This window comes from Zootoca vivipara, chromosome 16 (genome assembly GCF_965207765.1).
Source record: "Zootoca vivipara chromosome 16, rZooViv2.hap1.1, whole genome shotgun sequence".
In the NCBI taxonomy this organism is placed as follows: Eukaryota; Metazoa; Chordata; class Lepidosauria; order Squamata; family Lacertidae; genus Zootoca; species Zootoca vivipara.
Genome location: NC_142599.1, coordinates 21,810,550 through 21,882,014, shown reverse-complemented (window position 1 = coordinate 21,882,014; position 71,465 = coordinate 21,810,550). Strand labels below are relative to the sequence as shown.

Below are 71,465 nucleotides of genomic sequence, written 5' to 3'. Positions count from 1 at the left end.
AATAAAAGTACAATAAAACATAAAAAGCAATTAATTAAAATACAGATTAAAATACAATATTAAAATTTAAAATGCAGCCTCATTTTAAGCAGTCCATAAATCCAAACCATGAGGGAGGAAAAACACAGGGGTCAGACTAAGTCCAGCCCAAAGGCCAGGCGGAACAGCTCTGTCTTGCAGGCCCTGCGGAAAGCCATTCACTTTGGTGAACTTACACAAGCACAGGGCTGGCGAAAATGTGCTTGAGCCACAGTTCCCATCAGCCCCCTTTAGACAACATGGCCAATGGCTCAGGGATGTTGAGAGTTGTGTTCCACCAAAATCTGGAGAGCCACAGGTCCCCCACCTCTATTTTAAGTGTGGGGGGAGACTCAGGTGGGAGGGTGCATTCCCATAGATTCACATTCCCCCAGCTGGAGTGTCCTACAGATGTATCCTAGGTGAACTACAACTCCCATCTGCAGTGTTAAGATATGCATGCATTAGCTAATCCCTCAGCTGAGAAGCAAGTCTATTTACAATGACAATTCCGCATGCCTAAGCATTTGTCATATCCAATTGTGATACATTTCAGGCATAAGACCTGGTTAATGGTACCTATCCTGAGACCAAGAGCCATTGGTACTGATTAAAGTGGTGGTCTATGGGCTGGTTTGAATCCTCTTGTCCCAGCCAAGAAGCTCACAGGGTGACCTCTATACAGTCAGTCTCTCACCCAAGCCTCCCTCACAGGGTTGTTGCAAGGATCAGAAACCAGGAGACAGAACCATATCTCCTTGAGTTCTTTAGGGAAGTAGGTGGGGTGTATCTAACTAAATTCTGCTTAGAGTAGACCTTTCGGAATTAATAGGCCCAAATTAGTAATTGTGATTAATTGCAGTGGGTCTACACTGACTAACATTGAGTACAACCCAGTATCAATCATCATCATCAATAAATATTGGATTGTACAAAGAGAAGAGTTCAAGTATATTGATGTAACCCAATCTGTATTGGTATTCTACCCCGCTTCTCTGATTTGCCCTCCAAACCACATCTGAATCCAACAGTGAATTGCCTGATGTTTACAAAGCAGATCCTTTTGTATATCCTGCTTACCAGAGTCCTGCTCCTCCCTCCCCCAAATGAGGTTTCAGTCTGGGAAAGAAATTGCGATTGGTGTCAATGGGGCCCATGTTAAGTCATAACTAACTACTTGTCTTACTGATTTCCGTGGATTTCAATGGGAGCAAGTTCAGTTAACTTAGTCCATATCCTACCCACCATAGTTAGGAAACTAGAACATAGCAAATCAGGGAGCTGCGTTATGCCATTGGTCCATTTAGCTCACTCTACAATGCTTGGCGGGACGCGGCTGGCGCTGTGGTCTAAACCACTGAGCCTAGGGCTTGCCGATCAGAAGGTCGGTGGTTCGAATCCCTGCGACGGAGTGAGCTCCCATTGCTTGGTCCCTGCTCCTGCCAACCTACCAGTTCGAAAGCAGGTCAAAGTGCAAGTAGATAAATAGGTACCGCTCCGGTGGGAAGGTAAACGCGTTTCCGTGCACTGCTTTGGTTTCGCCAGAAGTGGCTTAGTCATGCTGGCCACATGACCCAGAAGCTGTACACTGGCTCCCTCAGCCTATAGAGCGAGATGAGCGCGCAACCCCAGAGCTGTCCGCAACTGGACCTAATGGTCAGGGGTCCCTTTACCTTTACCTATCTCTGTATTGCTTTAATTCTACAGTATTTGAGTTTAATAACTTTTTCAGGCATTGTATTTTTCACATTCTAGCTATTTGTACGTTATCTGCGTTGTTTTAATTTGTATAAGCCACCTTGAGTCCCAGTCTGGCGAAAAGGCAGGATAATAATAATAATAATAATAATAATAATAATAATAATAATAATGTGATATAATACTGCTTTAAATGCATAGTACAGACGCGGTGAGGACAAAGGGTGGATCAACAACACCCTGGGAGGATCACCCTGGGAGTTGTCCGCGACTGGACCTAATGGCCAGGGGTACCTTTACCTTTACAATGCTTGGCAGTGGCTTTCCATGGTTTCAGGCAGAGTGTCTATCTCAGCCCAACCTGGAAAAGCGGGGGGGGGGGTTGAACCTGTGACCTACTGCATGCAAAAGAGATGCCCTACCACTGAGCTAGGGCCCTCCCATTAGGGCTGTAGCCTTTCCAGTGCCACAGGATTTTTGTCCTTCTTCCTGCAGCCAAGGAACAGAGTCCACTCTTCTGGAATGCGTTTCTCCTGCTGCTGCTGCTCCAACCAGGCGAACTGCTCTGTGTACATGTATGTACATACACATAGCGTTGTATCCAACTTTTACTCAGGGCAGACCCACTGAAATTGTTAACGAATGGGGCAAAGTTAGCCGAGGCCATTCATTTCAATGGAGTCACAACCTATACACGACTTCTGCACTGACTAGGAAGGTATGGGAACTAAGGGAAGGACTGGTGAGATGTGGGAATAGCAAGGGGGCAAGATTTTTCCATCTCTGATCAGGCTCTGGAGCTGATGGGATTTGTTCACAGCCGTGTTTACAAGGCATAGCAGGGAAATGAGCCACAATGGGGACATACCCCCCTTCATCCCAACAGTACATGAAATCAAATTCCTTTAGAGAGAGGTAAGGACGTCGAACTTCATTGAAACCAATATGGTTTATTGCACGCATAGGCAACCTTGGCTCTCCAGATGTTTTGGAACTACAACTCCCATAATCCCTGACCACTGGCCCTGTTAGCTAGGGATCATGGGAGTTGTAGTTCCAAAACATCTGGAGAGCCAAGGTTGCCTATGCCTGGTTTATTGAGTGCTTCCTACACCAGGCATCCCCAAACTGCGGCCCTCCAAATGATTTGGCCTACAACTCTCATGATCCCTAGCTAACAGGACCAGTGGTCAGGGATGATGGGAATTGTAGTCCAAAACATCTGGAGGGCCGAAGTTTGGGAATGCCTGTGCTACACCATCTTCTGCTGCCCAATAAGCATTGTAGTAGTAGTGGAGGAGAAGGAGGAGGAGGAGGAGGAAGGTGGTTAAGTAAGCAAGTTTACCACGAAATAAATCTGACTGAATTCAATGGAATTATTGTGATGCTAACTGCCTCCTTCCAGGTGTGTGTGTGAGAAAGTACTACTTCACACAACAACACATAGTTAAACCATGGGATTCTCTCCTCCACGACATAGTGATGGACACCAGCTTTAAAAGCTTTAAAAGAGGATTGGGGGAGAAGGCTATCGCTAGTTACTAGCCACGACGGAGGCTGTGCTCTTCCTCCACACGACCAGAGGCAGCAATGCTTATGAATACCAGTCGCTGGAAAGCGCAGGAGAGTGCTCTTGTGGTCGTCCTTGCTTGAGGGTTTCACGTCGGGGAATCTGCTCGGTCCCCGTGAGAACAGGTTGCTGGATGAGATGGGCCATTGGCCTGATCCAACAGGGCTCTCCTGGTGTTCTGATGTGTGGGTGCATAGGACTGCAGCCTGGTTCATACTAGAACTATAAGGACGTCACAGTGAAACATCGATGTCGACACAGAGTCAAGTTTACTGCGCTTTTTGCGAATTAAACGGAGCAGTCTCAAACAACCCCCACCCACACGCACGTCAGGGATTAGAGACGATGGCTGACTCCTCCCCACCCACCCCTCTTGATTTCTTTGGGCTCTGTGGGGCCATGTCCTCCGCCCCCAACCCATTTTCAATCTGATTTGGAGACATTTGGTTTACCCCCAAAAGTTTGGGCAAGTCTTTTGAGAGATCGGCTGCGCCTTCCCTCCTCCTCCTCTTACCTTACCGCATTGCACCCCACCACAGCCATTGCTAAAGGCCTCCAATATTACACACCCTGACAAACCCTACTTCAATTCTTCTCCCAAAGGTGTTTGCTGTTCCTCTAGGAATGGCAGATTCCCCCCCTTCCTGGATTCATACTAATAAAATGTTTCTGGGTGTTGGAAGGAAAGCTTACTAGGTGCAGCGCGTGTACGTGCGCGTCTTGTGGGCCGCTAGGGCGCCCTCCAGCGGCCAGTGGCGAAATAAAAATCCCCCAGGGGATTCTAGAAGCCGGGCGAAGGTTCTGCAGGAGCAGGTGAGATGGGCAGAGCCAGGGAAGCCCCCCTTGCACTGTGGCTGACATTGCGCCTGCGCGCTGCAACATCTGTGCCCCACCGACCCGCCTTCCCCGGTTCACGCAGCGTTCACTGCTGGCTTCCACCCTCATTAAAGAGGGGTTTTTTTATTTTTATTTTTCTTATTTTTATGCAGAACATCTGGGAGGGCAGGCCAACTCCACGACAAGGCCTTTTACACCACTTCCTACTTAGCTCCGCTTTTATGTGGCTCCTCCGGATTTTCCGAGGCTTTGTAGCCTTCCGAGGCTTGTTTGAGTGTTTGTACATGTCAGGCTCTGGCAGAGATAACCGCCCAGGACGGTGCAATCCGGAACGACGATGCTTCTTCATGTAATGAACTTAAAAGGGCGGGGGGAGTCAAGCACGCACACACAAAAGCCTTCTCAGCAGATGTGAGCATTCGGCTCCAAGTCCCTGGAACTTTGAAACAGCCAAAGGCCCAGGATCTTCTAGAGAAAGCCTCCCCACCCAGCCACCCTGCCCTCCGCGGGATTTATTTACGTGTAAACGCGCTTAGGATCGCGCGGGAAAAGGCGCAGATCTGGGCTAATGGAACAGGGGTCCGCAGGGTAGCGACACATAACCCCTGATTTCCGTGGGGAAGTTCTGGTTGACTACATTGCAGTGGATTAAAGTCCCTTTCATGTTCTAGTGAAAGGGAAGAGATTTGACTGAGGGTGGGGATAAAGTTCACAATAGGGTAGAGAGGCCAGCTCTGGTATTTAAAGCAGAGAAAGCAGTATATTTGAAGATTATTTACTGCTGTGGATTTTTAGACCTATAACTAGAGATGTATATACTCCTATAGAAGAATCACAGAGGTCCTGAAGCACAGAGACTCACCAACTCTCTCCCCCCAGCCTTCTGCACCTGCGAATACAACAATCTGTGTCAGCGAATCAAAGACCTGAAAAGAGACCATCAGGCTCAGCCCGCTTCTCCCAAAGCAGCCTTTTTCCTCCATTACCCTGACTGAGGCCTGTAAGATGACCTTCTTCAGCCAATGGGCCACATTCACTTCTTCTGGGCAACCATTGGAAGGCTGCTCCCAGTGGTGGGCGGGGCCAGAGGCAAAGGTGGGCAAACCAGTGTCAATTTTGTCTTTCTGCAGTAATAGGAAGTTCAAGGGTACATTCCAGTTGGTCTAGGTATGAAGCTGGGTTACTGACGGGTGTGGCCTAAGCAACCTAAGAATTCCGTGGGCCAGATAGGGAGGTCTGAAGGGCCATACTCCAGCCACATCAGGCACTATCAAAATGGTGGTTCACTAACCTGACCAGCATCAGAAATTAAACTTTTCTCTGCCTCAGAGTTAAAGATAAGTGAACCTCTGAGCTCAGAGAAACCACCCAGAAAAATGGGAAGTGGTTTAGTGTGTAACCCAAGAGCTGTTTGTTTGTTTATTAGATTTGCAGGGAGAATTTAAGGGCATGATAGGAAACAAATTAAGCCCTTTTAAAGCTCATCCTTTCAAAAAAAGAGATGGAGGGAAGGGAATTAGCACAGGCATTGCTTATCTTCTTCCCACTGGAATTGTTGGGGCAAGGAAAAAGCACTTAACCTGGGCAAGATCCCCTTCAGAGCTGAAACTCTGCTCGCCTCACCCTCCTGACTTACATCACAGAGTTAACATCAATTTCTATGAAAATGTACTGAGAATATTCTTCCTTTCTTCATTCTTTTGTTTCCTGTAATTTAAAGAATGTATGTGTTGTGTACCATATATATATTCTTTTAGTGGCAAAAAAATAAAGTTGAGAGACGAGGAAGGGAGGAAGGATATTCCTGAAACCAACCCCCAAAATCTCTTTGGGAAACTTTTGAGAAGTGTTCAGTTGGGCTTTGGTCCTGTGTATGTGCATAAAGTCTAATCAGATGGCAACATTAGGGGTAGCTAACCTGTCTCAGAACCTCCATCTCTTTTTAGCATGAAAATGACTCCTCTTGCTAGGCCTCACTTCCTCCCAGTCTACAATCTGGTTGTTGAAGCATCTGGGGTTCAAATGATGTGTCTCATCTTGATTTCAATGAGACCTGTGTCAAATTGCACCACTTTCCCGCTCTACCCCCAGCATCAGCTAAGGTCCACCATGAGTCTAGATGAGGAAACTTCCCTTCATCTCCATTATTCAGCCAGCGGCTTGGTTATGATATTTCCCCAGCACCCTTTGAAACAGCCCTGCTGGACCAGGACAAAGGCCCATCTAATGTCCAGCATCCTGTTCTCACAGCAGCCAATAAACTACCCCATGGCGAACCGGCAACAGGACCTGAGAGCAACAGCAATTCTCTCCACCTGCAAATCACCTCCAACATACAATCTGAACCCAGTAATATGAAATGGAGAATAACAGAGTACAATCATGGCAGGTTTTCAAAAGGAACAACAAAGCTAAGCCGGAACTCCCAACCAGCTCTAGTGTGACAACAGCAGTTAAAATATACTTTGAGGTGTACAAAGAGGAAGATGCTTTATTGAAATGATGGTCACAAGTAGGCATGGTCTGATGGGGCAGCATCCTTGGCTAGCTTACAGCTAGGTGAAAGTGATCAGATTGTTGATCCTGGTGCAGCAGGTCTGAATCCTGGCTCAGGCCTGATGGATGTTCCCTTGGTGACCTTGTGCTAGTCAGGCAAGCTCTCTCTCTCTTTCTCTCTCTAGAGCCTACCTCACAGGGCTGTGGTGAGCATTACATCGAGATTGACCTGGTGATGCATGGGGAAGAACTGTAATATATTAAAAGTTACTTTGAAGTTGAAGAAGGCAGAAATGAGACATTCTTCAAGAGGTCCAGACTATGGGAAGTCCAGAAAAAATAATAATTTGGATTACAATTTGGGTTTGGCGTTTTTTTAGTTTATTGTTTTTAATTGGAATATGATTACATGTCAATTGGCTGTTTGTATTGGAAAATTAATAAAAATGGTGTGTGTGTGTGTGTGTGTGTGTGTGTTACTTTGAAGTGTATGGTTCTTGGTTCCAAAGCAAACTAGTAAAGATGTTTGGCTTCCTTCCTATGTTCCTCAGAACTCAGGCAACTTGAGCCCAGGAATTTAAGCATTCCTTCCTTGATGTCTGATCCCCTATGCATGGTGACTCCATGTGTCTTTGTGGCTTACTCCAAAGTAAAGGCACACAGGAGTCTGGTCTTGGGCTGCTTTTTTCTTTACTCTCAGTCCATATTAGTTGGAAAGCAACATGCTAGACCCAACTTTTAACATGGTGTGTGTAAGGGGAAGGGGGAGATTGCTAAAGTGCTTTCTGGAATCTGAGTGATAACCCACCCCTTCCTTAGTTCAACCCTCTTAAATCACCATAACCTACTGTAACCAAACTCATGGGGGGGGGCGATTCAAATAATTCTGTATTTCAGATAAATCCATATTCTTTCTCTTCTCAGCCCCCTGCCTCAGTTTCCCTTCTTTTCCTCTGTTCTCTCTGTGTGTGCAACATTTAATTGGTTAGCCCTCTTCCTGCATAGACCTATCTTATTGGACTTTATTTGTTTAGATTTGTATACTACTTAATGACTGTCTTCTCTAAGTGGTGTACAAGAGTCTCAGTTGTCCCCAATGAAACAAAAAAGAGAGTTTTAAAACAAACCCTATAAAATCAAAATTCTATTAAAATGCCTGTTTGAATTATTATTATTATTATTATTATTATTATTATTATTATTATTAAGTATTCAGTAGCTGGGAGTTCAACAGGAAAGGGGCCATTTGAGCTCAGCTGGAAGGGAGCGCCATAAAATTTGACCCACAATAATGGTATCCTAGTGGATGCCTGTCAAGCACCCAACCCGTGGGGGGACTTATAAAGCACCATGCACACTGATGAAGTAATAACATCAATAATAATACCTAAGTAATAATAACTAAATGCACTTACTTGAAAGTAAGCTCCATTGAAACCCACAGGTCCCTCTGTCCAAAATCGCGTGTTTTAAGATCGTGCTCTGGAGGTCTAGGACTTAATGTGTGAGAGGACTAGATGAGTCTTCTGCAGGTGTGTGAAAATTCTATCAGAGACGTCCCGTCGAGAAAGGCACGTCCCAAAGGTGGGGTTGCCTCAGTCTCCCCCTCTCTCTTTAGATCAGCTGGGCCAAATGAGGGAGAAGGAGAAGGGGCACTCAAAGCCAAGGGGCACCTGAACGGCCCCGTCCCTTGAATGAAACATTATTTACACCTGCAAGAAAATTTTGAAAAAAGACTGCATTTCGGTTCCAGTTGGCTTAATTGTAAATCGTTTCCTTATGGCCCCCAAACCCCGAGGATCATCTGGGTTTAATAAATGTTCCCAACACCCCTCCTTCAAAAATAGGGGGGGATAATAAAATAAAATAAAAATCCGAAGGCAGGAATCGCGTCTGCCTGTTGCAGTGAACCTTACCCGGACGGTAATTACCGCAGGCAGCCTAATGGCTTGCGACGTGCTCGGGGTCCGGAGGGGGGCTGGGGGCGCTGAGTGGATGGGTGGGGGTAGAGTGGGGTGAATGGAGTCTTCCCATTAAAGTGGGTCCTTGGCAATGATTTTTCCCGGGGTTGGGGAACCAGCGCGCCGAAGGAACGCGGGGCCAAGGCGCAAGCCCACATCTCCCCGATTCCCTCTTCTAGACGTCGCGAAATTAGGAGGCGTTGGGTAAATCGAATTACAAGAGGTCCCTTTCAACTCCGCAGGGCGGCCGGTTTTATGCTTTCCACCTCTGACTTTCTGGGATAAACGAAGTCCCATTTCAGAAAGAAAATAATAGCAGCGGTGTGAGGATGGTGGCGTCGCTGCCTATTTGCACCAACACAGCACTCTTCCCCCACCCCTTCTTAAGAAAAAAGTAAATTTAAAATAAAATAAAACAACCTGCATTTCTTGGGGCGGGGGGGGAGCAGTTGCTTAGCCTCAGTGGGAATGTAGGAGTTGCAGAGAGAGGGAGACAGACTTTTCTAATCCTGGAGTTCTTTCGAAGAGACTATTTCCCACGTTCGTTTTGAAATCAAGGGTATTTTTCACGGACACTTCTGTAAGTTGAGGGGATCTGCCGAACTCTGCGGTCTAAAAATCGACCTGCTTTCACGTGTGTACCTGCGTATAATAGATCGCTTTCAAGGGAAGCACCTCGACTGCACGTCCTAAAGAAATTTGGCACGCTGTGCATTTAAAGCACATCCCCACCCACTCCAAGAACCTGGGAACTGTAGTTTACCCCTCGCAGAGCGACAAGTAGCGATATCCTTAACGATCTACACTTCTCAGGGTATTATTATTTCTTGGGTAGCTGGGTGTCCTTTAAATGCATAGCATGTATGCAGTCTGGGACGACCCAATTCTCGCCATTTCTGCAAAATCCTAGACGTAGAATTAAAGCTGGTCTTTCCTTCTTTCTTCTGCGGAACAAAATAGATAATGTCTTGTGCTTCGGGATTTTGATTCCGGAGTCCAGGGTAAAGAGACTGTAGAAATACAGTGTAAGGGTGTAGTGGTGGTGGTGGGGGGGAGGTCCCAGGAAACTAAATAGAGTCAAATCAAAGGAACGTGTCCCGCATAATCCACCGCCCCCAGGGGTGGGGGTGGGGTGGGGGTGGTAGTTGTTGTTTGGGTGCCACAATTTCATACTGAGTTTCCCACTGGAATTTCCAGGCAGCTTTGTTGTGCTCGGTGATATAAAGACATCTGAGCTGGCCGCAGTAATATAAAGTACAGTATACCATACATACACCCACACCCACAAATATTGGAGCGTTGCCCCACTGACTTAGTTAATGGGCACATCCACACTGTATATCGTCGGTGCGTTTGATGAGGTTTTATTGAGAACGTCTTGGGTGTTTTAAAAAAAAGAGGGGGGACAGAAAGGGGAAAATATAAATGAGAAACATAGAAAATATTCGTGTCCTTCCGTCAGAAAAGAAGGGGGACATACTCTAGAACTTTCTGTGCGCATTTGCCTTGAAAGCAAAGCGCCACTGAATTCTGCGGAACTTACTTCCAAGGAGTATATACGTGCCGAAGATGGGGCTACGTGTGCCTGCAGCTCCGAAGACGGTCAGGACAGGGGGCTGTAAAGTCAGAGGCCGTTGGCTGCAGCGTCGCTTCGAATTCTGCCTGCCTGTCTGTTCGCTTCGCCCTGGGGACAGCCAGGGCTCCGCAGCGCCGAGGCGCAGAGCCTTAACAAACTCTCGAGTGAGGACAAGCTCGCTGCCATCCCTGGAAGTATCTCTCCTCCCAGCCTCCAGAAGAGGGGGAGGCTGGTGGAGGGAAGACCGGAGTAAATTTTTATTCCTGCTTTTCGCTCCTGCCGATGACATGTCCAGAAAACTGCTGTTTTAAACAGTTTCAGATTGGACGCCCCGACTCCGAATTAAGCTCTTTTGCGTTCAAAGGCGCAGGCTCCGGAGCCTGTCTAAGGCCTAACGATCTCAGCCATCAGCAGCGGAGAATATATCGGGAGAAAAGAGACCTCTACTCCGGAGATGAAGACTGTCCTCACCATCCAATTCTGGAAGTTTAGCTCTCAGTTTCATTTGAGAACTAAACTCCTTTGAATATAGTACGATTAATAAGCTCAGGATCGGACCCTGCACGACTCATTCGTGCTATTTCTCTCTCTCTCTCTCTCTCTCTCTCTCTCTCTCTCTCTCTCTCTCTCTCTCTCTCTCTCTCTCTCTCTCTCTCTCTCTCTCTCTCATCGTTTTAGCTTCCTTCCCTCACAAAATGTAATCTGGCTTTGTTTTCGCACTTGTGGTTTATTAAACCCTTCCTTCCCTCCCCGCACCCCCAACCCCCTGGCATGTAATTCTATTTTAAACACCGTATTTTAATATATTATTTCCCCACCCGTGCAGGCATTGTAAGAAGACAGACAGACGAACTAACAAAATACGTTTCAAATAAAAAAAATATTGGGGGACAGGACGGACTTTGTGGACCAAAAATAAACCCAAGACCTGGAGATGCAACCTCTTAATTAATAAAATGCACGTTCATCGTGTCAAGTGTGTGTGTGTGTTGCGAGTCACGAGTATTCATTTGGGGCTCTGCGATTTTAATCGACAGATATAAAAACGCTCGGGGGGGGGACAGTCTTTTTGAGCCTATGCCTCTGGTAGTCCATTGCTTAGTTAAAGACGGCTCCAGATTCCGAATTTTATCTCTCCCGCCCCCCCGCCCGGTGCCAGGCCTTCCTTCTGTAGCGAGAAAAGATTGTAAATGAAACGCTTTAAAACGCTTTGAAAACGCACCCACTTTTTGGAAGAATAAGAAACTGCCTATTTTTTTTAAAGGGCGTGAGAAATTAACTACTCTTGAGGTTCATAAGAGCTCCCTAACTTCTAAGGTGAGCAGAGAGGCAAATGACCTGCTTACTGCATTTGTGGATGGGGGGGGGGGGTATTTTTCCTAAGTAAAACGATGCTGGAGGATAATTGTATAGGAGGCTATGGCGGGCGGACAGCACTTTTTCTGTGCCTGGCCATCTCCATCTGGGCTTGTGGGGGTTGTTTCCGAGGCAATAGACACGGTTGGATCCCACGGAGAAGAGAGGGAAAGAGCTGAGCCGAAAAGAGAGGGTGTTGTGGGGGGGGGGGAATTCGAGGAGGAGGGCGCGGAAGACTTCTGGGCTTTTGGAAGTGACGTCCCTCCAACCTGGATGAAATTGACTACACCATGCATAAGTCTAAACTGTAATTGACAAGGCTTGGCCAGGCTGAGCTCCATCAATTGCTGATCACAGAGCCTCGAAACGAGCGAGCCGGCGCGTTTGGCTCCCGGATGACTTTCCTACTCTCCACAATTAGGGAGATGTCTCCTCGGCCCCCGCGACACATTAATTTAATGTGTCTTTGGCAAAAGAAAGAACTTGGATTAAGCAACGTTGGGGAACACATCCATCTTTATTCCTTCTCTCTCTCTCTCTTTCCGTTCTCTCTTTCTTTCGCCCCTCCCAGCTCAAGCTTTTTGTTTTTGCTCTTAAATTGAAACCCAATATGGTAATCGATACCGTGCTCAAATTGAGAAAACGTGTCCTCGTCTACAAGATGGGCGTTAGTTCAGCCGATCCGGCGGGCTCCATCCTGCGCCTGCCTGTCAATTTCCCCCTACTCCTGCCTCTATGGACAGCAGCCCCCTTCCTTCCTCCCTCCCACCAACACCTCCCCCGCGCCGTCAGGTTTTCGCTGTCCTCCAGCTACAGATGTCTCCTGTTCCTCTCCCCCCCCCCAACTTCAGATTATATCTCCTTCCCCCTCCCCACCTCCAAAGTTCTGAGGTATCAGTCCATTGCTTAGCAGCGGCTGCCGAACTGGCCCTGCTTCAAAACACCAGCAGCGGTTGACAGCTCATCTGAGCACAGGATCAAATGCCCCCTTTGTTCGGCTCTTCCAGGTGAAGCGAGAAGAGGAGGAGGAGGTCGACCTCCTCAACTCGTCCTGGCTCCTGGTTGCCATGTCCTTCTTCAGTGCCTGCGATGGGGATACGGATACAGCTGGGTGGGAGACACGGCAAGAAAATAGCATTTCAGACCCCTCGACTTGTCCTCTTCGGCGGAGGGCGGGGGAGAATCTGTGGGACCGCGACTAGGCTTAGGAGGAACTGTGTGTGCCACGATGGTAAAAGGTGATAAGTTACATTCGCCTTCTCTCTCGAGCTTTTGTCTGCAGCACAAAATCTGGTCGACCTGGTTGTACCGGGTCTACAGGAAACTGAGTCTGTAGACACCGGAGGCCAGGACAAAGCAGCCTCTTGCTTCTGGGATATATCAGCTCTTAACTGGAAAGTAAGTTGAGTTGGCATGTAAGGTGGGATCAAATGTTTAGGATGGGAGGTCCATCTTCTTGATTTGTCTATGTTTGCGGGCCTGCTGTACTGAGCTTCTTCTAGGCAGAGGTCCTGGTGTCAGAGAGGAGGGCAAAATTCACCCTCAAAGCAACACAGAGGTCCCGTTCCTGAGATTCAATTGCACAAAATCGTGTCCTTCAAGAGCACCATCATTTATAGAGGAAGGGGGGGGGAGAGAGAGAGAGAATACAGATTTATTTTTTTTGTCTCCCGCCTTTCCACCAAAAGGTGCTCAAGGCGATTAACAGTAAAACACAAAGCAGCAACAAATAAATAAATAGCAACCATGAAGGCAAAACATCAATAGAGCCAATAGATGGATAGGATAAGGTGAATCCCCAGATCACCGGCCTTCTGATAAAATGAATTGTTGGAATGCTAAATGGTCTGCTGTCAACCGTAATAGGAGAATATAAGTATTTGGTTATATCCAATTAAGTCTTGCTCAGAGAAGACCCACTCGAAATCACTGGACGTAACTTACAGTCCAGTCTAACATTAGTCCACTTATTTGAATTTGACTGCTCTGAGTACTATTGCTTTAGGGACATAATCATTGACTTCTCTTTCACCCCCTTTTAAACCCTTGTGTTTTGATTCTGCAAACATTTCTATTGATCCAAGACAAACTTTAGTCTACTAATTTGGGACTAGGACTTAGCAACTCAATGTCAATATTAAAAAAGAGAGAGACAGAAATACAAAATGGAAAGATCAAGGGAAAGTGGATAAAAAGCTAAATGCATCGGTACCCATAGATGCCAACTCCCTGGGACCCTAGGTGGCCGAGCATCCACAAAATTCCCATGAAGGGGCTGGGCACCCACAAATTTCGATGCCAGAGCCATGTACGTTGCATGGCACCCACGGCCCGGGCGCCCACAGTCACGGCCCCTCGGGGCCAAGTTGGTGCTCCTGTCATTGTCTATGATGTACAGTACCTGACTACCGGTAGTTCCTATTCCCCTAGTTACGGAGTCTGCAGTTCGACACACGCTTACATGGGAACAAGTCCCCGTTGAACTCAACGGCACATATTTCTGTGCACACATGTACAGGGTTCTGTGCTGTAACTCGGATGTAAATGGGGGTATTCCTGAGCAATCATAAATTATATGGGGGTCTAAAAGATATGAGAAGGGAACGGGCCTTCCCTCCAAACGAGCCCTGGCGTGTAAGAAATCCTGGTTTTGTCTCTGTTTCAGGATTACTACTACTACTACTACTTATTTTTAAATAAAACTCCCCCAAACTCCGGATTAAGATTTCAATTGAGATTTTATAACTTGCTTTTTAAAAAGGTGAGGGGGGGGGCGGGTAGCGGATGAGAAATCCCCCACTCCATTAGATTTATTCCGGTTGGATTTTATGAATGGGAATGTGGTCATTAATTTCAGTGCAATGAGATCGCATTCACTGGCATGAGCAGACTCGGCAGTCAATCTCACTTAGTTTCTAATTTCACTAGACTTTAGGTTTGGCGTTTTGTTTTTTGGCATGGTTGTTTTTATGTGTTTAGAATCGGGGTAAAAAGGTTTATAATAACCCAGCCACTCTCACAAAATTTGATGGGTGGATTGAGCCCTTTTACCTTTCTGCACGCGCGCTCGCTGCCAGGATCCCTTACTTCGAAAGGGATCGAAATACACACACACACACACACGGGGGGGGGGGGGAAGGAGCCCGATTTAGCCAAAAGTTTAGGATTTTACAGCGCAATCCTATGGCAAGGACTTCAGCGCAGCAGCTGAGTCCCAAGTACCGGTAAGCTTACAAGACTGAAGGAGCTGGTCTGGTCGATTTCAACCAGAGAGAGCCAAGCGCGCAGCTTGAATCTCTCGCGTTGACATTAACATGGCTTTAAATTGCTTAACGTTGGCTAGATCATTCACCAATAAAAATATCAAAATGAAGTGACTGGAGTATGCGGAGGAGGTGGGGGCACACCTCGAAAATAGCCGTAAGCATAAAAATTAAGTAGCAGTCAACATTAGCTGGACTGCCCGGGCAGAAAGCCATATAGCATAGTTATGAAGTTGTCCAATGCAATATCTAATAATCAATGTAAGGGGAATGATTACAAGGAAGAACTGGGAATGTATGCTAATCCAGATGTTTTTATTGGCACAGGCTGTGTTTAGGGGAGTGGGGAGGGTGGGAAAGAGAATTAGAGAGAGAAGGAGAAAGAGAGATCCACATAGATTATATGCGTAGAGTCCGATGCTTTATGAGGTTCTCGAAAGCGGCTGGCGCCATTGCAAGGTCTATAGGCTAAAAATAATGCATCCCCCAGCTAGGCAACTTCGAAAATCGACGCGCTGCTCTCTCTCTCTCTCTCTCTCTCTCTCTCTCTCTCTCTCTCTCTCTCTCTCTCTCTCTCACACACACACACACACACACACACACACACACACACACACAATATTCTGACTCTTGCACTAAATTGTCCCGATCAATAATTCAGAGACTGTGTCAAAGGATATGTAAGAGTAAGTTACAGGAAAGCTGGATCGCTTTTTAACACACACACACGTGTGATGTCTTCTTGGGACAGAAACAAACGAGTAACCAAAGGAGCGTCTGGAAGGAACAAACGGAGGAAGTAACCTACGTGAGTTTCTGGCTCCTGCAGCCCCAAAACATATGAACAGACTAATATCGCCCAAAGCCCTGCTGGAGTACATCCAAGATCCATCGAGCCCAGTATCCTGTTTCCAAAAGCGGTCAGACAGATCATGCCTCCTCCTACTAGAAGCTCGCAAAAAGCTTTCCGCCTCCATCCGCAGCGTCTGTGTATTCAAAGACAAGGGCTCCCTAAACATGAAGACTCTATTTAGTTCTCGCGGCTTCTTGCCTTGCCTATGGGTGTATCTAGTCCTTTAAGAGAGGGAAGCTGTGGGTTTTACCCAACTCACATGAACTCAGAGTAGACCCATTGAAATTAGTTGTGTTGGTTGCATTTATATACCACCTTTCTCTTCAGTGAGCTCAAGGTAGCATACATGGTGTCCATCGTCAGTCCCCCCCCCCCCAATTTAATCCCCTAAACAACCTGTGAGGTAGGTTAGGCTGGAAGGTAGTGACTGGCTCAAGGTCACCCACAGAGCTCTGTGGCCACCTGACAGTTTGAACCCTGGTCTTCCAGGTCCTGGTCCAACTCTCTAACCACTACAGAACACTGGCTCTGAACCTAAATTAGTCATGCCTATTAACTTCAAGGGGTCTACTCTGAATAGGACTAGAATTCGATACAATTCAGTGGTCCTCCACCAGAACTCTTCCATTGCTCATCCTTGGGGTTGATGAGAAGCTGGGAGTTCCAACAAGTTGGCACAGGACATAGCTTAGTTGGTTAGAGCACTGTGCTGATAATGTCCAGGTTGCAGGTTCGATCCCTGTTTGGGACAGCTGCATATACATGCATTGCAGGAGGTTGGACTGGATGATGCTCAAGGTCCTGGCAGGACCTCCACTGTGGGAGGCAGTGTACTTCTGAATGCCAGTTGCTGGAAACCACAGGAGGGGAGAGTGCCCTTGTGCTTGAGTCCTACTTGGGGAGTCCCACAAGCATCTGGTTGGCCACTGGGAGAAAGTGATGCTGGACTAGGTTGGCCTTTGGCCAGATCTAGCAGATCTTTTTTAAGGAGGATAAGGTACCAACAGTTACTAGCTACTAGCTATGGTGGTTACATTCCACCTCCATGGTACTCCATGGCGTCTGTGTACTGTTTGCTGGGAATCACAGGTGGGAAGAGTGCTGTTTCACTCAGGTCCTGCTTGAGGGCTTCCCAATTGTTGGCCACTGTAATAACAGGATGCTAGACTAGTTGGGCCACTGGTTGGATTCCCCAGGCACTTCTTACATCCTTATGTTACCTTCCCTACTTTAAGCATGGACAAACATGATTTTATAGAAGCAGACCTCTATAGAAAATGGAGCTGTGTGAACAAAGTGATGTTTAAAACCCAGGTGATTAGAAGGTCCATCAAAGAGATAATTCACTTGACACAATTAAGATGGGAAATAGGAATCCATGGAAAACACCCTTTGGAAAGTTGTCCTCTACAGATCCCTTTGTAGTGAACAGGAACCACATAGGGGAACTCTTAGTATCTTTGGCCTGCATTCACTCAGTGTGTCATGTGTTGCTAGGGAGAAACCCCCCACTTATGCCCAGTCATTTGAATGCAACAAGATCTTCTTAAATTGGACCCACTGGTGGGATGAGCTCCCGTTGTCCGCTCCCTGCTCCTGCCAACCTAGCAGTTCGAAAGCACCTCAAAGGGCAAGTAGATAAATAGGTACCGCTCCAGTGGGAAGGTAAATGGCATTTCCATGTGCTGCTCTGGTTCTCCAGAAGCGGCTTTGTCATGCTGGCCACATGACCTGGAAGCTGTACGCCAGCTACCAACCTCAGCCAGTAAAGCAAGATGAGCGCCGCAACCCCAGAGTCGTCCACGACTGGACCTATTGGTGAGGTGTCCCTTTACCTTTTTAAACATTTTGTGGCCAACTTCAGTTCCATTCTGAATTCATTACAGAGCCCAACAGAGTAGAGGAATAGGACACATTTTCTTGGGAAAGGATTGGGTGGCAGCTCCCCATTAGTTTATTTTACGAGGACCTGAGAGACAAGCTTCACATCCTCATCCTTGCCCATGAAGCTCACTGGTTGACCTTGGGCAACTCAGTGCCTCTCAGCCTAACCTACCTCACATAGTTGTTGTGGAAATTTAATGAGATGTTGAGGGGGAGACCATTTATGTCACCTTGAGATCATTGAGGAAATCATTGGAGAAAGGGCAGGATATAAATTCAGAGTAGACCCACTGGCGTTAATAGACCTACATTGATTGTGTTCATTAATGTTAGCGGATCTACTCTGCATATGACTAACACTGGATCTATACGTTGTGTTGAATCCAATATCAGACCTACTCAGAACAGACCTATTAACATGAATGAACCTAACTAATTTAGGCCCATTAGTTCCAATGGGTTTGAGTATGACTTAGGTTGGATACAAGTCATTATTGCAGTCATTTTTATTTTATTTATACTTTTCAAATTTATACATTTCATTAGTTTTACAATCAATTTAACATTTCAGAATCTGACTTCCTTCCCCCTCTTTCTGCGGTTCCTTAAATTTATTTTTTAATATCTTTTGCATATCCAAGTTCATTTAAATTGCTCATTTTATTATCTACTGTAAATATATACTTTTATAAAACTGCAGGTTATTGCAATAATCCTGCTAATGTTTTTATCTGTTTACAATTTATCTGTAAATATTCAATAAACCACTTCCATTCTTTTTATTAAAAGTTTGTTATATTGATTTCTTATTCTTCCAGTAAGTTTCTCCAGCATTATTATTGCAGTGATTCTTAGAACCATCTGATAAATAAAATCATGTAAGTATCCCCCAAGATCTCTTGTATTCCATGCCTGGTAAATATGCACTACACATAAGCCAATGCTGAGAAATTAAACAGTTCAATGCACATTTTTTTTGTATGCAAACAGGGTTAGTAAGACATCTGGGTCACAACTTCTTCTCTTTATAAGCTTCATGGAAATAGGAACATAGGAAGCTGCCATATACAGAGTCAGACCATTGATCCATTTAGCTCACTGATTGACAGAGCTCCAAAGGGTTTCAGAACTAGTCTTTCCTAGTTCTACCTGGAGATGCCAGGGACTGAACCATGAACCTTCAGCATGCAAATCAGATGCTCTATCACTGAGCTACAGCACTTCCCCGGAAGAAGTGGAAACCTGTGCAAGACTTGTGTCCATAGGCTGCTCTGGGTCCCTAGTTCAGTGGTAGAGCATCTGCTTTACATGTAGAATGCCCCAGGCTCAATCCCCCGCATTTCCAGGTAGGGCTTGGAGAGACCCCTGTCTGAAATCCAGAAGCACTGCTGCCTGTCTAAGGACATTGTTATTTTATTTTTATTTTTATTTATTAAATTTGATTACTGCCCCAATCCCACAGGCCTCGGGGCGGTTAACAACATAAAAGCACAATGTAAAAACACAAAAGACATAGTAAAAAATATAAACAAGAACTACCCAGTAACGCCCCTCCTCCCCGACACATTTTAAAAGGGCAATCAGCCAAAGGCCTGGTTAAAGAGGAACGTTTTTTGCCTGGCACCTAAAGGTGTATAATAAAAGCACCAGCCGAATGTCCCTGGGGACATCAGTGTGGTATACTAGGTAGAGGAGAAGCAGGGGGAGCCAGTTTCAAATCTCCACTCTCTCAAGAATTTTATTGGCTTTCTTACCTACCCCTGCTGGCCTTCTTTCTTAACCTAACTTTCCTACCTCAAGGGGTTGTAGCGCAGATTGATTGCCTGCTGTGGCTGTCCTATACACTACTCAGAGCTCCTTGCAGGAGGAGGTGGGGTGAAATAGAGGGAAGAGGCCTTGCTGGCTGGCTGCATCTGTTCTGTGCCAGGACTCACCTCCAAATAGCTCCTCTTACTGCCTGTCCCAAGGCCAAGGAACAGCACCTGTTGTCACCATCAGGGTCCATAAAAAATGTGACTTGGAGAAGGCCCAGCCTATTTCAGACATACACAGTTCATGTGTCTTTTACTGTGTGAGACCTTAGGAGACTACTAAAATGTGATCTCCACTTCTGGCCTGCCCCCACCAGCCCCTTGAGCTCAAATGTGTGGCCAACCCATCAGCTGTGGCTGCTGAACACTTAGTATGCATATCCGGGAGAAATTCGGCTGTCTGCAGCAGTTATATCAGATACTATTTACATAGTGCTCTGGAGCCTTCAGAGCACTCCACATTATCTCGGTAATTCTTGCAGCAACACTGTCTTATTAGTTTTATTATCCACAAATTGCAGGTGTGGAAAGGGAGTGAGAAAAAAACTCATGGAGGGGGGTGTACCTCAGTTCCCTAGCAACTAGCACACTAGCTCTCATCTCCACCCCACCCCACACCCTCCAGTGGGAGATAAATGATCTCTCCACATGCCCAGAGACATTTCATTGCATGGTTTTTCCAAGGTCAAACCTTCTACAAGGGTGGCAATGGGAATGGAAAGGAGGAAAGCCTCGATTCTAAAATTAAACTCTTTGGGTTGGTTAATTCTTCCTAGGAAGGCTACAGCTGAATCAGAATTTATCAAGGAATTCTGAGCACTGAATCAAGACATAGGATTTTTATCACATTGTGTGTCTTAATTAGCTGGCCAGTGCCAGAATATCTGTGGTATCTATGACTATTTATTGGGAATAGCTCCCAGCCCAACTGCATGTGTTAATATAATCTTCTCAGCAATGTTGAGCAAGTTATCAGCAGTATGCTACTGTAAAAGGTGTGTCTGTTTAACATACATTTAACATTATCACATTGACTGTATTTTTTCCATTTTATTGCGGTTTGACTCCCACCATGCAATCTTCTCATTTACAGCTAAAATCTTGCTCCATGCATCTAACAAAAGTGGGCTCGATTCTTAAAAAGCTTATGCCATAATAAACTAGTTGGTCTCTAAGGCGTTGCAAGAGTCTATGCTTTTGCTGCAGGAAACTACGGTAAGGTGACTAGTCCCTCTGGAAATTTTCCTAAGAAGCAATAGGGGCTCTCCCCAGGTTAAAGAAATATTTGCCACCAGTTAGTAAACAGGGTTAGTTTTTAGCTAATTGGTGGAGTTGCCTCCATGCTTAGCACCTGCAAGGTGATGTGGGCAAGTTTTTGAATGGAACTGAAGGAGAACCGGTGAACCGGTGTGGTGAAATGGTCAGAGTGTTAGACTATGACAGTCATCCCCAAACTTTGGCCCTCCAGATGTTTTGGACTACAGTTCCCATCTTCCCTGACCACAGGTCCTGTTAGCTAGGCATCATGGGAGTTGTAGGCCAAAACATCTGGAGGGCCACAGTTTGGGGATGCCTGGACTATGACCTGGGAAACCAGGGTTCAAATCCCCACATTGGGTGCTTTTGAGCCAGTCACTGTCCATCAACTTAATCTACCTCAGAGGTTGTTGTGAGGATAAAAGGGGAAGGGAAAAACCATGTATGCCACCTGGAGCTCCTTGGAGGGAAATATTATTTGTTTGTTTGCTTGCCTGCTTGTTTATTGACTTCCTTCGTCATTTCCTCTTTCCCCAAGCAACTCAAAGCATCTTACAACCCAAATAAAAATGACAATTCTTTTAGTACTCCTATTTAAAATCAACAACAAGTGACCGGTTAATCGAGACCACTTTATTTTCAGTGCCCAAAACGTTTTAATCGACGTGCAGGCTCGCAGCCTTAGAAGTTCGGCTTCTGCAGTGGCTATTTTCCTAACCGTGGTCAGCTGGGGAGGCGAACCTGACCTCGGCCTGCCCAGAAGTCAAGCGACCCATTCTCCCCCTTACAAAACGCGAGACCCACAACAAGGCCGGAGGGTGCTGGAGACCTTCCTACCTTTCTTTCAAAGCTGGGGGCAGCGCGAAAGGGGGCGGGGGGAGCGAGAGAAAGGCAATGCCTTCCCCGCTAGGTGTAAGGAGTTTATGCAGTCCCAAGAGGTGATTAACTAACTCTCCACGCCCCCGCAAAAAAAAAAGAACTTTCCTTAATCAGCAGCTGAAAAAGTCTTTCAGAGCTTCCACAAAAGGCGGAGGAGGATGCCGCTTATATGTCAACGCGGGAGGGCACTTAGGAACGCCTACTCTCCCACCCCCGCAGCCGACTTCTGTCGCAGCCCTCCAAATGGGGGTGAAAGTTTAAGTCGCGAAGGAGCGTGTAATTGCCTGATTGCCGGACCTCACGCGCGGCTCGCCGCATATTTAGGGCGAAAGGGACGCCGCCGTCAATTTCACCCTCTCCCCACCGCGGCCAGTGCATTGATGCTAAACACCGCCTGCTGCATGTTTTTTCTTTCTCTCCTGGCGGTGGTTGGGGAAGGCTCTAGAAAGCTCCAAACTAGATGCCTAGACAACAAGGTCTGACTCCGTATTAGGCTCCCTATGGAAAAGCCGCCTGCCTTTAAGGTCGTAATAAAGTAAATTGGACCCAACTTAAATCGCGTCCCTTAATTCCCATGGGTGTAACTCTGAGCGGTTACTAGCATTTGAGACAAACCTCAGATCTCCCTTTCCCCGGAAAGTCACCCCGGGGGCGGGTGACAGGGTGGTGTAGTGGTTAGAGTGGTGGGCTAGGAGCTGGTAGGCCAGAGTTCGAATTCTCTGTCTCCCACTCACTTACTCACTCACACACACCGCCTTGAAGATCACCGGGTGACCTTGGGCCGGTTGCAGACTCTCAGCCTAATCTGTCTCACAGTCACAGAGTTGTTGCGAGGATGCAACGAACGTTGCGGGGAGAGAACTGCGTAGACCGACTTGAGGTTCTCGGAGGAAAGGTGAATATATAAATGCAAATATCACTTAAACACAATTCCACATACACGCCCACACACACTACATACATTTAAAAGCGATTCCACATATATTTCAAAAACGGTTAAAAATAGTTCCAGTACTGATAAAAGCAGGGGAAAGAGCCCCACTTGAAAACCCTTGTTGAGAGAGGAAGGTATTCAGCGGGTCTTCTATTTTTTAGAGAGGGAATGATACTCCTAAGATCACTCCCTACGAAGCGATTTTTGGAAGTATTCCTCTTTTTAAATAGCGTTGTTGCCTAAATGGTTTTAAATCTGGAAGCCGGTAGCTGAATCTCCTCCTATGTGGTTTCATTGCAATAGGAGAATAATGAGAAAGACCCTAGGAGAATAAAAGTAGGCGACGCTTTTCAAGCGGCCGTGAGTACGGCCCAAATATCCCCGGATCAGAGTTAGAGCGGACGCCACTAGGCGCGGGAGGAGATGGAGATCCGCGTTGAGAGGAAAGGAAGTGAGGTGTAGTAGTTAGAGCAGGGTTAGCCAACGGTGCCATCCAGCTGTAGTTTGACTCCAATGCTCATCAGCCCCAGCCAGCAAGACCAATGGTCAGAGGTGATAGGAGTGGTGATTCAGTAATATCTAAAAGGCATCACCTTGGCTACTGTTGAATTAGAGGTTCGGGGTTTAGGACTTGGGAGACCTGAATCCCAGCTTCAGCTTTGAAGCTCACCCGGTGACTTTGGGCTAGCCTAACCTACTTCACAAAGTTGTTGTGACATTAAAATTGGGAGGGGTAAGCAAGGGGGTAACCTTGAGCTGAGCACCTTGGAGGAAAGGCGACGGTATAAATAAGTACAGTACGGTTAGCTGTGATTTTTCAAGCGCTGGAACACGACCAACCCGGGGCTGCGTACACACTACGACTATTAAAGCACATTCCCCTCCCCTCAATTCTGGGTTAATTTGTAAGGTCTTGCTGGGAATTGAAACTCTGCAGTGTGCCCATAATTCTTTGAGGGAGAGGGTGCACTTCCGATACACTTTCAGGGCATAGTGTGTACAGCAGCCTCGGTTTAATCCTGCGCTGACAAACGAAAACCGAAGAAGGAAACGGTGTAATGTCCTGGGTGGCAATCAGGTGTTTGTCCATTCATAATTTGCCATTTGGGGAGAATATTTCAAAAAAAAATATCCTAGATAATAGTCGTATCTTTTAAAAGCAAACAAACCGCGAGGCTTGCTTAATTGCAAACTGCCTTAGAATTGATCGAAGTTAGCGCGTTAGATTCGGACCACAGAGACTTGCAAGACTGTTCTAGAGCTCACTGGGTGGCGTTGGGCAAAACTTCCCACCCACCACCTCCTTTTGGCAAAACCTACTTAGCACCGTTACTGAGCTGATAGAGGCGGCGGGGTGTGTGTGTGATGCGGATCTTTTTGAACTCATGGGATAGTGAGCCTAGGCTGAAGCTCCTGTATCTCCGCGGCGTGGTGATTAGAGTGTTGGTCTAGGACAGGCATCCCCAAACCTCGGCCCTCCAGATGTTTTGGACTACAATTTCCATCATCCCTGACCACTGGTTAGCTAGGGATCATGGGAGTTGTAGGCCAAAACATCTGGAGGGCCGCAGTTTGAGGGTGCCTGGTCTAGGACCTTGGAGACCAGACTTCGAATCCTCGCTCAGCCAGTCCCGCTCTCTCTGTCTGACCTACCTCGCAGGGTTGTTGTGAGGATAAAATGAGGAAGGGGAGAGAACTGCGCGGGCCACCTTGAGCTCCTTGGCAGAAAATAAATGTAATAATTTGGAAGCCTGTAGACCAGAGAATTCATGGTTCCTCCAGACATCGGGGATCTCCGACTACCATCATTCCCGGGCAGTCAGGAGCAGGAGTGCTAGCTTGGCCCCGGGGCCGTGGGTGCCATGCAGCGTGCATGGCCCTGGCACCGAAATTTGTGGGTGCCCGGCCCGTTCATGGGGAATTTTTGTGGGTGCTCGGGCACCTATGGCCAGGAGAGCAGTCGGGAATGTTGGGAACTGTAGTCCGACAGCTTCGTCGAAAGTGTTCCTCTCTTTTATCTCTTGACTGCAACAGGTACTCAACGGGCGAGACCACCCGGCAGCCCCTATCCTCAGACTCTGGAGAAAGGGCTACGCATTTCTCCAAACCCCTGGATATGCCACAAACTCTGACAGGACACCTCTTAGGAAGCGCTTGACCTTGCCCTGCTCCTGAGGAGGAGGTCCATGAAGGGCAGATCTTCCTTCACAGAAGCGCTCAGGGACAGGGGGGGGGGCGATCAGCAGCACTTTAACCCTACCGCTGTCCCCCAATAAGGTGTAGAGAACGCAGAATAGAAACGCCCCTTCCAGCTTTGGTTAGGAAAATCAACATAGGTTCGATAGCAATGAGTGTAGACAGCTGGATCGATGCCAGGCAGATGCCTCCTTATCGATGGCTCAGGCGTCCTGCCCTTTCCCACACCCTTGCCCTTGAGTTTAAAGGCTGAGCTGTATCTGCCTCCCTCCCTCATCCCTCAGCCGCTTTGGTTAGAGACCCAGAACAAAGGCTTTAGGCTCCCTTCGATGAGGCGAGATGAAGCCTAAAATGGTTGGTTAGATACTCCAGAGAAGAAATACGGCATTATCCTCTTTCCTCCGCCATCCGATGCCTTCCCCGCCGCCCCTTCCTTCTTGTCTCTTTCTCCTCTTTTAGTTGTGTTGATTTAGTTCGTCCTCGAGACTTTCCTGCAGTCCAAGGGGGAGAAAAAACGGGGCTAAAACGTGTACCATCGAGCTCTTTTGGCCAATATTTAACTAAGATGGCTGGGCTGGCCATCGGGTGACTTGGGTCGGCGGGCTGGTTAGGTTTGCTTGCAAATTAATCATCCAGCGCGCAGTCGGCGCCAGTGTACATTTATCACACGCAGGCGGGGCAGCGGGGCTGGTGGGTGGGGTGGAAGGAGGCTGCCGCGGAGACACAAAGAGCGTTCGCACCTTCCCGCTTTTGATCCTCAGATTAGTGCGGCCTCCCTCCAGAATACGAGTCTCCAGGGGGCTTAGTCTGGGAGGTCACTCGGAATCGGCGGAAGTTTGCACACCATTAGGAGGGGAGCGCGGGCGATTTCGCAGGCGGCGTAATCCGTAAACATTCTAGAGGGCCGCAAAGGGTAAAGTCGCGGTGTGGGTGTGCGGAGGAACCTCAAGAGTTTTCTTCCAGTCATCCCCCCCCTTCCTTATCATCATTCCAAAACTGGAAGCAGGAGGAAATCAGACATGATCACCCTTCTGGTAATTCCAAGGTGGAGGCAACAATCCCACACACCCCCTTCAGCAAATCCTATGCATGTTTCTTTTCATTAAAGTAAGTCCATTCAGGTTTGATAGCGTTGCTTTTCGAGGGAGGCCGTTGTGGCACCTCCTACAGCCTACGCAGAAGTAAGTCCCATTGAATCCAGTGCAGTTTTTCCCTCGAGTAAATCCAGTTAGGATTAGCAGCCAACTGCATTTGTGATGCCCCAAATTTCTGATGAAGCGGACTCCTTTTAGGTAATAAAAAGTTATGCCAGAACGACTTCCTCCTTACTTACAAGCAGCTTACTTTTTGTTCATTTGCTTTTGCAAGACAGATCTAACTGGGCTAACCCGCTCTGGAAGTTTGCTTCCAGTTAAGGGGGCATAGTGCTATAACCCTCAAGCACTTTGAATCAGAAACAAATTCCACTATTTCAGCTTTTAAAGCAGAGATTGGATGGACATCTGTCATGGATGCTTCAACTGAGATTCCTGCACTGCAGGGGGTTGGACTAGATGACCCTTGGGGTCCCTTCCAACTCTGCAACTCTATTATTCTATTGAGATTGACTCCCATTACACTTCGGGAAGGATTGCAACCCAGAACCCATTTCCTGGGGCCCAATGAACAATGTGGGACTTATTTCTGAGTGAACAACTTTAGGAGAAGAGGTTGGCCTGTTTGGAATCAGCACTCAGCCATCTTCAGCACCCTTGTCATCTGCCTTGGATCAGACACTTATGGACTCTGCCTAACCTGTCTCACAGGATTGCTGTAAGGATAAAACCTGACATGAACTGGTGGGGGGGGAGAGAGAGAGAGATTCCTGTTGTTATCATTATTCTCACAACTCCTTTACAAAGTATTTGGAGAGTAGGGAGAGTTTCCACTCGGAATGACAGGCTTCATAGAAATGGTAGACACCCAAGGGTCATCTAGTCCAACCCCCTGCAATACAGGAATCACAATTAAAGTACCCGTGATAATAAGGAATGTGAGGGATATCAAGATTCCAAATATTATTTTGCATGTACATACCCTCCGCCTAAGAATAGTGGAAACTGTAGTTTACACCACCCTGGCACCCTGAACAAACTATAGTTCCCAGGATTCTGTCCATGTGTGTATGTGGCTTAAATGCATGGAGTGTATGCTGATTTGCTCATCTTTTAAGAACTTTCCTAGTATGGGATGGGATGGACTCACTAAAAGCTCCTCAGTTGCAAAAGGAGGGGGCTTCCGATGCCCATACGTCTGTTGGAACCCTGTTGTCCTGTGAACTAAAGAGAACCGAGAAGTCTCCCAGAACCTTCCTTCTGGTTTCACGGAAAGGGAACGGGAGGGAGAATCCTGGGTTTTCCCTGTTTTCTCAGAAGGCCTCAACCAGCTCGCAGCCCATCAGGAGCTGGGAGGGAGGGAGGATTGTACGCACTGCTATTAACCCACCCACTCCTTTGTGGGACTCTATCCAGAAGGTGGAGAAGAACAAAGTTTTGGACCAGTTTCTAACAGAAGCCGTGAGGAAGCCTCTCTCACGCTCACTCCGGCCCTTCTTTTCCTGCCCGCCTCTCCCCCTGCACGTCTTTCTCCACAACAAGCTGCAGGCAACTGAGACGAAAATTGCATCTCCGGACACAATTTCCCTGGAAAGTTAGCCCCAGTGAAGTCAGTGGGGCTTACCTCTCAGTAAACACGTCCATATAGGGCAGGACTGCATGGAGCTCCGAAACACTCACTGCCAGCCTCCCCATCTTTTGGGGATCGTGAAAACGCGAGTCTGGCCAAATCCTTCCGTCCAGCTCCCGTGACTCTCCTCCTGAAAAGTATACATTCTCTCTCTCTCTCTCTCTCTTTCTTTCTTTCTCTCTCTCCACCCCCACCCGCTTTCTTGCGCTCCTTCCAAGGGGACCCGGCCCCAGAGTGAAGGGGAGATATTTTGGGGGAATGCAAAGTGGTTCTGGACGCAGCGAGGATTTCACCCCCAACTGGCGCCAAAGGCTCTTAGACATGTGCTCCTTAAGAAACACAAAAAAGCCATGTTGGAGGAGCTAATCGCGTTAGATGTTCCGCTCCTATCTCGCCTACATGATCGCGACGGCCAAAGCCGGCCTCTCCTCCCTCCCTCCCCAAACGGCTTGCCTGTCTCCCAAAAACAACACAATCCCTTTTATCTTTCTTCCCTTCCCCAGGAATTGTGAACGGGAGGGGGTTATAGAAAGATCAGGCCGCTCCGATCCACAAATTCCATTGACCCTTTTTAACCATCACCATTCCCTAGGCGAAATTCTTAGATCACCTTTCCTACACAATAAATATGCCTAACTAATATATATACTGTATAGGTGTTTCATAAGCACAGGCTGTCATTCATACGCCCACACCGACAATGACCCACAAAATCGTGTACAGTACTTTCCCCTTAACTCAGTCGGTTCTGCTGCCACTTTCTCTCTCTTCCACTAAGAGTAGGTATTCCTACTCATCTACTAGTAGGAAAACATAGTCAGGTATAGGTAAATAATATATAACCAATCGCTAATCCAAAAGTATTTTACAGCCCTGGGCCTCTATTAAATTTTGGGCGCATCCACGAAAACTTCTATCGGTACCTCCCCCACTCTTAGAAAAGCGCCTTATACTGCGACAGGTCCATCTGCTTCAGTGTTGTCTGCACTGGCAGCGGCCTCCTTCAGGATTTCAGGCATGGGTCTCTACCAGCCCTACCTGGGGTGTGTGGAAGCTGGGGCCTTCTGCATGCAGAGCAGATGCACTACCACTAATACGGCGCTTCCCCTATCAAGGGAGGCTTCCTTATTCGGAGTTAGAGCCTTTGGTCCATTTAGCTCAGTATTGTCTACACTGACCGGCAGCGGCCCTCCAGGGTTTCAGGCAGGGGTCTCTCCCGGCTGTACCTGGAGGTGCGGAGTTTGAACCTGGCATCTTCCTCAGCAAAGCAGGTGTTTCAACAATCGCCCTTTCCTCATGGCCATAGACTTTCAGCTTTGGGACCCCTCGTCTTTTTCTTCCTTCGCTTCCTTGTTCTTCCTCCCGCTTCCCATTCCCCCTTTCTCGTCAGTGGTATTTATTCGTCACACTTTCCTCCATGGAGCTCAAGGCGGCCCACGTGGATCTCCCTCTCTTCTCATTTTCATCCTCAAAACAACCCTGAGCGATAGGTTACAAACTTGGTGGTCCTAGCTTATGAAGAGAAATTGAAGAGTTGGAAGGGAACCTGCGGGGTCATCTAGTCCAACCCCCTGCAATGCAGGAATTTCAGCCAAAGCATCCATGACAGACGGCCATCCAACCTCTGCTTAAAAACCTCTAGGGAAGGAGAGTCCACAATCACACAACGGCTCTCTGTCTCTACTCCACTGATCAACCGCCTATATTCTCAGCGATTTTTTGCACCTCTCTCATGTCACTAGTGAACATATAAGACAGATCCACGCCGGGCATTTCAGGTACACCCAACCCACATTTTAAAGCACACGACTTCCCCCCAAAGGATCTTGGGAATTGTAGTTTCTCTCTCGCATAGCTACACTTCTTGACACCCTTGGCAAACTACAGTTCCCATGATGAGGAGGGGACGGTTCACGTCCTTTAAATGTGCATTGGCTGTGCTTCCGACGTCTAGCCCGGACGTGTGCTTCCGACGTCTGTCACTCCCCATCCTTGACGCTTAGATGCGCATCACACACTGCAGAAACGCCCCTCTACAACTAGCCCGGAAAACACCATCTCTCGAGCCCCACGAGCCCTATAGGCTGGCGTCTAACTTTTAGCACCTCAACCCGAGGAAGCCAAAGCGCATCCGCATGGCGCCCCTGGCAGCACGCGCGCCCAAAGCCTCTCGCCCGTGTCCCTTCCGCCTTTCCCCCTAACCAAACACGCCTTTCTGGGAACTACCAACTATCCAGGCTCATCCGACCGGCTCCCAAAGACAGCCCGGCAGAGACACACAGAGAGCAAGAACCACAGAAAACGAGAGGAAGTAGGCTGTGGGGCAGAGATCTCCAGGAGGAGCGGCTGGGTCTGGGTCCCTCCCCCACAAAAACCACACAGGGGGACCACTGTCCTTTGTGCTTCCGGTCGGAGCCCCCAACCCCTCCTTTCAGCCCATAGCTCATCCACTCACCATTCAAAAATCGCAGCGCCCCCTAACTTTCAGGGCGATGTAGTGATGTAGTGGTTAGAGTGGCGGACCTGAGGGACAAGGGTTCAAATCCCCACTGGGCCGTGACCGTGGGCTAGTCACTTCCTCTCTCAGCCTAACCTACCTCACGGGGTGGTTGTGGGGATTAAATTATGAAAGGGAGAAGAACCAGGTATGGTCTGGAGCTCTCTGGAGGAAAGCGGGGGGAACTAAATGCAGTAAGTGAAATAAGAATAAACTGCCACCGCGCGCGCGCACACACACGCACGGGGGCTGAGTCGGGATGAAAAGAAACCCATTCGGCGCCAGTATGTTGCTCAATCGCTCTTGGAGGAAGACGAAAATTATTATTATTATTATTATTATTATTATTATTATTATTATTATTATTATTATGTTGAATCCATGTTAGTCTTACTCAGAGTAGACCCACAAAGGGGCATGAATAACTCAGCCCTGTTCAATTCAATGGGTTTACTTTGAGTAAATGTTACTTGGATACAAAGTGACGGAGACGACGATGCACACGCGACAAAATCCTTTCTCGGCTTCCAACCCTCCGTCCGCCTCTGTTTCCTTCCTCCACCCCACGTCCTTCCTCCTCCTAAACACACAGACAAGGTCTGGACATTTCAGACAGTGCGATTTCACACAGTTTGCTTTTCGGATGCGCTAATCAAACAAATGCGACGGGGGGAGGAGAGAAGGTGGCACTTCTGATCCCAGAGACTGTTGAAAAAGAAGAAGAAAAGAAGAAAAACCAAAGGAAAATAAATATACTGCATTGGGTGAGGCAAAAGAACCAGACGGGCAGGCCCCAAGCTAGTCGTAAAGGCGATCCCGGAGGGAGATAGTCCGAAGCTACCCAACCCTTCACCCAGCGAGTGCTGGCAACGGCGCCCCTCAGCGATTTCTTCCCCCAGGACCAAAAGGCGACAAGATCAGGGAGAGATAGACAGTTCTGCGGGTGAAGCGGATCCTGGAGGCGAGAGGCAGAGAGACACCCCCCCCCCGAATCCAGAAGCCCATCTATCTAGCCTGTTCCTCTTTTCTTTTCAAAAGTGATCTAAACCGTAACTGCGGGTGTGTATTATAGCAAATGTCAGGCGAAGCGTCATAAAAGCCTCGATCGCTATCTAAGCTACAAACGCCGCTTTCTATCGCTCGACTGTAGAGCAACAGAGGCGCGCAGACCCGACCCGTCCTTCTGCGTGTTTCAGAGAAACCCTGACAACGGCTCAGACAGGATGAACGCGTTCAAAGCGTCTCTCTCTCTCTCTCCAACCCCCCCCCCCACTTTTTAAAGAAGCTCATCCTCGGTGCTCGCGCCCCATCCCATCTTAAAGGGACACCCGCCTTGGTTTCAACTGGAAACAAGAGGCAAAATTTAAAGGAAGTAAGCCAAAATACTCACGGTGGGCAGAGAGTAACACGTGTGTATGTGTGTACGCGTGTGTGTTCCTGCTTCGACAATCCCATCCGGCGGGGGGGCGGGGGCGGGCGGAGAGGAGCTCGCTCGCTCGCGCGCCAGCACGTATAACCGGGCGTGGGGTGGGGGTTAGGGACCCATGAGAGCCAGCCAGGGAGGTAATAGTGGGGCGGGCGACGGTGGTAGAGCTTAGGCACGCGTGAGTGGGACGGGGGGGGGGCTGAGAGAGAATCAGCCCACCCTTCCCTCCTCCTTCTCCCACACCCACTTGAACCTCCTAGATCTCAAACCCAGCCTAGGCGCGGATCTTCCCCAGTGGAAGGGAAAGGAGGCGATGAAATGGAAAGCCTCGCCGAGAAAAGTTGATGATAAGTCCAAATTGAAAATGTCCCAAAGCTTGGTCAAGCCAGAGAGAGAGAGAGAGAGAGAGAGATTTCCCCACCCCCACACCTCTTGGTTCTCTGGCTGCGGCGCTGTGGGCCAACTCGCCTCTCTGAAGCCCCCTAGAGGCCAGACGCTTACATACACTCTAGCCTTTCCCTGTCTCTCGCTCGCTTTCTCCCAATGGCTGCTCTCAGCTCTCTCTCTCTCTCTCCTCCTTCCGTCCCTCCCTCCCTCGTTCGCTCGCTCCCCCCCCTCCCCGCCCGCCCGCCTCTGATCATGTTGACATATTCGCACGGCACCGAGCGGTGGGGATGCTTTGCTGCAGCGTTACAATTTCCGACACCTTCTTTTTATAACTCGCCTCGGTCCCCCTCCGCTCGACCTGTCAAAACCACGCCTATGGAGCCACACAATTGGTCCGAAAGCGTCAAAGAGCCAATCAAGTATGCGGCAGCTGCCCTGCAACGCCGCACAACACAGCCATTCCATCCCGGCGCAGCCGAGCGCGCTGGCTCAGACACACACGCACTCACACCGTGGATTCTTGGAGCCCAGCGCCGCTTTCGCTCGCTCGCTCGCGTTCTCCCTTCACGGCTCCTTCTCTCGCACTCGCTCGCTCTCCCACTCGCTCTCAACAACCCCCTCCTCTCTTCTCTCTCTCTCTCTCTCTCTCTCTCTCTCTCTCTCTCTCTCTCTCTCTCTCTCTCTCTCACACACACACACACACACACACACACATACCCGTCTCTCTCTCTCTCTTTCTTTTTTCTCTCTCTCTTCCTTGCAGGAACTTGCAGGGGTTGGGAGGGGGTAGAGGAGCGATCAAGGTTCCCCAGTTTTGCAAATCGCTATCGTTAAGGCTTTTTTAAAATTTATTTTTTTAAAAAAAAAATTAAAGAGGACAGGGGGAAAGAAGGGAGGAGAGATCCAAAGAGGAACGACGGAGACGGGCGGCGGAGATTATTTTTTTCCTGGAATCCAAACTTTGGCAACGGCGAGCCGCGTGGGGGGAGGGGAAAACGGAAGCTGCATTCTCTCTCTCTCTCACACTCTCTCACTCTCTCTCTCCAACTTTTAGCGCTGCGAGGAGCCTGATTAGAAACAAGAGGCTCCCCCCCCCCATTCACAATTTCTCTTCTCCTCTCCTCTCCCTCTCATTCACGCACACACACGCACACAAACACACTCCACCTTTCCAGAAGCTTTCGGAGGGGCATTGAATATAAGGAGGGGGGAAGCATAAGAAAGAGCGGGGGAGCGGAGGAAAAAAAAAACACCTTCCGATCTCAACGTTTGCAAGAGACCCACCAGAGAAAGAAGGTGACTTCTTCTTTTTCGAGGCGTTCCTTTTACCTGCACGACCGAACCCTCCTTTCTCCGTCGCCTTCCCCAGAAGTAGCGGCGGAATCTGGCCGAAGTCCTTGCTGCTGCTGCTGCAGCTGCTGCTGCTTTTTCCACCGCCACCCCTTCCTCTTTCGAAACCGACCATTCTTAACATTATAATTCAATCCTTGTGAAAACGCGATCGCTGAGAAGGAGGAGGAGTAGAAGTAGCTTCCCAGCCAGGCGCAAAGACACCCTGGCAGGTTCCGGGTGACAAGATGCCTCCTGCTTTCGACTAGGGCGCTGGGACTCTCTGGTGACTCGCCTATGTCACTCTCCGGCACCCCCCGCCCTGGTCGCTCGCCTCCCCTTCGGACGGCCCTCTCGCCTTCCTCTCTCTCTCTCCTCCTCCTCTTCCTCCCTTTCCCTCCTTCTCTCCTTCTTCTGGGAATCGTGGCCCGACGATGAGCTCGTAAGGGCCGCGCGCTCCAGGATCCAGGACTGCGTCCGGGCAGGCCGCTGGGAGCGAGGCAAGCTGTTGGATGAATCTCTCCATGAGAGAGCCCGTGATTCCTGGGACCAGCATGGCTTACCACCCCTTCCTACCTCACCGGGCGCCGGACTTCGCCATGAGCGCCGTCTTGGGTCACCAGCCGCCTTTCTTCCCGGCTCTGGCGTTGCCCCCCAACGGGGCCGCCGCCCTCTCTCTGCCGGGGGCTCTGGCCAAGCCCATCATGGATCAGTTAGTCGGGGCGACGGAATCTGGGATGCCTTTCTCGTCTCTGGGACACCAAGCCGCGGCTCACCTGAGGCCTTTGAAAACCTTGGAGCCGGAGGAAGAGGTGGAGGACGACCCCAAAGTCCACCTGGAAGCCAAGGAACTCTGGGATCAGTTCCACAAGCGGGGCACCGAGATGGTAATCACCAAGTCGGGAAGGTAAGGGAGATTTGTTCCTGGGCTATTGGAAACGATTGGGGGGGGGTTCCTTCTCTGTCTCGCCTCCCCCACCTCCACACACACCCGCCAACCCATTTCTCTCAAGCTGATTTCCAAACAAACCAATAGTTTCCTCTTGCAAACAAGAAAATAAAAAGCTTAATATGGAATTAGGAAAATATCCAGAAAGCGACAGCTGACCGTGTAAAGCCTTCATCCTCTGAAGGACAATGGGAATACTGTGTGTGTACAACCTATGCAATGCATATAGCGATAGATAGATAGATAGATAGATAGATAGATAGATAGATAGATAGATAGATAGATAGATAGATAGATAGATAGATCTGCCTCCAGGTATCGTGCACACACGCGCAACACTTTATCTGTGCACACCAAAGAGAGAACTGACCGCAGTGTTCGTGGGATATGTGCAATCATATAAAACTGGGCAGAATTTTGCACCGGGAATATTTTAATAAAAAATGCAACAGCTCCCTTCGTGGCTATGTTATGTCTGTAATTTCCTGCACTTTTTGCTGGGGAGCCAGGCCCGTTGGAATGAATGGGGGCTTACTTCCAGGCAAAAACACACCCAGACGTAAAAGCAGGCTTATCCTACTCAGGCTTTCTTTAGCAGTTAAGTCTTTCCACGCTCGAAGGAGATCCAGCCTAGTTACTTCCAAGCAAATCTGTTCGGGGGTGGAACTCTTCGACTGGAATTTTTAAAGCACATTTGAACCCTCACCCCCCGAACATAACATTGCTCTCCTGTAAATGTGGGTATTTTGAACCCAGGATTTCAACTGCTAGAGAAATCCAGATGTAGGGCCCGAAATTTGTGGAGCAAGTGAAAATATTTTAGCACTGGACTTGATAATAATACAGAGCGTTTGGAATGAATGGCTTCCTTACCCCGTAAAAAGTTTGTAAGCTGTACTTACAGCTTATTTAAGAGCTATATGGCAGATTATGCATTTTCCCTAAACGTCCTCTCACAAATTACGAGTAGTTGTAATTTCTATAGAAACACTTTCCATTATTTCATTCCAACGCAGAGAGTTAAAATATATCCCTGATGCAGATTCCTCAGGTTCACATTTACGATGCCAGCTTCATTTTAAACTGCTTTAAAAAATAATAATCAAGTCCCCAAGATGGCTGGAAAGAGGTTAGGAGACTTTGGATCTGTGGCCAAGAAAGATTACCTACTGTTTGCTTTCTTATTTGGGCAGCGACTTTGTAAGGAGACTTTCCAGACTTCAACAGCTCGCTACAACAAAATCACACGTCTTTGCAATTTGGAAATCAACTTAAGGATTTGGGGAAGGGGTGGCAACCATCTCCCAAGCTCTCCAATATCGTTGGCCTTGGACTATTGTTGCACGCTAAATACTGCGGATCTGCGTCTCCCTCCATGCCCAAACCAAATGAGGTTATTTTGAGAGATTTTTTTTTAAAAAAAAAGAATTAAAATGGAATATCCACAAAGGATTCCTATTATCATTTTTATTTTGCACGATAGCAACCAGTCGAGAGAATCTGAAAGTAAATACAGTTCATTGCTAAGGTTGGCGGGGGGGGATACTTTTGCACAATAATATGCGGTTGAGTGATACGCTAAGACGATTCTCTCTCTCTTTTAATATATATTTATATTTATACATTTTAATATAAGTAAAATCTTCGCCTTCTTTGTTTTGTGCTCTGTCTGTGTCTGTCTCTAGGAGAATGTTTCCACCCTTTAAAGTGAGGTGTACTGGCCTGGATAAGAAGGCCAAATATATTTTGTTGATGGACATAGTGGCGGCTGACGATTGTAGATATAAATTCCACAATTCCCGGTGGATGGTGGCCGGGAAAGCCGACCCTGAAATGCCAAAGAGAATGTATATCCATCCAGATAGCCCGGCGACCGGAGAACAGTGGATGTCTAAAGTCGTGACTTTCCACAAACTTAAACTGACTAATAACATTTCGGACAAACACGGATTTGTAAGTGATTTTTAATTCTTTCCCTTGTAACATAGCCTTCTGGTTCTTCAAACGCCGCGCTTAAAACAAAGCAAAACATACATTTGCAAGGTGGAGAGATCAGCTTAGATCGACCCTCGGTCACGCCGCAGGGATTGGGGGTGGCTGGGTGCGTGGGGGAAAACCTATTCGCTAAAACAGCTTTGCAAAGGCCCAACGAGACTGACGTTCGATTTCTATCCCTTCCAGATTTTTAAAGGAAGGGGAGGGGGGTGAGAAATGACTTCATATTTGGGCACTTTGGTCGATCTGCTTATAATAATTTCATAATTGGTTTCTGTGTGCATGTGTTTCAGGGAGGGAAAACGGGGAGGCATCGCAGGACGAGGGTAATCGTTCCCTTTCCATGACTATAAATCTAATTAGGAAACTTCCGGGGCAAAAAAATCCGGCACTCTTGCTCCGATTCTGCTCTAAATCTGCAGGATCCGAACTCCAGCTAAAACGCAGAGAGGGAGAGTAGGGGAAATAAGCAGCTTAACTCGCATCAAATCTGGGATTTGTTTTATAACTTTTCTAGGTATAACTTTAAAACTGACTTAAGAGCCAGCCAGTTGCAGAATTGGGGGGTGGGCAGGGTGCAGATAAAAAATATGGAGGTGGAGGAGAGAAGAGGAAGAAGGAAGGACAGGAAATAAATACACCTCCCCACCACAAAAAAAAAACACCCCAAACGACCCAAATTAAAATAAATTTCCTTGGGATTCCAGCCGGATTTTATCCCCCTCCTAATCGACTTAAACCCATGTTTAAGCTCGGGTCGCTTTACAATATTATTATTATTATTATTATTATTATTATTATTATTATTATTATTATTATTAGGATTTCCTTTCCTCCATTCACATCCCTGTCTGTGTACAGATAGGAAAGCGAACTTTCGGGCAAGGCAGCTCCTCCAGCGAAGTGCAGAAAATGAGGTCATTCCTCCTGGCGAGGTTTTCTTGGGAAGGAAAAAGGAAGAAGCGGGGAGATCCTCGTTTCAGCTTGGCTGGCCTTGGCTGATCTTCCTGAAAAGCCTCAGCGCTTCTCTCTCCCTCTCCCCCCGCCCTTTGGCCCGCTTGGTGCTTGCTCAGAAAACCACTCCGCTCCCTCGCGCTTCCTTTACATCTCCTCGCCAGTCAACTAATGACCCGGGCTTAGCTCTCTCTCTCCTACTGAGTTGGAAGACAATTATTATGATTGCTGGTATTATTTTAAAGCAAAATATTTCCAAGCAACGGTGGTTCTAGGTGTGTAGAAGAAGGGAGGAAAGAAAGAAAGAAAGAAAGAAAGAAAGAAAGAAAGAAAGAAAGAAAGAAAGAAAGAAAGAAAGAAAGAAAGAGGGTGGCTAGGATTTGGAGGCCTAATTTCAGGCTTTGCTGATGTTCCTCCTTTCGTTTTGACTAAGTCTGGATGTGCCCGCTTGTCTGTCTGTCTCTGCCCCCCCCCGCACCCGCAGACGATACTGAACTCCATGCACAAGTATCAGCCACGGTTCCACATCGTCCGGGCCAATGATATTCTGAAACTGCCTTACAGCACCTTCCGCACTTACGTTTTCCCCGAGACAGAATTCATTGCGGTGACTGCGTATCAGAACGATAAGGTAAGAAAGAATCGCTGTGGAGTGCATTTAACGGAATGAAGTGGCGGGGTGGGTAGGGGGTGGCAAGAGAGATGGGTGATCTTGAGCCTCCGATCCTGATCTGATTTGGCATTAATGGCTCAGGAAAAAAATTGGGCCTTGTCTCCTAGCGCACCCCCCCCCCCATTATCACTTCGGCCACTTCAGAAAGAAAGTTAAAAGAAGGAATTAAAATTGTTCTCATTTTCGATGTTCAGTGTATCCAGAGAAAACTAGTAAGAGGTGGTGGAGAGAAAAATAGATTTGGTTTGTAGTGTGAGAGAAAGAGAGTGTAAAAAAGATATCCGACTTTCTCTTTCTGTGTGCAAATGTGAATTTCGAGGAAACAGAACCCTAACCAGACCATACATTAGTTTACTTAAAACAAACAAACAAACAACAACGACAGGGGCTACCAGGCCCCCCAAATGTAGGTCTGGTTCATATTATCCATTCCCGCCCCCCACTTTATACTGCAGTGGTTTTATTAATAGTTTTGGAGTAGTGTTGTGTGTGTTTTTTAAGGAGCAGGGGAAAGAAATATACTTTTAGCACCTAGCAGCGTTTAATAAGAAGGACACAGCCAATTCTGATTTGAGGATGGGGTGGGGAGAGAGGTGTAGTTGTTAAATATACCCTATCCTCAATTATCACCAGGACTCCTGTTTGCGGGAGGCCGCCTCTCCCACCAAAGTGGTCTATCTGGGAGCTTGGCGCGGTCTAAATTTATGGTAATGAATTCAAGGCGAAGGACCCGGCAGACTTCGACTAGCCGGCCTTAGTTTCATTTCATTTTTATTTTTTTCCCCTCGCTGTAAATTAGTACTTTTGGTATTTGGCTTCCCAAACTCGAGTGCGGTGGTTTATGGAGCTTTGGCAGCGCTGCAAGATGGAAACCCCAGTGTGTACTTTGAAAGAGAGAGTGTGTGTGTGCGCGCGCGCGTGTGTGAGAGAGCGCTTAATTCTCCTGGCCAAGCTCCTTGGACAGTTTAGCTCTCTTAAAATCAATGTGGCTCGTGCCTGAACTCAGGATCGCGGTGGAAGTTGGCAGGATATGATGTTGGACGAAAGCGTGTGCTTTGGTGTGGGGAGGGAAACGAATCTGTTGCCGTGTTTCTGCTCCTGTTGGGAAATCGAGGCTTGGCTTGAGGAGGCCCCAGGAAGAAGTCAAACGTGCTAGGGACTAGCCGCTTAGCAGAACTTTTGTTTGATACGATCGCCGAGGTGAGGTGGGGCGAGCGGATCTCGCTTGACTGAATTAGCCCCGTGCTCGGTCCGCGGAAGCCTTTCTCGTCCCCATTCGAGAGAGAGCCGAGAAGCCCCTTGTCCGATTGCCCTGCAATGGGCGTGTGAAAGCGGTGTTGTTAATGGAGCCAAAGGCCCCCCCCCTTTCCTGGCGTTATCTTGAGCGATCTCTTGCAAGAGGTCAGAGAACCCGCATTCCAGCGCTCACCTAGCCAGCCCCGGTCGCCTTCATTAAGCACTTTCTGAGCAATTGGAAGGTAATGGATTGACTCCCGGACAGGCACTGCTGCTCTGAATCCGAACACAAAGACTGGCTAGGTCCCTTTCTTACGTTTTTCTCCTGTTTCTTAATCGCTGGGGGAACAGATGCCAGGGTCCGGCCAAAGATTACACACATGTAATATTTTTTTATTATGCTATGTTATTATATAGCATATAATATTGTATACATATGCACTGTGGCAGTATTTAACCTCCCCATCTCAAAAGGTCTCTGCACTTCTGTAGAAAATGGATAAGGGGAAGGAATCCTATGCATGTTTAATCCTTAGCATGTCCCACTGTGCTCAATGGGTATCCCTTCAAACTAAGGGTGCAGAGGATTGTAGCCTAAGCTTAGAAAGGGAGAGTGTGAGTGAGATCAAAACTTTGGGCTCATCTTCCCACCCAAAGGGACAGCCCAGTATCTCCTGCTTTAAAAGAGGTGGCAGCAATGATTTCAAAAATTAAGCAGGTGCCGAACTTTGGGCACCCAGTGATTTCTTTGAAAGCCAAAAGCGCTGGACATGGACTGGATCCTTGAAGAGAAAGGCATTGCAGTCTTGAAAAGAAAAGAAAAAAGCAACGAAGTGCAGATGTTGTTGATTTCCTCCCACCCATCCTTTTAAGAGTTTGCAGAGGTGAGGGGGGGAGTAACATGCCTGTAATATGTTTGCATAGTATTTATTCAGAGCTCGGCCCCCCTCCTCAACCCACAGCACTGCGTGCACGCACACACACACACACACAAGCACGTGGCCCATGGACGGTAATTACATAAAGTATTTTATTATAGCAAGCGGGTGACCACCATTCCTTTGCGGTTTAATTATGGCAGGTAAAGAGTTGAAACTGAAACATAACTTTAATGGATAGCCAGGGCGGCACGTTCCACTCATTCCTCCGCCAGGGCTCCCCCCTCAACACACACACACACACACAGGCTGAGGCAACCAGCCACTGCAATTGGACTGGCAGAGGTGCATGAAAATGGTCTTTCATGCTGCCAGGGGTGGGTGGGGGGAAGCCATAGGATCCTGGACTCTTGGCCATAACAATATCACATAGTTCAGTTTCTGGGTCTTCTGCTAAGGGTGTTGCTTGGGGCTTTGGAAAGAAACTTTGAGGCATAGTTTGGGATGAAAGCTGTCTAGGCCCCCTGCCTTATTCCCCTTGCTTTGAGTAAGGGCAGGCACAGGAGAACCACTCCACCTGGGTTGGACTATGAAATTAGAGGTCCAACAGGCTGGAAAATAACCTCTATTTTCTGTGCTTGGATCACACCCTTCCTCCATTCAGGGTTTCGCCACCTCAGAAAGCTGCCTTATTTATACAGAGTCAGACAGCTGGTCCAGCCACCTCAGTGTTGTCTACATTGACTGGCAGCTGCTCTCCAGGGTTTCAGGCAGAGAGTCCCTGGGATTGAACCTGGGACCTTCTGCATGCAAAGCAGATGTTCTTCCACTGAACTAAGGCATTTCCCTTTGATCCTTGCATGAAGTAAATCACACCGAGAGCTAGTTACTTACTAACCCAGTTTTCTCCTGGTTTCCAGAGTCAAGGAATTAGGACCAGGATCTTTCCATGCACCTTTTCCAGTGCCCCAGCCATTACACTATGCCCCCCTAAAAATCTGGATCCACTTCGAGATTCCGTCCTTACGCATTATTTCATTTCATTTCATTTCTTTTTTTCTCCTTTTTTGTTTTTTGTAAAAATAGATAACTCAGTTAAAGATCGACAACAATCCATTTGCCAAAGGCTTTCGAGACACAGGGAATGGGAGGCGAGAGAAAAGGTAAGTGGGGATGTCACAGTAGAGTGTGGGGTGTCTGTCCAACTTGCTATTAGCATGTTCAGCCTGGTTTTGAAATGCTCCTATTGTAGGGTCCGTCCAAGGATCTTTAAAACACACAACTCTCATTGGGATGAGTGTTGGTGGAGGGAGGGAGGGTTCCTAGCCTTAGTGGAATCTTTTTTTAGAAAGTGATATTTGTAAACGCCCAAAGGTGTGTTCAGTACCACCCAAGGGAGACATACACAGCTTAGGACACGTGTTTGCCATTGTCGAAATGTGGAACACAAGACGCTGTGGAGAGGGCGTGGCCGGCAGTAGTTTACCCAAAGCAATATTCTAATGAGACGTTGCACTAACCTGATCCCGCATGCATTTAGATTGAAGTAAGCCTTGAGTTCCTTCCAAGGGGTATTTTAACAGCAGGTAGTGTCAGTGAAGAGGAAAACAAGCATCTCTTAGTCTTGCTTAGAGCTTTCCTGTGTGTGTTATCTTTGCACAATATGCACGCAGGGCAGGGTAAGTGGGTGTGGATATTTGTTTTGGAAGGCACTCTTCAAAGGCAAATATTTCTAGATGTTTTGAGCAAAGAGCAAAAAAAAGTTCAAGTAAAAAAAAATTCCTCTAAAATCTGCAATGACCCAGCCTGTATTTAAAGTACCATTTAAGACCTCCTTATTTAAGGGGGGGGAGGAGAGATTCAAACATGTAATTCATGCTTTCAATTTTAAAACCAATTGCTTCATTTCGACTTGAAAGGTGCCCAATATTTAATTTTAATTTTGCAGGTACACATACATTTAGGGAGCAGGGAGACAGCTGGCTCCTGCAAGCATTATTCATAATTTCTCTCTTAAAAATAAAAAAAATAAACTGAACAATAACTTCCTAGTAGCCATTAAAAAGCCAGAAATCCCAGGAATAGCCCAGCAACTTGGCACAGCTGATCGCTGCTGGACTATGGTTGCCTAAAACTCACCATACCCAGCGCAACTCTCCATTTAGTTACAGATTTGATCTCCATCCACCCCACAATAACCAATTTTTCACTCTTCCCAAACTGTGAGGAGATCATCTGCCCCCTATCAGATGTTTGGTTTCTCTAAGCATTTGTGATTTCTGAGATTTCATCTAGACATGAAGAAGAATATTAATATCATATGGAGGTTGTCCTTGCCATGCTCTGATGGCAACTCATTAAAGTTCTTCCCTTCAAAATTCTACCTTCCCCTTGGAAAAGGAATCGACTTCCTTCCAAAAGAACTGTCTCTGGCTTCCAGAATCCCAGTTCCAAACCCGAAACCTGAAATTCTCTTTACTCCTAGAGAAACCCCGCCTTCTTTCCACTGAACTGACGCCCAAAGGCCCTTTGATCTTCAGTAAAATCTGTTGACCTTTGGGGGCATCCTCCGAAGTAAATAACACTGGGGTGCGCAAAGCCCCTTTCTTAAAACAGGCTACTTGCCTAGAAACTCTTTGCGACTCTAGTGCCAGGCCAGTAGGCTGGGCAAGCCTGGCTTCGATGATAAGCATATCTTCAGGGAATCACAACCATATTTATTTATTTTATGCTTAAAAAATCCTGTTTGATTCCATTGGATGTCTTTCCTCGTCCATTGGCCTGAATGGGGCACCAGCTGGTTTTTTTTTCTTTTGTAAACAGTGTTTTGTGGTGCCAGCTGATTTGATTTAGAGAGGTATTATGGTCTGGAGCGAGTGGTATGTGTTTGAGAGTTTCCTCCCTTCTCCAGCGACTTTTAAACCAACCAACTTTTCTCCAGGAAGCAACTGACCCTCCAGTCCATGCGAGTCTATGATGAGAGGCAGAAGAAGGAAAATGGGACATCCGATGAGTCCTCAAGTGAGCAGACGGCTTTCAAATGCTTTGCCCAGTCAACCTCCCCTGCAGTATCAACTGTGGGCACATCTAATCTCAAAGGTGAGGTAGCTCCCTACTTGCCTTTGCCCCCCCCACTCCCTGTACACTCCCCCCCCCATTTTTCTCTCCCTCATCTTCTTTCTATTTCTGGGTTATTACCACTTCCAGGGTTTGTGTGTGTGTGTGGGAGGCAGCATTTGAAGGGAGTTTGGCTGAAGAACAGCCTCCGGTTGGAAAGAGTGGGAAAAAGTTTCGAAAAATTAAATAAACCCCATTTTGAAACTGCTCCAGACATTTTTAAATAGGAAGGAAAAAAACACTTTTCTCCTTTCCACCCTGTATCTATATTTCTTCTGTGGTTTGAACAGAGTCAGCCAACACTGACTACAGCTTCGGAGGAAAGGCAGACCACGGGGCAAAAGTTCAAAACTGCAACCAGTCCATTCATAACCATATTGGAATTTCTAAATAAGGGTGGGGGTGGCGGAACCCTGCAACCAATCCATTCATGTGCATATTGGAATTTCTTTTTTAAGGTGGAGGGGGAACCCCTGCAACCAATCCATTCAAAACCATACTGGGATTTTGCAACAAGGGAAAAGACAGACAAAAAAATAAATCTCCATTAAAAAAATCAAAATATTTCGTATGCTTTTGAGGACAATGCTTTGTCAGACTCATTTCATCAGACTCAGTGTGTTGTAGTGGTTAGAGCACTAGACTGGAATCTGGGATACCAGGGCACTCCTATACTCCCCCACCCCCACACCCAGCCAGGAAGCTTGCTGGGTGACCTTGGACCAGTCACTTACTCTCAGGGTAGCCTACCCCACAGGGTTGTTGTGGGGATGAAATGGGGAGGGGGTGAATCGCGTTTCACAAGTCTTTAAGATGCCACAAAGCTCTTTGAAGCCTTGGGTTCGAGATGCTAATATAGCTAGCTCCCTAAAAGATTTTACGAAAAGGCTCCCTTTGTTTTCCTGACTCTAAAGGAGAACAGCCAGGAGGGAGGCCACAGCCTGGGTCAAATTACCTCTCCTTTTCTCCCTTCAGTCCACAAACCTATGGGCTGTAATGGGAGTTAAGAGGCTTCCAAGGAATCCTACATTTGCATACATACTTGAGGCCTATCTTATCCACCAATTTGGTGGAAGGAAGCCCCTTTGAATTCAATCGGGTGTCCTGAGTAGTGTTCCAGGTGGTGCGCTGGTCTTCTCAAGCAAGTGTGCATAGGATTGCAGCCTTAAAAATACATACAGTACCTTTGAAAGCCCTGGACTTTGCCATGCTCTTATCAGATGGAATGCACCTTTTTTTTCTTTTTTCTTTTTAACCCCCTCATTTGTTACCAAAAAAATTGCTTGAACTTTGGTTCTCTGGGGGGGGGGGGCTGCCCTGTGAAAGCAGAAAACAAATGGCAGGGGATTTCAAGCTCATGTAAGCAGGCCCTGTGTCTGAGGCTAGAGAGAAGCCAGACCCTAACTTTCCCTTGCTTTGGGAAGGAGGCGAGATGTTCCAACAGAGCACAGAAGAGGGGAATAAAAACCTGGGAGAAATAAAAGCTGGGGAATTAATATGATCCTCCTCCTCCTGCCCCCAAGCCTCTCCTCTCTCCTCTCTCCCTCACCCACTTCAATTGGACGTTTATTGTGGAAACAAGGAGATAAAGTGAGCCTGGATACCAGAAGGGAGGGGGAATAGGCTTACTTGCGTGTATCAACCTAACATTTGGGAAGCTCAGCTCCAAACAAGTCTGTTTGAATTCGTCTAGTAGTCCTTCCTTCAGAGGCGGTAAACATGATGGAACGCTTCACCAAGGGGTGGGGAAGGAAGAAGGAATTCCACCAAATAAAAAAATGTTTAGGTTAGGGGAACAGGCAAGGCTAGAACCCTGATGGGCTACTTTTCTACCTGCAGAGATCCCCCTCCCCAACCTTGTAAGACGGAGGACTGAACTGAAGTCAACTGGGGATAGCTCAGCTAAAGTCTTTAGGAATAGTAGGGCATTACATAGATAAGATTTAGAGGGGTGGAGGGTGTATATTCCAGGCCAGACAGAAGGCTGGCAGGGTAAGTGTGCTTGTGTGTATATATTTGTGTATGTGTATGTGTTGTACACACACACACACACACACACACACGGAATCAGTATTTTATTTGCATTGAGCTGTGCCTCCAAAACAAGAGGGGTTCCGCTCCAAGAGGTGCGTCCTGGACCTCCCAGGACAGGAGAAGGGGAGCCTGCTTGACCAACGGATCCATCGTGTTTGCTCTCCGACTGACCCTCTCCCTTCTTTCCGGCCCCAAGATCTGTGTCCCAGCGAGGGGGAAAGCGACACGGAAAGCAAAGACGACCCCTCGGAGGCCAACGACTCCTCCGGGAAGATCTCCACCACCACGGCTGCCATTGCCACCAACAGCAGCTCCGGAGGAGGAGGAGGAGGAGGAGGAGACCCACGGGAGAAGAGCAGCCCCTCCAAAGTGACCCTCTTCCCCCCGGACTCGGCAGGCGGCAGAGGCAGCCGAGAGAGCGCCCCCAAGGCTCCCGCAGACTCAGCTCGCCACAGCCCGGCCACCATCTCCTCCAGCACCCGGGGCCTCGGCGGGGAGGAGGTCAAAAGCCCGTCAAGGGAGGACTGCAGGGGCCTGGCCAAGGAGCCTTTCGCCCCCCTGACGGTCCAGACGGACAGCGCTGCCCACCTTGCCCACCAAGGCCACTTGTCCAACCTGGCGTTCTCCCATGGCCTGGCCGGGGGGCAGCAGTTCTTTAACCCGCTGAGCAACGGGCACCCCCTGCTCCTCCACCCCAGCCAGTTCGCCATGGGCGGCGCCTTCTCCAGCATGGCCGGGATGGGCCCCCTGCTGGCTACAGTCTCCGGGGCCTCGGCAGGAGTTACCGGGCTGGACAATACGGTGATGGCCACGGCGGCGGCTCAGGGATTATCCGGAGCGTCGGCAGCGGCTGCGGCAGCGGCGGCGGCTTTACCCTTTCATCTGCAACAGCACGTCCTGGCCTCGCAGGTAAATTATTGCGGTGGACGTGTAGATTTTTTTTTTTGCCGGGGTGTGAGTTCTCCCCTCACTAAGGCAGAAGCTATTTGGGAGGGAGATCGTTACCTGGAAGTTCCCCTTTCTCCCCGCCCCCGCTCCCATTCTTTGTCTTGTCCATTGGAGCCAACTCCTAGGGGCCAAGGGTCTTCACCCCCCCAATTTTTTTTTGAGGGGGCCTCCCGAAAGTTGATAGGCATTGCCATTCAAATAGTGTCCGTGCGCGGCTTCATGTGATCGATTATGCGGGGCAGGGCTTACTTGCCCCCATGGGCGTAGCCAGGATTCATATTAGGGGGGGGGGCTTTACGTTCGGGGGCAGAACCAAATTATCACCGACACAATTGGTCAGTTAGTTTAAGTATTTTTTTATTTACTTACTTGATGGGGGGGAACTGCTCCCCTTCCGCCCATGGCTACTCCCATGCCCCCCATATTTTATTCAAGTTGGCACCCCCGTCTTGTTCCAACAACAGTCCTCTAATGGATTTCAGGCGAAGGGTCCTAGCTGGGCGGTAAAGCATCGGGTTTGCATGCACAAGACTTAGGTTCCATTCCCCCATCTCCGTGTAGCGCTGCCTGAACTCTTGAAAAGCAGCTGCCAGTTAGAGTAGGCAGTCCTGGTGTAGGAGCCCCAATGGTCTAACTAAGCAGGCCTGCACTTCTCAAGAGGCAGAGCGTCTGCAGAAAGTCCCGGGTTCAATTCCTACGGTAGTTTGTGAAGGTAGGGTCAGGAAGTATATCCCGCCCGAAGCTCTGGAGAGCAGCTGCCAGTCAGTGTAGACAAAAGGGAGCTAGATGGACTAAGGGACTGACTCTGCATAAGACAACTCCCTGTGTTCCATTTCTCCTGCGATAGTGGTCCTAAGGAGTGAGCTAGAGGAAGATTATTGTGTTTGCCTGTTTTAGCAGACTCTTCTGTGACATGTTGAAAAGAGTTCAGATGGATTCTTTATTCGCAGAAGAGGGAAAAGTATGCAAGCATGCCCTGTCACTCTCACCTTCCCACTCATGCTAAAACCATATAGATCGGAGCCATTTCAAGATCAGACTTTTTAAAGCTTCGACTTTCAAATTCTGTGCGTGTGTGCGCGTTCTTGGAGTTTCTTTTTAAGGGTATTCTTATTCCTCTTCTTATTTCCCTCTTTTAAAATAACCTCTAAGGAACTCCGGGCAGCCTAGGTGGGTTATTCTATTCCATCCTCACAACAACCCTGTGAGGAAGGAGAGAGCCATGTCAGCACAGAGGGGAGAGAGCAGCAAGTTTAGCCCGTGAATATTATGACCGAGAGAGGGGGTTTGAGTGCAGCTCTGCTCTGGCAAAGGCCGGTATCAGAGGGAAACAGAGGTGCTTCGTTTACTGACTATATTTAAAGGGTGTTTTTGTTGTTGTTGTTGTTTAATTTCAACTCTCTCACGTGCACTCAAACGCCCTAGCTCTCTCCCCAACACAAACGCTCTCTCTCTCATACACACTTAAACTAAAGCTCAACAGGCGGATGAGGGAAAGGGCATATAGGGAATTGACGACAGGACATCCACCTACCGGTATATCTCATACAAGGGTTCTCTGGAGCTCTTGAATAGGACAGACCATCTTCCATAGCTCGCTCCGGCCACATTTTACAAGCTAAAGAGTTTTTGACTCGCTTGAAAGCGATGCCAACATTTCCTTTCCCAAAAGGCGTTTTGTCCGAGAGAGAGGGAGGGAGAGCGCAGAGGCTTTTCTCTCCCCCCCACCCCCCCGCCGTCTCTTTCCTCTCGAGGTGTTGACTCCCGCGGTTGGAATGGCAGCTGAGGGTGCTCAGCACCTTGAGAAGACAGATGATTGAAAAGGGATATTTTAAATAAATGGAGCTTCAGCTTGGCTCCGGGCCCTCGCGCTTCGAACTGCTGGTCCCGGCGCCAGGGATTGAAACGGCGCTTGGCTGAGAACCGCGTCTCGGAGGCTCTCCGGGGCTGGTTACTGCGTTTTCCCACGTGCATGGCGGCGTGGTGGTGGTGGGGAGGACACACACACACACACACACACACACACACAGAGAGAGAGAGACCCTGGCTCCCCCACCCTGGTTACTAACAGAACCTCGCTTTCCGTCTTCGCCTAGGAGAAGCTGCCCGCTTGGTATTTGTTATGTGTTTGGGCGCAGGTGTTTCCTCGTCTGTTTTCTTGCGCCAACGTATATACCTTTAACTGTGCCAACTACTGACCTGACCTCCGCTTCTCTTGCAGGGCTTGGCTATGTCCCCCTTCGGAAGCCTTTTCCCTTACCCGTACACCTATATGGCAGCCGCGGCCGCCGCCTCGACAGCAGCCACCAGCTCCGTCCACCGCCACCCGTTCCTCAGCGCGGTGCGCCCTCGCCTGCGCTACAGCCCTTACTCCATCCCGGTGCCCTTACCGGACAGCAGCAGCCTTCTCACCACAGCCCTGCCCGCCATGGTCGGCGGGGCGGAAGGCAAAGCGGGCGCCTTGGCATCCAGCCCGGCCTCGGGAGCCTTGGACTCCGGCTCCGAGCTGAACAGCCGCTCTTCCACCCTCTCCTCCGGCTCGGCCGTCTCGCTGTCGCCCAAGGTCGACAAGGAAGCCACCAGCGAGCTGCAGAACATCCAGCGTCTAGTGAGTGGCTTGGAATCGAAAGGAGACAGAGCTCGGAGTGGGTCGCCCTAGAGGTGGGGAGAGGAGGAAGGTCCCCTCGCAAAAACAAAAACCCCTCTCCATCCCCCCACAGTCTCTGGGCTAGGGACCCCTCTTTCCCCCTCCCTCCCCCATTTCTCTGGCCGCTTGCTAGAACTCGCCACTGCCTCTCCCACCTCTGGGGGGGACTGATCAGGCAAGGTTGTGTCCTGGAGGTTGCAGGGGGCGGGGAGCGACAAGCCTGGAGGCCGCTATCCGGACAGAGGCGAGAGGTCGCTCTTGGAAGCTGCTATTGTGAACCAGACTGTGGTGTCCACTGGAGGGGTGGTGGTGCGCACGTGGGGTCAGCGGATCCTGGAGAGAGGTGACCCCTATGGCCTCCCTCCCTTGTTTGTTTCTACCCCTGTCGACACATAACAAACGGAGATGAAAGGAGAAGACACCGAGGAGTGATCCCCGGTGTGTGTGTCCCCCCCCCCTTCAAACGGAGAAATGACTTTTTGCATATCAGTTCAAGCCTGACCACGGCCCATGTCAATCTTTGTTAAAAGAGGGGCGTGTCCCTTTAATACTCGAGTGACGTCTGTCAGCCTCTGTAAGGCTCTGTTTGCATGTTCCATTCTAAGCCTCATTATTTTGGAGTTTTTTTTATTAAAAAAATGCTTGCTTAAGTTCCAAGGGATTTTTTTTTTACCACCCCACCCCCACGTTTATTCTCCACTTCTTCCCTTAGGAACAATTTAAAATGTAGTTGGAAAGATGAGAATTTTTTTAAAGGGCCGTAATTTCCTTGAAGCGGTTCCCCACTCCCCCCCCCCAATTACTGTATATGCAATAACAAGGTTTATAAACATAATAAGGAAGAAAAAAGAAAGAAAGAAAGAAAGAAAGAAGTGGACACTATGGATAAAGTATTTATGTAATTGATGGATAACTTGTAAATAAGTGGCATATGAGTACTCGAAATTAAAAAATTAATTTATTGATATTGTACATATGTCTGTAAATAAGGCCTGATGCTGTCTTCTTTTATCGTTTTCTTTCTCTCTCCAGTTGCTTTCATTTAAAATAAAATAAAATCCCTTGAAGAGAATTTAAAACGTATTAAGATAGCAGGAGTCCCTCAGCGATACACATACACAGTGTTTACATTTGTCATATTTTATTTGGATTCATTATGTCACTGGGGACATAATTTTGGTTGTGTATTTACCGGAGATAGAATGCAATCGGCAAAAATAAAATAAATTTTAGGGCTGGATCAACCGGGAGAGGGACGGGGAAGGAAAGATTGTACAGTAGTGGGCATAGCTGCCAAGTTATCCCTTTTTTTAAGGGATTTTCCCTTATGCTGAATAGGCTTCCTCGCGAGAAAAGGGAAAACTTGGCAGCTATGATAGTGGGACTGTTGGACTCTCCCTTCTAAAACTGGAAGCAGCGCCGTCTGTAGAAATGGTTGAATAAGTACGTTAATTAATCACCAAAGCAATTCTGAGGCGGGTTTGTAAAAAGAGATAGCGGGAGCGCTGGAGTTCTTGCCCAATTTAAAAAGCAAATATCTCGATTGATTTCTCCCTCTCTTCCTCAGTACGAGATATACTACCGCCACTATTCCAAACGAGGTTTTATTTTTCTCGTGCTAAATGTTGCCTTTGCTTGGAGGGAGTCCATATTTCCATACCATGGCTACAAAGTCTGGCGCTAAGAGCTGGGCAAAGGGGGGGGGAAGAGAAAGTTTTTAAGGATTTACTCCCCAGTAATTACCCCCTCACTTCTATAAGGAAACAAAGCCTCTTAAAATCACTACAATATCAATTTTTGTTGTTGTTGAAATCCTTAGGCCTCCGGTTATATGACTGGTGGGGAGTCTTTGGTTTGGTTTATAAATAACTTTAGCGATTTCTTTCAGGGAATTTCTTGACTCAGAACGGCAAAAGTCTGAGAATGGAAGCTCTGTAGGATCCCCCCCCCACACACTTTTACTGGGGGAATTATATATATAAATAAATTCCCGAGGAAAGTGTCTTTCTCGCTTCAAAAAATAAGTTTGAAGGACAACTTTCAAAATTAGCAATAATTTGAAAGGTGAATTACTTCCGAGTTAAGATTGTAAATACTCTTACTTGAGAGGCGCAAGTTTTCTTCAAAAGACCCTGACGTTCCGCCTAGTCCTATATTCCGATCGTTGGGCTGCAATCCTATTATACATACTTGCCCGGGAGCAAAGTCCCATTGAGTTCAATGGGCCTTATTTCAGAGTAGACCCGTATGTGCGGCTGAACCTTGAAAATCGCAGGGGATGGTATGAGTCTCTTCATCCCCGCGTTGGAAAATAAATATAGTTGGGATTTAATTGTTTGGTCTAAAAGGCTTGCAGAAGAAATAGAGAAGAGCTGGGGTGTGTGAGAGAAAGGGAGAAACACCGTTAAAATGGAAACAGAAAGTTTATCAAAATAAATAAATAAATGGAAGTCTAGGAGGGAAGGGCGGGGAATCAACAAAGCTTCAAACTCCCCCCCCCGCCCCCGGTATCCAAATCGCCTGTATTTATGATTTGGGGAAATGTTTGTAGAACGCCAAAGAGCCGCCAATGGGAGCAGCGAAGTCGTGGTTCAGTCGCTGATTCAGTTCTAAGCGACCCTCTCGAAGCCTTTGAAGGTCAGCTTGTGAATGGACGGGCAGATAAGACGGCTCAAGACGGCCTCTCTGTGAGTTCGCCAGCCCCTCAGCAGCCCGCCTTGATAAATTGTTGTTTTTAAGGCGAGCCCGGAGAGTCTCTCCACGCCGTCGCCCGTGCGTTTCAACGTGAGCCAGCTGTAAATATTATAAAAGTTCACTTCCACTCTCTATCCTGTTACGTCGCCTCCATTCCCCCCTCATTTCCCCAGCCCTCTCTGAATTGTGTCATTTGGAGATAAACACCAGCCCGGTTGGTGAAAGTTGAATATATACAGCAGGCTCTCCATTAACGGCCCCCTCGCTCTCAGCCTCACCGCCCCCCAGTCTCCGAATGGGTGTGTTTCCTCCCCAAATCATTTATAGCACTTGATTTTTTTGGCTCTGGAGTTTTGAAGAGTGTGTGTGTGGAGGTATTAATCGTTGTCTAATAATAATAATAATAATAATAATAGTTCAAAGTTTATGTACTGTACCCTGCTTTTTGATCACATCCTCGGTCCCCTCGGGAGTTTCAGGGAGGGAGCATGTAAGCGACTGGATCTCGACGAGAGAGCCTAGGCAAGGCAAGTATTTGTTTCTTTTTAACTCCTGGGGGGATCTGTGCCTCTGTCCTTTGCTGTTGGGATTAATTCCCTGAAGAAGATGGCGAATGGAGACCGTTGGGAGCTGTAACCTAATGCACAATTACCTGGGAATCAGCCCCAACTGAACAGAGGGGGGATTAGCTATCAAGTAAACAGACATAAGATGTCTAGAGGTGTATACAGTAAGCAACAACCGACAGAACAGCCTTGCGGCACTTTGAAGACCAGATTTCCTGTTGCAAAAGCTACTGGGGGCAACAGACCGCTTTCTCAGATGCGTGAGGGGTACGGTTTGTAAGGTCGCGTCGTTTGCTCGCTTACTTGCAAGTAAACATGCATGGATAGGGCCACTCAGTTTACGAATCCAGTTTCATTCTCATCTGAAGGCTGCAGTCCTCAGCTCGCTTCCGAGGGAATAACAATCTCATTGAGAACAGCCAGTTACATTTTTTTTTTTAAAAAAAAATGTTTTTAATATCCAGAAACCTCAACAAAAACCTCCGCAGCTACAACCCTCTTTGGCGAGAAATTAACAAAGATCTCAATAAATGGAACAAAACGCAACTTCACCCTCTCACGCAAAATAGCCAGTGTTACTTTTGAATAAACCTGTGTTAGGAGCGCGCTGTACACACACACACACACACACACACACACACACACACACAAACGCGCAGCAGAGCTTCAGTCTCAGACACGGGAGAAGTGCATTAGGGTGGGTATCTAAAGCACCCCCAAATTCTGTTCAAAGGGGACTAGCGTCAGATTTCTGGGCGTTCTTTAAATGATGGCCGAATGGCGATAGATCTAGTGGAATATAGGCAGCTTGCGAAATCTTGGATCCGTCTGCTCCGCGTGAAGAAGGGTCGGAGATCAAACCGGAATGGATTCCATGAGATCAGTCCCCCCCCCCCTTGGCGAAGGCACGACCATACCTCTCTCCACGTCCATCAGCTCTCTTGACGGCTATCCAGCACCGAAATCTCATTTATTTGAAGACTGAGAAAGGGCCAGGAGCCGAGCTGGTATGTCACTACCTCTCTCCCGCGTTCCTATGACTGCTATTGGCGAAAATCGGACTTCTATTGACTAAGAGAGTCTTCAATTCCTTGATTGGGAAGGGAACGAGAAAACTCCGAGAGGCACACCGTGGTCATCCAAACTGTCTCTGGTCGTAAATCTAACCTCTTGCTCTCTCGTCTCGAAAAGCAAGTTCTTCCACCTCCTCCTGGGAAAAACACGGGGGAAAGTTGCAAAATACCCTCACGCCACTGCGTTTTTTCGAAAGAACTCGGCCACAAACTGAGGCGGTGCTTGCCGATAAATTGGTACAGCTCGTGCCTAGGATTCTTGGCCCCCCTACGAACTAAAACCCACGTCTGTACTTTACAGATTTGACATGTGAAATAGGGGCTTGCCCAAAAAAATGAGATCTTTCGCAGAAGCCCGAAGAAGGTGGCTGTCTCTATGCCACCTTGGTACTGTATCAACAGAATTTCTGTTTTCCAAATTGATGCTGGACCTATGGACCCATGCCAGCTTTCAGGGGCATCCTACCATATACAGTAACACAATAAAGCTGTTGTTCTTTGCATACTTACCTGGAAGTTCTTTGCATACTTACCTTTTACTCGGAAGTAAAGCCCACTGATTCTCAGGTCAGACTGCAGGTCACGGCATCTTTAGAGCTGCCTGATTATTTGCGTGTGTTTAAGTGTAATCTCAGAAACACAACTTTTTTTTTAAAAGAGGAGAAAAAGGAAATGAGTCTTGGACCTTAGACACCAGATATTTACAGAAATTGAAAAAAAGAGGCCACAAGACAAGACCTTCCTACAAGTCAGTGTTTAAGGAGCCTTGCTATATTTTTGTAGCAACACACTAACATGGCAGGTAGGTCTGGAAGGTATATCAGCGAGGTACATCATCAAAAGGCTGGCTTCCAGACCAATCTCTCCTGAAGGGCTGGAACCAGCGTCGGCGTTCAGGTGAAGCCTAATGTCTGCTTCCCCAAACAAAAACAAAACAACCGATTATCGTTGTAATTATTGTCAAATCTCTTCGTGTAAGGCAGGGAGAAGAGGGGGAAGCTTCCACTACAGGGTAGTTCTTCCCTGAGAACAGAGGCAGAGCAGTCTGGTGTAGTGGCTAGTCATTTGGACTAGGACTGAAGATCAGTGGGATCGAATCCCGCTCAGCCATGAAGCTCACTGGGGACCATGGGGTGTAGCCAGGGGGGCAGCTGCCCCCCAATCAAGTATATAAATAAAAACACTAAACTAACTGTCCAATTGTGTCGGTTCTGCCCCCCACACCACAAAAAACATAAAGCTTGCTACTCCCTAAAATAAATCCTGGCTAGGCCCAGAACCTTTGATCAACCACTATCTTTTCAGCCTAATCTACCTCACAGAGGAGGGGGCAGAGATATTTAACGCCACATGGAAAAAAGTGGGGAATGAATAAGTAAGCAAGTGAGTATATAAAAGACAGGTACAGCCCAGGCACTTGTTGGAAGCCTCAGTAAGTTTGAGCCTCTGCCACTGCAGAGCTGAAATTGAACTCCTAAGGCTGTGCTATCTCTCAGACAGAAGGGGATGGAATTGCCAGTGAATTCAATTCCTAGCGATGCCTCGGGCTCTGAAACCTCAGACGAAACTGAGCCCCAAAGCTGGCCATGGATTTTTAACACTAACACACACACACACACACACACGCACACACGCACACACTTACACGTGCAAATGATATGGAGGGATTTGAGGTCTGTGATTCGGGGGAGCAAAAGGTTTCACAGTCTGCCCCGGAAGAGAGAAAATTAGATGCGGAAATTGCTATCAGCATTTGTGCCCTGCATATTTTATTTGCGAAGGACTTCCTCCTTCCACCGAAACACACAAATACTGTATACTTCGTGCCAACTCTGTAAAAGCAGCCTCGGGGCTCTCTGGGAGATGGTTGGTCGAGTTTAATGCTTTTGGAAAGAAAGGGAAAAGATGGGCAACGTTAAGCCCAGAACTCTCTCCTTATACAATATATAGAGCAGCGTTAATGAGTAACTCTTGTGGCGCTTGTTGTGGGAGATAAACAGCGAGCAATCGCTGTGGATTATCCTGTCTATTGCTCACCTGGCGCCTCGGTTGATATCTCCAGAGATTTTATGGCTCTGCAAGCCGAGGCAAGGCTGCAACTGCGGCGCCGGGCCCGGACGTTCCGTAGGGACAGAGCGCCACCTATCGGCGGAAGCGGGGTACGAACAAGGACAAAGATAGTCTCTCCGCCCCCTTTCACAGGAACATAGGAAATTGCCTTATACCGAGTCAGACCATTGGTCCATCTGCTCAGCATTGTCAACACTGATTTGCAGCTCCTCTCCAGGGTTTCAGGCCGGGGATTTCGCCCAGCTCTACCTGGAGACGCCGGGGATTGAACCTGTGGCCGCCTGCGTGCAAGGCAAATACTCTACCACTGAGCTACCGCCTTTCCCCCTTAACTTTTGTTCCATAGCAGTCTTAATTTCCAAGAGAAGGCTTGTGGAGCCTTAAAGGCACCATGAGCTGATTCTGGCACAAAGATTTTGTGGACCCAACTGGTGAGAAACATCTAAGGAAGTGGGTTCTCTGGATCGTGTTTTTATATTTATTTTTAAATACCATAATAAATGTTTTTGTCTTTAAAACTTATCAAGACCTCCTCACTTCCTCCTCCCCCCCCCTTGAGACAGAATTGACAGCTCAGTCCTGCTAGCCGAGCTTACTCATAAGACATCCACACCTTGCTTAACGTGGTTTATAGTGGGCAAGGAATTTGTCACTGATTTCTGTGTGGACTTGTAAAATGTTAAATAAATAGAACATTTTAAAACAAATGAATAACCTCCCTCCACGCACACCTAATTTGAAGAAGGAAGAAAAAAGAGTGCAGGAACTAAAATACAGTAATTTACGGGTTGTGTCTAAATCCTACTCAGAGTAGACCCACTGAAGATAATAGACTTAAGTCAGGCCCAACAATTACAATGGACACTGGTGGCGCTGTGGGTTAAACCACTGAGCCTAGGGCTTGCTGATCAGAAGATTCAGAAGATTGGCGGTTCAAATCCCTGTGACGGGGTGAGCTCCCGTTGCTCAGTCCCAGCTCCTGCCAACCTAGCAGTTCGAAAGCACGTCAAAGTGCAAGTAGATAAATAGGTACCGCTCCAGTGGGAAAGTAAACGGCGTTTCCGTGCGCTGCTCTGGTTCACCAGAAGTGGCTTTGTCATGCTGGCCACATGACCTGGAAGCTGTACTCCGGCTCCCTCGGCCAATAACGCGAGATGAGCGCCGCAACCCCAGAGTCGGTCACGATTGGACCTATGGTCAGGGTTCCCTTTACGTTTACCTAGGGCAGGCATAGGCAACCTTGGCTCTCCAGATGTTTTGGAACTACAATTCCCATGATCCCTGACCACTGGCCCTGTTAGCTAGGGATCATGGGAGTTGTAGTTCCAAAACATCTGGAGAGCCAAGGTTGCCTATGCCTGCCCTAGAGCTACAAAAAATGATAAGTGGGACCTGCAGCAAAATGTTGATGGTGTAAGCCTCTCTGCCTTGCCTTGTCCAGGTTACTCCAATCCACACGCTACCCTAGTTTTCTTGCCCCCCCCCACCTCCCAGGCCTTCAGCACTCGAGGCTCATTCTGTTAGCAAGCACAGGTCTCTCTCTTCCGTCATCACCCTACAGCCCCTTGAATGCACTGCTTATAAAGCCAGCAAGTTCCGGGGGAGTGTTTACATTATCCCAGTCTTCTCCAACCGGCTGTCTTTCAGAGGGTTTTGGACTACGACGCCCCGGGGGCCGATGGGAGCTGTAGTCCAAAACTTACACAGGGACACCATGTGGGTGAAAACAGCTGATCATTCCGCTAGCAAGGGCTCCTTGTTATTTTCTCCTATTGCCCCCCACGCCTGCTGCCACTCTAGGCGGGAGTCTCGCTGATTCTGCTTCTCAGCTTCCCAGTGAAATGTACACCATCCCCTTTACCTGCCTGCCTTCCCTCCTCTTGAACCATCAAAAGGTTGTTTTAACTATCCTGTGCTGGTTACACAACTACAGGTAGTAGTTTTTATGTGGCTTGGGATTTTCTGAGGGGCATTTTTTCTTGGTGCTGCTGCTGCTGCTGTTTGTTTGTTTTTTGGACTTTGCTGTTTCTGCATAGGAGTTGTCCTAACAATTGGCGAAGGGTCGCACCTCTTACCTGGCAAGCAGAGAGGTCCAGATTCGACCCCAGACCTTCCCAAGTAGGGCTGCGAGAGACCCTTGCCTGAAATCCGAGAGAGCTGCTGCCGAGAATGTCGCAATACTGAGCGAGAAGGACCAGTGTTCCGACTGATAAATGACAGCCTCTTATGGTCCTACTTAATTCAGCCCTTTATTTGGAGCCATGAGGACTAGCATCTTACCGCTGCTTTTAAGCAAAGGGCTGTAGCTCAGGGGTAGAACATCTGCTTTGCACACGGAAGGTCTTAGCTTCAATCCCCAAGGGCATCTCCAAGCAGGGCTGGGTGAGACCCCTGCCTGAAAACCTAGAGAGCTGCTGCCAGTCAGTGCCGGCAATACTGAGCTAAATTTATTGACTGCATTTATACCCCACATTTTTCTCCATGGAGCTTAAGGTGGCTTACATTATTCCACCCGCTCCTTATTTTAATCCCCACAACAACCACCTCGTGAGCAGGTTAGGCTGAAAAGTGAGCGGCTGGACCAAGAAGCTTCCTGGTCATAGCTGCCAAGTTTTCCCTTTTCTCACGAGGAAGCCTATTCAGCATAAGGGAAAATCCCTTAAAAAAGGGGATAACTTGGCAGCTATGTTCCTGGTAGAGTCGGGATTCGAACTCTGCTCCCCCAGGCTCTAATCCGACACTGTAACAACCAGTAACAACAGCATTGGCTCAGTTGCCTGACCCAGTAAACGGCAGCTCCGTGTGTCAACAATGCACATTGCCCAGTCAATTTAAGACAGGGATCTGGGCGTGTTCAAATCCGACTTTGTGACATGTGGCCGGCGCCGGCGGTACTGTAACCTTCGGTAGATAACGGCCAAAGATTATCTCATCGCCCCACTCATTGCAGCATGCATCTCCACCGGAAGTGTGGTGTAAAAACCGAAAGGGAAGCCCTCCTTACCACCTGGAAGGCACATACACCCGATCAAACTCAATCTGGATAGGAGTACTGTACTTGGGTGCCTCTCGGGCTCCACAGTTATCTCAGAATCTGCATCGTCCCAGCATGTTCTGCTGGGCGGTGCGGTCCAAATGTGGAGGCAGAACAGAGTGTGTGTTTGTTAGTAGCCATCGACAGTCGTCTACTAGATAGCTGTGCAGCGGTGCCAACTTGAATAAAAAATTGGGGTGGGGAGGGAAGCGCCCCGCCCTGCAGAATCGATCACTTGACACGGGGCATACACACCATTTGAATGGCAATGCCCATCAACTTGAGGGGGGGGGAGTCCCCCTCAAATATTTTATGGGGGGAGGGCGAAGACCCCTCCTCTCCTATGAGTTGGCTCCTATGCCTCTGTGAATTTGTATAATCCTCTTTTAAAGCTTTCCAAATTGGTGGCCATCACTGCCTCCTGTGGGAGTGAGTTCCATAGTTTAACTCTGCGCTGTGGGACTTCCTTTTACCCGCCCTACATATCCCAGCATTCTGCTTCTTTGGGTGTCATCCCAGTTCTGGTATTAGGAGAGGGCGGGGGACGTATCTCCATCTCCATCTCCATCTCCATCTCCATCTCCATCTCCATCTCCATCTCCATCTCCATCTCCATCTCCATCTCCATCTCCATGCAACATTTCGTATCTGTAAACTTCTATCATGTCGCCGCCTCTTACGCGCTTTGGTTGCGATAGGCGCTCTGTTGGTGCTTAGAAGCAGTCTATGGGATGGCGGTGCCTTGCCACGGAAGAAACGCAATGGACTGGGCTGAAGGCCAGGGCAAACGAAGGCTTCTGAAAGCCAGAATGCCAGATTGCTGGGAATTGCACGAGGGGAGAGTGCGGCGGCGGCGGTGCTCGAGTCCTGTTCACAGGTTTCCTAGAGAGGAGCATCTGCTTGTAACGTAAGGAATGGAAGTCTCGCTTCGTGTTGCAGACGTTGCTCTGGTATAGCAGGCAGAATGTAAACGAGAGTTTGCAAAACCCGAGTTGATTCATTCAGACGGGAAGGAATGAAGTATTGCAACAATAATGATAAATTTGTTGGGTAAGCTTCACTCACAGTAGACCTACTGATATTAACTGAGACATGTGCGCTAATTTCAATGGGTCTACTCTGAACTCAGGTTGAATACCCACCCACCCACCCCGTCATCGTCATCAATCCTCATACACGATTGCAATTGCTATTAGCAAGAGTACTTGGATTGCAGGAGCGGGAAAATGAAATAAAAGCCATCATAAAGTAAATTTTAAGCGTGGTTTAAAAACAGTTCGGACAACCAGCCTGCCCGATTCCACTCGGAGATTAGGATACTAGAATAAATTTATGGTCCTGAAAGCGCTACTCAGAAGACCGTGTTGTGTTTTGCTTTATTGAATGGCAGGTATCAAAAGGATCGCAGGTGATTAGGAATTTTGGGCCGCACTGAGGGATGAAGGCAGAAATCGCTATTTCCACCTTACGCTGCCTAATTCTCTCTCTCTTTACGCAGAAGTCAGTCTCAATATATTCAGCTGTCCCCCACGCCCCATTCCCCGCTATAGGAGATGGCAGGCTAAGGCGGCAGTCCTATAACCACTTACGCGGGAGTAGGCCCTACCGAATTCATTGAGGCTTACTGTGGAGTAGACGTCTCGGAGGCTTGTATTGTGCACGTGTGTGCCTTAGCTACACGCTAAGCCAGAAGGAAGTGTCAGTAAACCGCACCGGGACTTGGTTGTTTCCTAGCAAACTTGCCTCGGATCAGACCGCAATTTTAAAACGTGTTTCCTTTGGGGCGGTTCTTTGATAAGGTTCTGCAGGGCAGGGGCGCCGTAGCTCCGTGACAGAGTATCCGCTTTGCGCGCATAAGATCGCAGGTTCGATCCCCGGGCGACAAATCCAGGAAGGGCTGGGAAAACATCTCCTCTCTGAAAAGCCTGGACAGCCACTGACCGTGGCAAAAATACTGAGCTGGGTGGAGCAATGGGCTGGCCCCGGTCTAAGGCAACCCCTGCGGCTATGGAATAAACGTGCATAGCGTCCGGCTGCAATCCTTTGCGTTAAAATCCTAGGTATTGAACGCAGTCCATAGTCATTCGTTGGATCCTCCTGCGCACCCTATTAATTTCAGTAGGGATCAGGCTCCCCAAAGCCCCCTCCACCCCAGTTGTCCTGGTTTGGGGGGTTAGCTCCTGGATATTAAACACATCTAATCCGAGAACAGACAGACATTTCCGAAGAAATGAGTTTAGCTTCGGAGAGAGGTTGGAGCATAGCTGTCAAGCTTTCCCCTTTCTCGCGAGGAAGCCTATTCAGCATAAGGGAATTTCAATTTCCCTTAAAAAAAAGGGAGAACTTGACAGCTATGGGTTGGAGATCCTCTTCCCTTTTTTCAACAGTGGTTGGATGGCCATCTGTTGGGGATTATGATGTTGTGATTCCTGCATTGCAGGGGGGTCGACTAGATAACCCTGGGGGTCCCTTCCAACTTCACAGTTTTGTGAGTCTATTGTGTGTGATGATTTTCCAGGGCGTTCAAAGGGAACCACTGGGGCGGTAAAGGAGAGTGCCAACCGCATCTCTTTTACTAGATCCCTTATTCTGGTAGAGGACCATATAGTTCAGTGGTAGAGCATCTACTTTCCACGCAGAAGGTCTACCTAGGTTCAATCCCCGGTACCTCCACCCCCCCCAACAACTTCCCAAACAAGGAAGAGCAACTCTCCGCTCCTGTCGGGTTTCCAGCAACTGGTATTCAGAAGCATTGCTGCCTCCGGCTATGCGTCGCACCGATCCCATCTATTTCTTAATCATATCCCCGCCAAATTCAAATAGGTTTGGAGTGGGAGTCTAGAAAATGCTTTCCAACCTCTCTCTACAAGCTGGGCCCATTTTTATTTCCTTTAGCAAAATAATTTCCCCTTCCGCCTCAAAGTGCAGGAATAAAGTCAGCTAAATTTAAAAATACTGTAAAAGGGAAACAAAGGCAGGTTTGTTTGTTTGTTTTGCACAAGGGCTAATTTTATTCCAGTTCCGAGAGCTTTGAAGTCAAAGCGGATGGTTGAAAACAGCTCCGATCTCCAGCTCTTAAGACCTGGTAGAAGCGACCTCTTAACCGAGGCGCAGCTAAAATTCCGACCGAGCGGAGAAGGTGCGCCGAAAGAGGCCGGAGGGGGGGCCCCTCCCACTGCCCCCAAATACTCTGCGAAAGATCCAAGGGGTATTTCCCAAAGAGTAACCTCGTTCAGACTCTTCCAGAAGGGATGGGCGGATTTCACGGCTGGAGGGATCTACTTTATTTGTGTATTTATTTGAACCCCGCGATCCATTCATCAGAGCCAGTTGCCACAGACAGACAGAATTAAATAATCCTGGATTTGTTTTGAACACACAGTCCTTCCAAACAACGGCAGCATCACAACCCACTGCCTCATTCTAGTTTTCTTAATTTCTGAGACACAATAATAATAATAATAATAATAATTTATTTGTACCCCGCCCATCTGGCTGAGTCTCCCCAGCCACTCTGGGCGGCTTCCAACCAAATATTAAAAACAGTACAGCATCAAACATTAAAAACTTCCCTAAACAGGGCCGCCTTCAGTTGTCTTCTAAAAGTAAAATAGTTGCTTATTGCCTTGACATCTGCTGGGAGGGCTTTCACTAACTGACATGGTGCCGTTTTGTTGTAACAATCGTTTAAACGAAGTCAGAAAACCATGCCGATCTACTTCAAATCACCCAGAGATCTACCGGTATCTATCTATCTATCTATCTATCTATCTATCTATCTATCTATCTATCTATCATCTCCTCCTCCTCCCATTATTTTTTGTAAAAAAATCTTAGGCAACAGAAGGCACAGTTGCTGTTTTTGTTAAACTACAACTAACCTAAATGCGCCTTTTAGAAAACAGAACATTTGCACCCCCCCCCCAAAAAAGTAGAGCAACCAGTTGCTAAACATTCCAGTTCTCAGAACAACAGCCTGACAGACCCACCAATAAAACTACAGAGATGCCAACAGCATAGCTGCCAAGTTCTCCCTTTTTTAAGGGAAATTCCTTTATGCTGAATAGGCTTCCTCGCGAGAAAAGGGAAAACTTGGCAGCTATGGCCAACAGATCCAGCAGCATTAGCAAAAGAGGGAGAACTTCTGGACACAGGGGCACTGCAGGCCCTCAACCTGGAGGATAGTCCTAGCTAGCTGGCTGAGCCTCAGCAAATGAAGCCCTTTTGAGCATCCCATCCTCAAAGCTCTAGAACTGCCACCATAGAAACAGCATCCTTTCATGTTCATCAGAGCAGCTAATGAAGCCAAAGGCCAAATATAAATTGGAATATAATTATTATTTTTAAAAAATTACTCTGTTTTGTCTATCACAGGAGCATTTATATTATTTTAGTGACTAACGGAATCCTAAAATGGAATGTGTTGTTGTTGTTTTGGTGTGTGTGTTATAAACAGCGAGGTCAGAAAGCAACATCATTACAAAGAGTGGCAATTCACTTCTCTGTCATGGCCCCCAAGGGAATGCCCTCCCACCTGGGTGGCATCTGGGCACATCTTTCCGTCTAGGTGGATTTTGCAGGTGGAGGTGGAGACGTCCTCACTTTGCTATTCACAATGATTTTCATTGCTGGCTTAGTGACGGGACACATAGGAAGCGGCCTTGTGCTGATTCAGTTCATTGGCCTTTCTAGAACAATCTTGTCTGGGAGCAGCTCTCCAGGATATCATAGAATCATAGAATTGGAAGAGACCACAAGGGCCATCCAGTCCAACCCCCTGCCAAGCAGGTGTTCAGAAAGGAAGTCTTTCCCAGCTGCTAAAGATTGAACCTGGGTACTTCTGCATGCAATGAAGTTCTATTGCAGAAGTTCCATGGGTAAGCAAGCATAGGATATGGGGACCAGAGTACTTCCTTACTATGCGGGTGGGGTGTGTGTGTGACTGCAGGCCTGTAGGACAAATGCAGCCCCCCCCCAGCCTCTCCATCCAGCCCTTGGGATGTCCCCGAGTCCACATCCCCTTCCTAGGGCACAGCCCTCACCACTCCTGGCTCACTCTGTCCTTGAGTGTGGTTTTTTCTCAATTCCTTGAACTCTAATAACTCTTGCTTGCCCTGAGAGAGGGCAGAGAGGAGCATGGGCAGAATCGAGCTTGCTAAAATCTGCACCAGTCACTCTGCTAGCTTTTCTGCCTCAGACTCTGCCCATCATCACCTGGCCCCTAGAAGGCTGTCATGTGGCCCTTCCACCACTCCTGCCTTACTATGTGAGAGATATGTAGATATATATTTGGAAACGCTGAAGTTGCAGGGAACCTGACAGAGGGCCTTCTAGGCAGTGGCACCCCTCCCTGGGACGCGGGTGGTGCTGTGGGTTAAACCACTGAGCCTAGGGCTTGCTGATCAGAAGGTTGGTGGTTCGAATCCCCGCGATGAGGTGAGCCCCCGTTGCTTGGTCCCTGCTCCTGCCAACCTAGCAGTTTGAAAGCACATCAAGTGCAAGTAGATATATACGGTAGGTACTGCTTCGGCAGGAAGGTAAACGGCGTTTCCGTGCACTGCTCTGCTTCGCCAGAAGCGGCTTTGTCAAGCTGGTTACATAACCCGGAAGCTGTCTGTGGACAAACGCCGGCTCCCTCGGCCAGTAAAGCGAGATGAGCGTCACAACCCCAGAGTCATCCGGTACTGGACCTAATGGTCAGGGGTCCCTTTACCTTTACCTTTACCCTCCCTGTGGAATGCCCTCCCATCAGATGTCTAGGAGATAAAAGAACTACACAACTTTTAGAAGACATCTGAAGGCAGCCCTGAATAGGGAAATTTTTAATGTTTGACATTTTATTATGTTTTTATATTTTGCTGGAAGCTGCCCAGAGTGGCTGAGGAAACCCAGGCAGATGGGTGGGGTATTATTATTATTATTACTAATAATAATCATATACAGTTGTTTAATACATACATATATGCGTACATACCGTACATACATATATACATACATACATACATACCTTCTTCTTGACTTCCTACCCCTCCTTTCCTGATGGTTTTTTATTCCTTTTTATTAGCAGTTTTAAAACACATTTTTTATTATCTTAAGCCCCAACATCATTAATTCTTTCAACAATCTGCTGCTTACTATGTTATTCCTGTAAACTTTAATTTCCCCATAGATGAGATATTTATCCATAGGTCCCCCCCACCCAAGGATACTACTACTACATCATTTACACAAGCAAGTCCATAGAGTCCAGTGGGAGTTACTCTCAGATAAGTGTGTGTAGGATTAGGACCTTCACCAGCACCCTTTTTCTCTGGTCTCTCCTTCTGGGCTTGTGTTTACCCCTCTTAATATATTTCATTCTAGCGCATGATTTCCATCTCAGAACTTTCCCTGCCAATGTTTTCAAGAGCCTCCAAACTTTTCCCTCCAATTCTTCCTGTTGAAGGGCTCTCCAACCAGTCCTGAGCTCTCTCTTCCACAGGGCTATTATCTCCTCCTTTTTTCCAAACAGACTTAATTGTTTTCCTTTGGGATTAAGCTTTGGCTCTAAGCCCTTGGTCTTTATCCTGCTTTCCTGGTGAATGAAATCAACCAGTTTACAGTACCAAAGGGCAACTTATCATTCTCTCTCTCTCTCTCTCTCTCTCTCTCTCTCTCTCTCTCTCTCTCTCTCTCTCTCTCTCTCTCACACACACACACACACACACACACACACACACACCACTTGACAAGGTGGTTGACTGTATGGACCTGCCAAGAAATCGGGAGATGTTCAATTTTCAACCTTTATAAGTTGGTGAGCTTATAAAGTATGATGATGATGATGATGATACCCCACCCATCTGGCTGGGTTTCCCCAACCACTCTGGGTGGCTCCCAACAGAATATTAAAAACATGATAAAACATCAATATTAAAAACACGATAAAACATCAAACATTAAAAACTCCCCTTTGCCTTCAGATGTCTTCTAAAAGTCAGATACTTGTTTATTTCCTTGACATTTGATGGGAGGGTGTTCCATAGGGCAGGCACCACCACCAAAAAGGCCCTCTGCCTGGTTCCCTGTAACCTCACTTTTTGCAGGGAGGGAACCGCCAGAAGGCTCTCGGACCTGGACCTCAGTGTCCGGGCTGAACGATGGGGGTGGAGATACTCCTTCAGGTATACTGGGCTGAAGTATAATGCCTTACTTGTACACCTTGCTAAATTGTCCTTTGTCATATGATCATATATAGTTTGGTTGTCTTACTCTGCCCTCTCCATCCCTTTTCCTTTTGTGATGTGTCTTTTTAGATTGCACGTCTGAGGGCAGCGCATTTTGAGCTGAGTTGGTTTGACTAAGTGAGCGAGTGCCTTTTCCATCTGGACCAAGGATGTAAGTGTCCCTGAGACACACTTGGGGGACTCTGTCTCAGAATTCTCCTCCTGCCCCATAAATCTGATTGTGTGTCTCAGAGTCGCCCCCTAGCCCTCAGAAAACAAGGTTCATGGATATCTCTGTGCTATTTGAAGAGGAAATAAATCAGCGTTATCTGCATGAAGATGAAGAACTGGAAGGCAACTAAGCAAGGGGTGCCAGGTCATGGCTAAGATTCATTGCCATATGTAAACTGTTCTTATATTGCCATCTGGTGGTTATGGAGTGTAAACGCAGCAGATGGAAATTAAATAAGCACAGGGGCACCTGTGGATTCCCTTTCCACATCACACATGTAAACGTTGAGATTAAGACAGAAGTACTGTTTGGGTGGGGGGGACAGGAGGCAGGCAGGTGTGGAGGACTCCCTGGCCCTGAATGGGGTAATTGTGCCCCTGAAGGACCAGGTGCGCAGCCTGGGAGTCATTCTGGACTCACAGCTGTCCATGGAGGCGCAGGTCAATTCTGTGTCCAGGGCAGCTGTTTACCAACTCCATCTGTTATGCAGGCTGAGAGCCTACCTGCCTGCACACTGTCTCGCCAGAGTGGTGCATGCTCTAGTTATCTCTCGCTTGGACTACTGCAATGCGCTCTACGTGGGGCTACCTTTGAAGGTGACCCGGAAACTACAACTAATCCAGAATGCGGCAGCTAGATTGGTGATTGGGAGCGGCCGCCGAGACCACATAACACCGGTCTTGAAAGATCTACATTGGCTCCCAGTACGCTTCCGAGCACAGTTCAAAGTGTTGGTGCTGACCTTTAAAGCCCTAAATGGCCTCGGTCCTGTATACCTGAAGGAGTGTCTCCACCCCCATCGTTCTGCCTGGACACTGAGGTCCAGTACCGAGGGCCTTCTGACGGTTCCCTCGTTGCGAGAAGCCAAGTTGCAGGGAACCAAGCAGAGGGCCTTCTCGGTGGTGGCGCCCGCCCTGTGGAACACCCTCCCATCAGATGTCAAAGAGAAAAACAGGTACCAGATTTTTAGAAGACATCTGAAGGCAGCCCTTTTTAGGGAGGCTTTTCATGTTTAATAAATTATTTTATTTCATTTTTCTGTTGGAAGCCGCCCAGAGTGGCCGGGGAAACCCAGCCAGATGGGCGGGGTATAAATAATAAATTATTATTATTATTATGGTAGGAGACTTAGATTTGGCTAGTGTCTCAGAACCTGTTTGCAGTGTCCAAAAACTTTTGAATGGAACAGCAATCTCCTAAGCACATGCAGCAGGCTCTGATCTCTCTAGTTTTAGAAGTGTGCTCCATAGCTATAAAACAAGGGAATGTGATTTCCCCTACAAAATGTATTACATACTGTGTGTGCTTTGGGAAAGTTGATGTCCTTGTATCAGACTGCAAAGGGCGATATGTGGACTCTGAGGAAAATGCTATTAATGAGCAGGGGACCTAAATGGAAGGTCTTTAGGGTGTAAATCATCTTTTTGTGATGATTATTTCTCATTAGAGAATGCAAAAAAAGACAAGGCACATTCACAATTGAAAGAAAGAGACAAAGAGAAGAAGACAGGAAGAGAGCAAAGAGATGCTCTATGATGTCTAGAGCTGTCTTGCATTGATTTGATAGCTGAGTTTTAGTTGATTAATTGATGATAAATCAACTGCGTGTGCATTAAGGATGCAAGAAGGCAGAAATTTCCCTTCCAACCTGTATCCATCACAATCAGCTCTGTTTCCATTCTGCTGCAGTTTGGTTTCCATAAATACTAGGTTATTTATCATGCACTCTGCTGTTTAATGTAACACACCCATTTCAAAGTAAAGGAAATGTCAAAGCAATGTAAGAACACAGTTAATAACATATTGCAGATTTGAAAACAAGAGGAACAACCATGTGAACGAATAACAATTGAATTCACTGGATTGGTTTCTGTTCCTGACCACAGACGTACAGTACACACAAACTGCAGCCATTTCCACTTCCTTTACTGTTTGCATTGAAATTCCCTGACACCCCTGTTCTGCATACATTGGCATTTGAGGAAACAATAATTCTAAAGAGAGGGGGGTGAAAGTTAATTTGCTTTTAGTTAGGGTTGCCAGACTCAATAGCGGACAGGACTTCTGTGCCTTTAATTGCCCTGCTCTCTCTTGAGTCTGGAAACCTTAAAGAGAAACCAGCAGACCCTTTGTTTAATTTCCAAGCAAAGGGTCTGCTGGTTTCTCTTTAAGGTTTCCAGACTCAAAAGAGAGCAGGGCAATTAAAGGCACAGAAGTCCTGTCTGCTATTGAGTCTGGCAACCCTACTTTTAGTTCAGGGACTGGGAAATAATTTTTGGCTTAAGGGCTGCATTCCCTCTTGGCCAGTCCTTCAGAGGCCGTCTGCTCACACAGCTGAACCACAGCATCCTCTCCGACCTTGGAAAGGATTCTGTAGAATACATCTTAGAATTGTCTGCAATGCTACGGTACTCCAACTCAGCACAAAGGAACCATGCATAGCTGCCAAGTTTTCCCTTTTCTCGCGAGGAAGCCTATTCAGCATAAGGGAATTTCCCTTTAAAAAAGGGAGAACTTGGCAGCTATGGGAACCATGGGAGATCAATTCAAGAAACAAAACATATTTGTATGCAATTTGTATTAACAAAGACATATTTGCAACGCAACCCCCCCTAATATAATGCAGTGTTGCAGGTTATTTTCACGTATGTGTTTTTATGCACACTTTAATCCTAGTGTGCGTATTTTTGTGCGCATCACTCTGCTGGAGAACACCCTTGCAAAAATCAGAAAAGAACAAATTTCCAAGGACGGCTGGGTTTCAGCTTGTGTACTGTTTCAGAAGGCACAAATCAAGCTTGGTTCACCTTTAAAGGTAAACCAGACGGCATTTCTGCTCTATCCCTAGTCAGAAATACGCCAAGTCAAGCTAGAAAAGGAAACAGTTGTCCTACTTTTCCCAACTGCCGCTGATTATTCCCCATCAAGTCCCATTGTCCTGTGTGCACGGGGACATGCTCTCTCATTAAGAACTGGGAATTGTTTGGTGAGCGAAGGCGCAAGAGGAAAGTCCATTGCTTTTCAGAGTGTGAGGCCTCCATCCCAGCCTTCAGAAAGATCACTCTGTAGCTTTCCCCTCTTTTCTCTCCCCTTTGTTTGTGGGGAGGTAATTCCAAAGGGCTTTAGAAGCTCCTACACAAGATAGATGAAAGAGTTAAAACCCTCAGCATTGCCTGTTAATTCTTGGGGGGGGGGAAAGGGGGGTGGAGAGAGAACTCTACATAGTGGTGGGAGGGGAGGTGACTCCGCCAAGCAGAGAAACCTTTTGAGTGGCTCTTTTGGAGAGCGCTCCGGGAGGATTCGCAAAGCTGAGATGGCCAACAATTTGTCCGGAAGTCAAGAGATTAGCCTGAGCTGTATCAGACTCGCCACTGGCTATTCGCTGGCTGTTGGGTTCTGATTGGAATTGACAGTGGCTCTGAAGTTAGGGGGATGAGAACGGGAGCCAATTCCTCACATTTCTAGATGTGAAATCTGGAGTCCAGGCTGCTCAAACTTTTGCTTTGCTTTCTTTTCCCAGCTAGAAAGGGGCAATACTCTTAAGAAGTGTCAGAAAACATGAAGGCATATCAGCAATTTCTGCTTGGGTGGCTCCCATCAACTCTGATGATGGACAGCCAGCATAGATCTTTGTGGATGATTGGACAGAATTAATCTATCCCCCCCTTTTAAGGGGATGTGCTAATAAATATAATTATTTATTATTATATAATTATTCTATTCTATTGATTCTATTATTCTATTTATTTTATTCTATGAATTCTATCTACAGTGGTACCTCTACTTACGAATAACTCTACTTACGAATGTTTCTACTTACGAACAGAGCTCCGTCCGCCATCTTGGATGCGGTTTAGATAGGATTTTTTCTAATTACGAATTTTTAGATAGGGTTGCTTCTACTTATGAATTTTTTCTCCCAATGCATTCCTATGGGATTCGACTTACAATTTTTTTCGACTTACAAATGTGCATTCGGAACGCATTAAATTCGTAAGTAGAGGTACCACTGTATTCTATATGTCGCCCTTTACCCAAAGATCCCGTGGTGATGTACAGCATTAAAAACACATTACAGAACATCCATGATAAAAACATGATAAAGAGCATATTGACAGACAGCCTAATAATAAAATACAGTCGTACCTCGGAAGTTGAACGGAATCCATTCCGGAAGTCCGGCTGACTTCCAAAGCATCCGGAAACCAAGGCATGGCTTCCGATTGGCTGCAGGAAGCTCCTGCAGCCAATCGGAAGCCACAGAAGCCTTGCCGGACGTTCGGGTTCCAAAGAACGTTCACAAACCGGAACACTCACTTCTGGGTTTGTGGCATTTGGGAGCCAAAACATACTAGTGCCAAGGCGTTCGGCTTCCAAGGTATGACTGTAGTCATCATAATGTACAATTTTTAAAAATTCATCTGTACAGAATCTCCCACAATTTTTTGTAGCCGGAGCATTTTTCTAAACTTCTTTTCTAAAATTAAAAATTGGAGGGAAATCTTCACTCTTACATAGGAGCAGAACTCATGGCAGTAGGATTAAGAGAGGCACCATCAGGAATTGGAGACTGAGAAATGGATAGGCTTGGAGGAGTGCATGGCTAAACTCTGGAACTTGCTTTCACAGGAGGCAGTGACAGCCACCAACCTAGATGGCTTTAAAAGAGGATTACACAAATTCATGGAGGAGAAGGATACTGGCATCTACTCACGATGGCATCTACTCCACACTTGGAGGCAACAATGCTTTGGAATACCAGTTGCTGGAAATCACAGGAGAAGAGAGGGCTCTTGTGTTTGGCTCCTGCTTGAAGGTTTTGTACGAACTATTTTAGGATCGTGTTGGCAAACCACACAAAAGCATAATTAATAGTATTGCACTGGCAGGCCATGCAATACATTAATATAAAAGTACAGGTTTCTGGAAAGAGGTTGAAGGGACATAGCAGGGCAGGAGGTCATGACAGATCCAGGGGTAGCTGAGTGGGACTTGTCAGATCTGGAAGAAACGGGTTTGAGCAAGGGAAGCAGGACAGAACCAGAGGGGTCATGCCCAAGTCGGAGGGAGAACAATGGAAAGGTGGTAATGTTCTGGAAAAACACCAAGAGTCACAAGATGGAGAGGAGGGGGATGTTTAAGGAGTAGGCATGTGACAGGGAGAGGTCTGAGGAGTATGTGAGGACCAGGCACTTCTTCTATGGTGGAGTTTTAGGGTGTTGGCAGGATGTGACATACCCAGGAACACCACCTCTCTGGGAGTTGTCCAGCTGTCATTGGATGAAGGTTGTGCTGCCTGTTAATCATTAACTTTGTGACAAATTCCTAATAAAAGGGAGCTTCCGCCTCATTTTGAGGTGGCCTTCCGCAATTTCATCAGGGTTGCGTCATTATTGCTAGTGTAGCACCCGCTGCTACAAGGTTTCCCATTGGGGCATCTGGTTGGCCACTGTGAGAACAGGATGCTGGACTAGGTGGGCCATTGGTCCGATCCAGCAGGACTATTCTTATGTTCTTCAAATTACGTGGCCGCTCATAATGGGAGAGAGCCCCACCAATGCCTCGTCCCTATAGGCCAGGCACCCCCAAACTCGGCCCTCCAGATGTTTTGGAACTACAACTCCCATCATCCCTAGCTAACAGGACCAGTGGTCAGGGATGGTGGGAGTTGTAGTCCCAAAACATCTGGAGGGCTGAGTTTGGGGGGTGCCTGCTATAGGAGGAGGGATGGGTTAGCCACCCTTAGAACTTCCCATTTCCTTTAATTTTGCAGGGCTGTTCTCCAGCCAAGCAGTGTGTGCAAAATTGCATCTACTAGTAACATGTGCATAGGAACACACATATTAGTGAAAAGATCACATAAAGATGTGCAGCGTTAGGGCAACTGCTTTGTAAAAAAGAAGAAGAGAGAAGTCTATATTAGGGAATTGGAAGAGAAATCTGCAGCAAAGTGCTGATGTATTTTCACAGGGTTATATATTTATTTTCCCCTATTGGAGAACTGAATGCCAGATTGGGAAAATGAGAAACTGAGAGAAGCTGAAATGGACCGATGGGCTCATCCCTGCCAGCAGTGAGCAGTGAGCAGTTAAGGCGGGGAGGAAAATCTTTCCCAATGCCATGCTATGGGCTGCTGTGACATCAGTAGCTGGTCAGCCAATCCTCTGCCTCTGCCTTCTCCCCTATTTGCATGCATGAGAATCTGTAG

At 47.6% G+C, this 71,465-nt stretch overlaps 1 protein-coding gene and 1 long non-coding RNA gene across 2 annotated transcripts; one reads left to right on the top strand and one right to left on the bottom strand.

Annotated features, from left to right (window-relative positions):
* Positions 1–12,010: 12,010 nt before the first annotated feature.
* On the bottom strand, positions 12,011–33,048 carry LOC148683112 (uncharacterized). Its single transcript, XR_015947570.1, has 2 exons — positions 32,908–33,048; positions 12,011–13,107 (listed from the first exon to the last, which is right to left on the bottom strand). It is a non-coding gene; the product is annotated as an uncharacterized LOC148683112 (long non-coding RNA).
* TBX3 (T-box transcription factor 3) lies at positions 32,085–49,355 on the top strand. The gene is made up of 7 exons (XM_035097865.3): positions 32,085–33,859; positions 35,587–35,854; positions 37,335–37,481; positions 40,724–40,800; positions 42,579–42,736; positions 44,985–45,697; positions 47,958–49,355. The coding sequence occupies exons 1-7, from the start codon at positions 33,465–33,467 to the stop codon at positions 48,393–48,395; spliced, it is 2,196 nt and encodes a 731-aa protein (XP_034953756.2). The 5' UTR covers positions 32,085–33,464; the 3' UTR covers positions 48,396–49,355.
* Positions 49,356–71,465: the final 22,110 nt, after the last annotated feature.

Excerpts from the sequence above, each read along its gene's own strand:
- TBX3 (XM_035097865.3), top strand. The coding sequence starts at position 33,465 with ATGAATCTCTCCATGAGAGAGCCCGTGATTCCTGGGACCAGCATGGCT. Across the intron at positions 35,855-37,334 it reads TTTCGGACAAACACGGATTT|ACGATACTGAACTCCATGCA; the intron begins GTAAGTGATTTT and ends CCGCACCCGCAG. Across the intron at positions 40,801-42,578 it reads AATGGGAGGCGAGAGAAAAG|GAAGCAACTGACCCTCCAGT; the intron begins GTAAGTGGGGAT and ends ACTTTTCTCCAG.